The sequence below is a fragment of the Simochromis diagramma genome, unplaced genomic scaffold (assembly GCF_900408965.1).
Source record: "Simochromis diagramma unplaced genomic scaffold, fSimDia1.1 OVJJ01000370.1, whole genome shotgun sequence".
Classification (NCBI taxonomy): domain Eukaryota; kingdom Metazoa; phylum Chordata; class Actinopteri; order Cichliformes; family Cichlidae; genus Simochromis; species Simochromis diagramma.
In genome coordinates this window covers 557,176-628,741 of record NW_024387012.1, presented here as the reverse complement: position 1 = coordinate 628,741, position 71,566 = coordinate 557,176, and the positions used below count along the sequence as shown (strand labels likewise).

The window sequence follows — 71,566 nt, the reverse complement described above, 5'->3', positions numbered from 1 at the left end:
AGACCGGACAGCACTGACAACAACACTGACCTGAAAAACAGAAATATGACATACATAAAAGCCTGAATAAAGAAATTAAACAGTACAGGTTAAAACTGTCAGACATGAGAAGACTCAGTGAATCCAAGAGGAGAAACTAATCATCTCATAAACATGATTAGGACAAGGAAATTATTATTCCTTGATATGAATTCATCCATTCATTCTCTGCCACCTATCCTTTCGAGGGTCGCGGGAGGGCTGGAGCCTATTCCAGCTGTCTTAGGATGAGAGACAGGTTGCCAGTCTGTCGCAACACATTGACAACACATTGACATTCACACCTGTGGGAAATTTAGTTTCCAATTAACCTACCCACGCAAACACGGTAAGAACATGCACTCCACACAGAAAGACCCCGGCCTGATGGTGGAATTGAACTCAAGGCCTTCCTGCTGTGAGGCAACAGTGCTAACCACCGTGTTGCCCTAGACACAATCATTCATTTTTGTTATTTCAGCAGCTCATGAACAAGCTGATAAACATTTTATGCTAGTTCCTCTTTTCAATAAGAGTTGCGTAACATAAATCTAGTATTTTTTTCTGAGTACAAAGAGAAAAACTATCTCAAATATTCTCTACACATCACCTCTGTACCACAAACATGAAATTATATTACAAGTTTTAAAATTACATGAGACATTTTTTCTCTATTTGATGTCTTCATGAAGACAGCTCTCAAGTAAATATTGATATACACTAAAAGGGAGCTCACTTTGTAGTCTGTCGGATTTGAATATCAAAGTACAAGAGTGTGACTTTCCCCTGAATGAATGATCCACTGATGAAGGGATTTGTATGTTCCAGTTATGAAAGGCGTCATTATGAGTAAACAGGAAAAAGGGGCAGAAAACACTATGCTGCTAGCTGTTCACCAAGCCAGAACATATAAACATTCATCCATTATCTAAAACTGGGTGTGAGGCACAGTTAATCCGATACCAATATCATAAATTTGGACATCTGCCGATACTGATATGAATCTGCTATAGTCGATCCATTTAATAATCAATAAAACTGTTTTTCAATGTCTTGCTGCTTTTTAAAAAACAAAACACTGAGGCTATTCTATTATTCTTGTATGCAAAAAATGCACTGCACCCAAAAATATTTCACAGTTCAGCGATACTGATCTTTTTATTTTAAATTTTAGCAGAACTCTAAATCTAAGTATACTGCTCCAACTGCTAAGGTTACGCCATGTCGCACGTTTTATGAGGTGCTTTTGGGATATTTAATGGATCGGATTACTTTATTGTTTTTCTCTCCAATATCCGATCCAGTAATTTAATTCAGGATCAGACCGATACCGATACTTTATATCTGATCAGTCTATCCCTATCATTCATTAATAAACTGGACAATAAATAAATAAGTTAATAAATACATAAATAATTTATTACATGTTTTAAATTAAACCAATGGACAAAAAGTCATTACTGAAATATTTATTTAATTAATTTCAATTTAAATGAATGAATGAAACATTCAATTAATTATTTACTAGCATATTTAATGAATTCATTTTGTCACCCCTGGCCCTCCATAATTTATGCTTAGTGAAATGATGCAGGACTGTTGGATGACCAGGATAAAGTCTCTGCTTTCAACATTTTAGTCATTTGAATACATTTGTGTATCGAGGCACGCTAGACTGAGTATCTAACTCTACTTCTGCTTTTGCTCATAAACAAATTCTGTGCTGTGGAAACAAATATCATGCTCAGTGAAATTCTAACTATGTTTGTGTAAGGCACACAGACTGTCAGGCAGTGTCATGGAGACTGAGATCTCTCCGGCCAGAAGTGAAGTGAAAGGCTCAACCTCCAGTGTTACATGTGATTTATAGAGCCTAAATCACTCTGTTCTTTGTGTGCTTTTGCTGGTGACTTTATTCTTTCTTGAAAAAATGAATGAAAATATAAATTTGATCAATATGTTAGCAGAGACAGAGATATTGTAGAATGTGTGGAATAATTGAGAGACTCTCCCAGTAAACATTGGCTTGGCATTATTTTCCATATCAATTATTGCATCCTTTTGTGTTTTGTGTAAGATATATGTCACAGCCATTTGGCAGTGGAGATTCCACTCAAGTCCAGCTGCCAACTGACTTGAGTGGACCTGACTAGTGGCAGTAGCTGTTTGGTGATGATTTGAGCCATTCTCTATGAAGGGGAGATAAAGGAGGCGGGCTGAAATTGGAGGCTGTCAGGGGGTTAGCCTGCTTCAAAGGAAAAATAAACCTAGTGTGTATGAGGGGGTTTGTGAGTGAATGAGATCACACAGGACACACTGATCTCTGACTCTCTGACATTTAAGCTATAGGATTCAGTAAGAATGTGATCGTGTAGTAAGTAGAGTATGATTGACAAACAATTTTGATGAAAAAGTATTCTGTGTAGCTGGTTTAAAAGGCATTTTGCTAAAATTAATTTTCTTTGAGTCAAGAGAGTTTTCTCTAAGTGTGACTTCCCAGTTTACTTCAGAACCAGCAACACACTCAGAGAAAAACTGGTTCATCCTAAAGACAAAACTCCTAAACACAAACTCAGCAATTTAGTGTATGCTGTACAGTGTAGCGAGGAATGCCCAGACCTCTACATTGGAGAGACCAAACAGCCACTTCATAAACACATGGCACAGCATAAAAGAGCCACCTCCACGGGTCCAACTGCATCTAAAGGTCAAAGGTCACTCTTTTGAAGATGCCAATGTTCACATTTTGGACAGAGAGGACAGATGGTTTGAAAGAGAAGTGAAAGAAGCCATCTATGTCCACTGTGAGCGACCATCTTTGAACAGAGGCGGGAGTTTACGACACCTGTCTGCCATCTATAATCCAGTTTTGAGATCCCTTCCCAGACGCCTTAACGCTCACTCACATCCTGGGCCACCTGACCTCAGGAAATCACATGATAGGGTGGGGCTGGTTTCACAATGAGCTCACCCAAAACCTTGGCTGAGTGTGACCCACACCCATTTATAATCTTAAAGCTGTTCTGCTTCACTGCATGTAGGAAGTGTCAGTCTTCTTACTCCTTCTTTCTTCTGGTCTACCCAAAGGTCTTCTCTAAATAAGTAAAATTCACTTCGTCACCAATAGTTTTCAGATATGCTGTGCAGTCTAAGAAAACATTTCCCACGTTATTACATCACACTCAGCACTCACAGTTGATACAAGTCTACAGATCTATTTTGGTTTTCTGATCATTTCATTTGCAGCCTGGTCATCATCAGAGCAGACTTTTTTCAGCCTAGCAGCAGGGGCGACCGTGGCTCAGGGGGTTGGGAAGCTCATCTGTAACCGGAAGGTTGCCCGTTCAGGGTTTTAATAGTTTTGCAATTTTCATTAGTTTTTATTTTTATTTAGGTTTGACTTCAGATTTTCAATTTTATATCAGTTTTAATTAGTTTTTACCATTTGTTTGCTAGTTTAGTTTTTATTTTTTGAAAATCCTTAGTTTCAGTTTAGTTTTGATTAGTTTCAGTTATAGTTTTAGTCGTTTTTGCAATAATTAAGTGCAACAAAATCCCAGTTTCATCATACCAGTCATGCTCTTCTGCTTATCCTTGGGTATGTTGCTATTCCAGCTACCATACCCTGCACCCTGCACAGGTCGCCTGTCTGTCGCAGGGCTAACACGCAGAGACAGACAACTCACATTCCCACCTATGGGTTCTTTAAAAAAAAAAAAAAATTAGGGCAGATGAGCAACCACTGATACCAGGCAACTATAAACGATATATCTTGGCCCTAATGAGACTATTAACTCTTGCAACACCGGGTGTTCATAATTTTGGTTCATGTGAATTGTTAAACTTTTTGAAGGCAATTGACTCACACAGTTGTGTAGATATCCCAGTCTCAATAAAAATATTCACCAACACTTCCTCTCGCTTGTGATGTTCCTGCGAATTGACCAACCAGCAGCCATCAGGTCGCTGCTGGAAGCACTGCATTAATGTTTTTTGTGGAGTTGTCTCAGGATGCATCACGCTGCCTTGCCTGGGGTTAGCTTCTGTTTCTGGGGATGAGGGTTGAGTGTGCTCCCTTACCTTCTCAAGGTAAGCTAGGTTAGCCTTCTTGTGCGAGCTTTTCAAGTGCACTTTAAGGTTTGTGGGATTTTTTTCCCTTTAGGAATGTCCCGCTTAATTTTTCTCTTTCCACTACAAGACACTTGCTTTATCTAAAACACAGTCATATTCAAAGAAATCCCAACTTGGACTCTGGCAATTTCTCCCGACTTTTCCTGACATGATTCTGTGCAAGGACGGAGCAGCAACACAGACAACTCCACTAACGTACCACCTGCTGGCATAATGAGACACAGCAAGAAAAATACCTGGAAACCACACTTCATTTTCACCATAGATTATTGTATGACACACACACATCAACGAAAACTAAACACATTTAAATTCAGTTAATTTTAGATAGTTTTGTGAACACTCATTACAGTTTTAGTTAGTTTTCCTTTTTTTTGCAAAGTCTTGTTTTCATTTTTATTTCCGTTAACAAAAATGTTTTTTCACTTCTAGTTTTCGTTATTTCGTTAGTTTTTGTTAACGATAATAACCTTGTCCTGGTTTGATCCCTCGGCTCTCTGTCCTGGTCATTGTATACTTGTGACGGGGTGCTCCATCCATGGCCTACCCTAACCCTAACCCATGAAAAATGAGTGGTCAGCAAAATATTTATTTTAATTTGAAAGGGAATTATCAAAATGTTTTTTGTTATTATTTGAAATGTGCAAAAAAAAGAAGAAGGTTTGAATAAAAAATTACTTGTTTTTCAATACAGTTGTGTGGGTTTGAAATTGATCATGATCTGCTGCTTACTGGCTGCAAAAAAAATATCTGGCCCAGATAAATTCCTCGGTTTGAAAATCTGTCCCAACTAACCTTTTAGTTGAATAGCCATGCCATAAGGGGTAAATAGTCATCAAAGACACTATTTATTGGCAACTACAGGCTAACATATAATGCAAATGCAGATGTAGATCAATCAGCAGTATACTGGATTCTGTGACTTTATCAAAAACTGTGTCAGACAGGATGTGGAACCAAATGGAGGACTCGGGAAACTGATATAAACTTAAGCATCTTTAATGATGAACGTCTACAAGATACAAAACCACCACAGATCAGGCACAGACAATTCAAAACAATAACTCTTCCAAAACAACCACAAAGGAGGAGAAACATAGTTATGCGAGAGCACGAAACAAAGGACAAGCAGAGACTGAGACAATAATACACAGACAAACATGAGACTGAAGAACAGAATGGAGCACAAGAGGAGATCAACAAACCTAAAACCACGAGGACGTCATAAACCCACAAAACACAGAAAGAATCTGAAGATCTTTGGAACAGAAGCTCAGAATTAAAGACATCAAATAATCTCAAAGACATTTGTATCATTTATAAAGAAAATAAAAAGGAAATAACAGGAAGTTAAATATCAACAACCCAGAAAACACAACCATAATCCAAAGTTCAGCAAAAACACAAACGTAGAGAAAATCTAAAGACAGTCAAAGACTCGGGGACAATAACAGACCTTTCTACCCAATGATGTGTCTTCACGTCCACATCACTTCCTGTTTTGTTAAATTATATTTTCCTTTTAATTTAGCAGTATTTACATTTCTCAGTATTTCAACAATCACTCTGCTTTTACAGTATTTTTTTTATCATTGTAGTGTTTTTGTCTGCATTTCATTCACCTGCGACAAACTATTCTGTGTCTTTAAATGTCCACTAGGTTGCATTGATCCACAGTAAACATGGAACATAACATTATACATTAAACTCTATCATTACCTTGATGGCAGATTTTAAATTCAGAGACATGCAAATCTTTGAAAAGCACAAATAAATATAATAGTATATATATATATATATGTGAAATTTTAAATTTAAATAAAAAAATGTCAGTATCAGTATTGTTGTGTTTACATCAGTAAAAACACTATATACATACACAATATATTTCTTTTACCAGGTTATGGAATTGAAGTACATTCTTTATTTTATGTGGACATATTAATATAAATCAATAAAGATGTTTTATTGATCATCAGGGTTTCAGAGTGACTTGTAACCATAGTGACTGAGCCTGACATTTGACAAGAGTTCAAGAGTCTTTACATTTGTGGCTATTTCTCCATCTGCTTGTCTAATAACTTTGTTATATATAAGTGTCTCTAACTTAGAAAAAACATTTTAAAAGAACTGATTCAAAAGCTGAGATTGCACCACATGCTCACCAGAGAACCTTTTCTATTTTCTGTCATTCATCTCAAGACCAGTGTGAAACATCAGCATCAGCATAATGTAGATTAGTTAAAGCAGGATAATTACAGGTGATTTTATTAAGTGATTCCTACTATGTGACTATTTGATTTGATATTTTTTAGGTTTATAGGTAATCAGTAAGTGAGTTTAAGTTTAAAACTTACTGTTTGGAACAAATAAAATTATACGTCTCATTATTCCTGCGACTGAACCACTCATGCTGTCCTCCTCTGTCCACGCCTACAGACATGTCACACCCTTCAGTCTTCCCCTCTGTGGCCCACTTGTCATAGCAGACTACGTAGTCACTGACCCACAACCATAATCCCAGAGTGCATCTGTAGCTCAGTCCGATCCAAACATAGGGACTTTTAGCATTCTTGGCTGTTTCCTGGACCCATCCCTGCACCTCAGGGTTGGTGATAGAAACCAGCCCCTTGTAGTTGTTTTCACAGTAATTCAAGGCTTCTTCCCAGGTCTTGTTTTCTTTGATCAGGATCAATTTATCTGCTATAAAAACAAAATGTACAACAGACAATAATGACTACACAAACACATCATAATGAATCTTCTCAGTAATGACAGCGGTATTTCATTTTGGAAAACAGAGAAAACGTTTGTACAAACTCACCATCATAACAGAAGAAGGGTTTTTCTTTGTCACATTCATCAGAGCTCCATTTTCCTGATCTGTTTAACAGAGTCATAGCACATGTCTTGTTGCTTTGTTCATCATTGAATAACTCCATATCCCAGTATCTGAAAGAGAAATCACTCCCATCTGACCACCTCCAGCTGTCTCTGAACAGACCGACCCATGCGCCAAAGATATAGTCGTTAAACGGGGCCTTCATTTCTTCTCCATCTACCTGATCGAGTCCACTGGCCAAGTCAGTGTGATGTGATCTGCAGTAGCTCTGAGCCTGTGCCCAGTTCATAGATGTTGTTATCCAATGGAATGTTTTATTGTCTTTCTTCATTCCTGTGAAACAAACAGAAAAACACACAAAGACATCCCTCAATTATTTGCCTCCTGAAACTCTACGTCGTTTTTCTGAGATCACAATTATTTGATTTCTTTATGTTTTCAAATCACAATATTATAATATCATTTAAAATTATCTCCTCACCATCATAGCAGATGAACCACGTTGTAAAAGCACATGACATATCTGCCAGCTTTTTATCTCCATTATCGTATCTTTTCCTCCCACAGTTCCCAGGCTGCTCAGGACCAGTTCTTCCATTCAGATTCCAGCTGCTGTCATTATGAATGTATTCCACTCCTGGCAGAGACCAATGCCACGTCCTGTTTCCACCTGTGTTGTTGTTCAGTCCAATCCAGGCTTCTCCTTGATTCTGTGCAGAGTTACGGAGTCTGCTCATGTCTGTCATGTCAAACACTTTGGCCAGGTCTGTATATTTCTCTCTGCAGTATCTCTGTGCTTCAGACCAGCTCTTGTTTTCTTTAATAAAGTGGTACTCATACAGGCGGCATGTAAAGAGGCAACACTGACCTGAAATACAGACAAATGATATACATAAAAGTCTGAATGAAGAAATCAAACATTACAGGTTGAAACTGTCAAATAAATCAGTCAAACATATCGTTGAATTCCTTTCCAGGAGCTTCTTCAGTAAAATGATTATTATCCAGCTAACATGTCAAGAAGACAGACTGACTTATAAACAGCAAAAGAAAAAAAAGTGCTGATACAAGAAACTAATCATCCCATCATCATATCAAATTTAGATGATGGATAAAAGCTTTGCTTGATAAAGATGGATCTATATTCAGTGAATGTATTGTTAGAAATATTGCAAATCTTTAATGAATTATCATTAATCTGTAGATACTTTAGATTAAAAACAGTATATTTGGTGAAACAATCCACTTACCCATCAGAATAAGCAGATACAGACTCCACTGCATGTTTGAGCTGACAGATGAAAGAGATGTTTTATTACTCAAGGAAACCAAGACTTGAACAAAACTTCTTCAATGCACACTTTATGCCAGGAAAGAAAAAAATTGATTAATATATGATGATAGGAAATATCACAGGTAAACTTACATGTTATAATTTATTCTCTACAGTAAAGAGAGCTCTTTTTGTCCTGGTCAGGATTTGAATATTAAAATACGAGCGTGTGACTATTTTCGCTGAAAGAATGATTGAAATGAATTGAAAGGGTCATTTACAAATACGATTCAAAGATGTTTATGAGCAATCAGGAAAACATGGCAAAAAAGCACTGCACTGCTAGCTGTCCAAGAAGCAAGAACATATAAGTAAGTAAGTTAATAAAGTTTATTTATTAAGTGCTTTTCACAGACAGGCAGTCACAAAGAGCTGCACACAAATATTAAAATAACCTGGTAAAATAAATAGAATCAATAGACATTATACACAATGTAAAAGATCAAATGTAAATAATGTAAAGAATATAAAATACGTAGATCAACAAAAGGCATATAAACATGTCGTCCTTATTTGTGTTGCTTAATAACTTCATCCATTATCTTAAACTGGGTGTGAAGCACAGGGAGAACTTGATCTACTCAATAATGAGAATATATCACAGCTCCAGCTGCAGCTAGTAAGATATCTACTCATTTTTAATCCAAACTCCACATAAAAGTAACTTTTTACTAAACAAACAAGTCTGTTTAGGTACAATAATACTTTATATACACTTGCTCTGGATGTTATCAGCCCCATAGAGATGACCCCCATGACATAATATGATGTTTATAACAATAACTTAAACTCTAGGTTTGACCACTTTCACTTACTCAGCTACAGCCGATCAACTAATTGAAGATTATTGAATCAAAAACATAAACAGTGCTCATAATATATAATGTTACCATCCATCCTCTTAACCACTTGTCCAACTCAGCCTGGAGCTTATTCCAGCTGTTTGTGTGAGAGGCTGCTTATGTTTATTTCCATTTTATTATATATTTTATTATATAAAAAGTGTCTGTTTTCAAAACTTGAGTAATTTTAATACATTTGTGTATTGATGCAAATTAGATGAGATTCTAAGTCTACTTCTGCTTTTAGTTGTAAACACATCCTGTGCCGTGAGTGGGAAACAAATATCATGCTCAATGAAAAGGTGACTCTCATTGTGCATATAGACTTTGATACTGTCAGGTTATCACACTTCATATTTTATTTTTTACCAAATTTGTCTGTAAAACTGTGAATATTAGTTGAACTTCTGTTTTCTGTAAACACACACTAGGTGCAATCTGCTTTTGTTGAACTGCTATATAAAAGCACACACCAAGAGATGTGATGCTACATTACAGTATTTGCTGTTGTTGTTGTTGTACAGTCCAATCCAGGCTTCTCCTTGATTCTGTGTGTAGTTACAAAGTCTGATCATGTCTGTCCTGTCAAACACTCAGGTCTGTGTAATGTTCAGCACACATAAACAAGCAGCACTGACCTACAACTGAAGACATTGCTTTCAATAATTTTGCTAATTAAGGCAATCTGATTGTCAGCAATCTGATAAATCATGAACTCAATTCATCAAATGGGGCCATAAATGAGCCACAAGATTCATAAATAGTCTCAGTAGTCCAAATGTTTTCATGAAACCAGCTGAAATAGAGCTGATACGTTAAAAAAAAAAAAGGAATAAAGTGTAACCCTGGTTAACATAGCCTGTTAGTAAAAACAGTCATAAGAAATATATTACAGGTGATAAATAGTCAATAAATAGATCATAAAGGTTAAAAAATTCATTAACAAACATCAGCAATGATATAATTCATGGTATAGGATTTCATTTGTTTAAAAACATGTTAAAAGGTTAAAAACTTGCTAATTCATGGTGTTTTTATGTTAATTCAGGTTAAATGGCTAAAATATGTGTTCAGAGTCTTATTGTGAAAGGGCACGCTGCAGCGTGACTCCTGTGACCAGCCACACCCAATCAGGTTGTTCACAGTGGTTCCCAAACCACTGTGTTATGTAGTGTGTGTGTCAACTGTCTATTCTCTGTCTTTACAAAATAACAAGCCGGCAATTTAAACTTATTATCAGGTCTGTGGTCTTTATTACACGCCACACTCATTACTACTCTAGTAGTCGAACCTAACTGGTCCTAGTTTACTGTAACGACTCCAGAAGTGTTACAAAAGTAGAACTGGGGGCATGGAGCATGAACCACCACTCAGAATAAATAGAAATAAACTCCACAGCATCTTTTATAACAGATATATTTGAGCTGACATAGAGACAGTTTGGTAACAACTCTTTTCTATGCTGCATGAACAGTGTATGTCAGGCTGAAATATGTAAACCACAATCAAAACGATCAACACAGAAACATATTTATTTTAATCTATTTTTTTCCAAATTAGGCCCTGTTTTTATTTGATAAGGCATTTATAATATGAGGTAATATAAACTAACTGAAATACTTTAAAGTCTCTCCACACATTACAGTACATAAGTAGCCCAGCATAACATAGAAATAAAGAAAGGAGGAGGACAGAGGGAAAGAATAGAAAAGAGCTGCAGCTAAATGCTCGTAAATTAGTGCCAAATGCCATTTTAATGTTCCTCTAATATTTCAGTTTTTCATGCTTACACATGATGGTTAAATATAAAGATAATCCTTTGAAAAGTTCTTTTTTTTGTTTTTTTCTTTTTTGTTAAAGCAGTGCAGACTCACTTTGTGATTTGGTCTGATCCTGTGTTTTTGTGCTAATCATGAGTGAAACTTTATCCACAATCAGTCCCAAATTTTAGCTTTTTTAGTCGTCCATATTAGATGAGTGTAGTGGAAAAATATAAATATAAATGCTCAGTTGTACTAAAGAAATTACTCATGTAAAATATTTTAGTTTTTATATGTGGTCAAAGAATATAAATTCATTAATTTTAATGTTTGAATCATATTAAGACCAAAAAATAGAAACACTGTCAGAAATGCTGAGTAATGACATCATCTACACTCAATCTGTCCATATGTACAGTGATTAAATTACTTAAGAAAGTTTAAACTTACATCTGGTTAGTTCTCTCCTTGATGTCTCTCCTCAGTGTGTTCGTAAAGACTGCTGTCAAAAGCAGGTTGTATGCGACACTAACACAGAGATTCTGTTTGCCAAAGGTCAGGATTTGAATATTGAAATATTCCAGCAGAATGATCCAGTGTGTATATCAGATATGAAACGGGGATTTTATGTAATCATGTGGAAAACAGAAATGTAACACTCACTGTTAAATATCGAACGAGCAAGAGCAGGAAGAGGAAAGAAAATGTATAACTACACATAAATCTTTCCCATTTATAGTTAAATGCTCCCGGTTAAATTCAATGTTCAGTGACACTGTTAGAGTTTTCTGTTAAATGATGAGACACGAGGACACAAAGGAGGTAAGAACAGTAAATACTAAACTCAAAACTGAAAACGAAACAGATAAAACTAAGTGTGTCTTACAGCACAGAAATGGCAGATTCAAAAATACAATATAGGACTGGTTCCCTATGAAATGCAGAGACGTCAAGGACATAAAATAAAATGATTGGCATTAAAAGAAGATCAAAACCCATGAAAATGTACACGTACATTCCATTCCATAAATTCAATTTTATTTATACATTTTATATTTTACTATGTACAAAGTATTTTTTTATAAAGAAATTTAAATTATGGAGACAACAGGATGCAGCTTGTCAGCATCAATACTCAGATATGATGCAATCTGCCTGTCGCCTCGACTCTAGCCCGCACACCCAAGTAGGAAGTGCAAGTGAGAAATAAGTGGGAACAAGTGGGAGAAGATGTGTGGATGGATAGATAATTTTTCTATTCTTTATAAAATTGTTTCAATAAGTTTTATTTATTTTTTTCAAAAGTCAGTTTTTATTTTTATCTTAGTTTTTTTTTTTTTTTTTCAATTCCAGGTTTTGATTATAGTTTTAGTTCAGTACAATAACCTTGGCCTTATCAGCCTCACAGTTAAACATGTTTCAGCACAGTCCCAAAATGTCCTGTTCGATTTTCAGTCAGCTCCAACAATCTGACTGCTCTCTCCTGACCTCTCTCACAGCAGCAAATGTGTGTGAAGCATAGAGAATAAACTGTCTGTCGGCTTCTACATCAGCATTCATTAGACTTCCATCGTTTCCTTCTAAACCTTTAAAGACGCTGTGGTGGTCTGTAGTAGATATCTGTAAAATAACATTAGTGTTGTGTGTTATGTGTATTTGCTGTAGATAAATTGTAAGAGTCAAATCTGTAGTCGCATTAGAAATGTAATACACGTTTACTCTGCTGCTAACCTGTATAGCCACTAGATGGCACTGTTTGACTGTCATAGTCAATGTGAACACTGGAAACAGAAGTAACTTGAGAAGGAACATTTTCCCAATTCAAATTATTGTTGCTTGATCATGAATGATTGTGCTCTCTTTATTGTTTTATTGTCGTGACATCATCAGTGTGTAGCATCCACTTGTTGTGTTTGATGGAAACTAATTATTCAATGGATAGGCGTAACGGTAAGGCTTTTAGTAGTCATGGCCACATTAAGCTTTCTGAAACATGTATAGAAAAACAGTTCATTACTTGTCAAAACAGTCCTCTTTGGTGACCTCTGATGGCCCATAATATAAAGAGCAGCTTGAATGTACAACTTAGACTGATATCAGGCTGATATGGTGCTTTGAACGTTTATTTTTTATTTATTTTTGGAGGGGGAAGGGGGTTGTGTTATATCTATTTTCATAATAAATCCTTTAGATGAATAAACCACCCTTGTTGAAACATGTGCCATTGTGTGTTCTCTGCTATATTAACAATGTTGAGCATGATCTTATAATAGTTTGGGAGATTGCTTGTGCCATGAAGCCCCTTCCTTCACGTGATCACGTAATTAACCAGTGGACAGGTACGTTTATATATAATAAAATAACTTCTATAATTATACACATATATGTATTGTTTATTTCTTATGTAGATTTCAGACCAGGGGGCCAAACTGCTGATGAAATGGTTTTATTCGGGAATAGGCAGAGCCTATTAGATGTCTCTAATTATCTCACACACAATTAGCTCGCTCCCTCTCGCACAAAATCACCAAAACACAGCACAAATCCCACCAATGATTCAATTTGTTATAAACCAATGGATCAGGTACTAAAGCAGTGGAGTGCTGAATAAAGCTTCGGACGTCGCTGATCACGTGACTCTGCTCAGACGACCCAACCCCCTGCAAAGTGTTTCTGAAGCAGTGAGCTGATTGTTTTTTTTTTTTTCACACATGAGCCGACAGATCATCACTACCTTTTACTTTATGAGTTATTTTTGGATTTTAAAATTCAGTCCAATGAAATAGAACGACTTTGTAAGACATATATATATATATAAGTGTATGTGTGTTTGTGTGACTGACAGCACAGGACACACTCATCTCTGACTGTCTGAACTTTAAGGTGTATGATAGAGTAAAAATGCGATTGTAAACTAGTATTAAATGAAGACATAAAATGAAAAAACCTTTGCCTTAATTAAAAGTGGGCAAATGGTTGTCACAGGGGCAGAAGGCCGGTACCAAAACTGAACCCAAATGCAGAAACCCAGAGCAGAGGTGGCGAGAAAGTTTTAACAATGTGTTTATTGTACTAGCACAAGTCAATATTTGTCTGTAACTGAACACAACAAAGCTCAGAATGTAACAGGGGCTTGGCGTAGCATGTTAACGTGGTCGTGGGGGCTGAGTGGGGAAAATTGGGCTTGGAAGAGTAACTGGAGCATGGCTGGTTACGTTCAGTGATCACACTGAGGAGAGAGTTGAGCAGTGTTTGAATAGTGACAAAAAATGAGCCCTAGAGAAGCTGATCACAGATGTATTTGAAGCTTACTCGCAGGCGGAGTGAAAGATGCTTGGAGGGAGAGGCGGCGTGAGTCCAGGTGAGTTAGACAGTGTGAGTTGGCTGACTTGATTTCCGTAGGAAGTGTGATGGAAGAAGGGCAGGCAGGTGAGGCATGGAGAGTTTTTCAGAGGAAAGGTAGATTACTCAAGGTCCAAGACATGAGCTTAATTTGGAGGTAAAAGTGGGACTTGGCAAACAGAACATTGAACATTAAAGCTGGCTACAAAAATAAAGTAGTTGACAAACTGGCCGAGGAGGAACGTCAGCATAGGCCTTAAATCTCTCCAGCCTGATTACCTCAAATCACCTCCAGGCAAGTGGAGCTATTGAAGATCTGGCGGCCCTGCCCAGGGGCGGATACCAAGGCGACTGAGGAAGCTGGTGAAATTTTTCAGCTACTCACCAGGATCGAGACAATGGTTGGAGATGGAGAGGATCAAAGGGCCTGGCTAGATAACATGGATTTTATGTAAACACAGAGATTGAATATCTAAAGATGAGTGGGCACCTGACAGAGGAGATATGAGCAATTCACGTCTGGGATGTGAGGAGCCTTCTTACTCGTTCTTTGTCCTGCTCTACCCAAAGGTCTTCTGTAAATAAGTAAAATTCACTTTGTCATCAATAGTTTTCAGATGAACTGTGCAGTCTCACATTATTACACCTCATTCAGCACTCACAGTTAATACAAAACCACAGATTTATTTTGCTTTCCTGATCATTCCTTTGCACCCTGGTTATCATCAGAGCAGACTTTTTCAGTCTAGCAGGTATTTAACATTTTACTTATTTTATACGCTGACTCACACAATTATTCAACAAATTACAGAAAACATTTATATTTATATACATTTATAAATGCACTATTTCATGCTGAAAGGCCTTAATAGTCATCAGTCACTCCCTGCAGCCACCTGCAGGCAAGTAATTAACGCAGCTATACATCAATCAGCAGTATACTGGATGCTGTGACTTTGTCAAAACCGTGTGTGGCAGACAGGATGTGGACCCAAATGCAGGACTCGGGAGACTGATATAAACTTAAGGATCTTTAATGATAAGTTTTCATAAGATAGAAAATCACCACAGATCAGTCACAAAGAATCCAAAACAGTAACTCTTCCAAAACAACCACAAAAGGACAAGCAGAGACTGAGACAATAATACACAGCAGATAATGAGGGGAGAGGAAACAGGTCAGGACAGCTGAAACTAATGACAGAGGATGAGACAGGGGAAGTAGAACTAAACACAAAACACGAGTCACAACAGGATATCAAAATAAAACAGGAAATAACAAACGCTGAGACCAAGACTCAAAGATATGAAGTTGACAGAGACAGAAGACAAACATGAGACTGAAGGAACAGAATGGAGCACAAGAGGAGATCAACAAACCTAAAACCACGAGGACGTCATAAACCCACAAAACACAGAAAGAATCTGAAGATCTTTGAACAGAAGCTCAGAATTAAAGACATCAAATAATCTCAAAGACATTTGTATCATTTATAAAGAAAATAAAAAGGAAATAACAGGAAGTTAAATATCAACAACCCAGAAAACACAACCATAATCCAAAGTTCAGCAAAAACACAAACGTAGAGAAAATCTAAAGACAGTCAAAGACTCGGGAACCATGACAGACCTTTCTACCCAATGATGTGTCTTCATGTCCACATCACTTCCTGTTTTGTTAATTTATATTTTCCTTTTAATTTAGCAGTATTTACATTTCTCAGTATTTCAATAATCACTCTACTTATCATCTACTTTATCATTTTAGTATTTTTATGTACATTTAATCCATCTGAAACAAACTGTTCTGTGTCTTTAAATGTCCGCTAGGTTTCATTGATCCACAGGGAAAACTTAAATTTACAAAAACTACACAACTTGGAGACATTGTGTTCATAAAACGACTGAGTAAATATCTTTGCACATAAAAAAAACAACAATATATTTCTTTTACCAGGTTATAAAGCTGAGTACATTCTTGATTTTAACTGGACATAGATTAAATGCAGGGATTACTTTGGCAACCCAGTAGCTGTAAGATTCAGGTTAACCCAGCAGTAAGTGAGTTTAAGTTTAAATCTTACTGTTTGGAACAAATAAAATTATACATCTCATTATTCCTGCGACTGAACCACTCATGCTGTCCTCCTCTGTCCACGCCTACAGACATGTCACACCCTTCAGTCTTCCCCTCTGTGGCCCACTTGTCATAGCAGACTACGTAGTCACTGACCCACAACCATAATCCCAGAGTGCATCTGTAGCTCAGTCCGATCCAAATGTAGGGACTGTCAGCATCCTTGGCTTTTTCCTGGACCCATCCCTGCACCTCAGGGTTGGTGATTGAAACCAGCCCCTTGTAGTTGTTTTCACAGTAATTCAAGGCTTCTTCCCAGGTCTTGTTTTCTTTGATCAGGATCAATTTATCTGTAATAGTTAAAAAGAGAAGTTAAAGTTCAGTTTCAGTTATTTTCCTTTTATTTTCAATTTATTCCAAAATTAAAATTAGAAAAGTTAACTGCAGAAGAAAATTATAGCTGACCAGGTTTACACTTGTACAGATCTTCCTGAGAATTTTCTAGAAAAGTTTTCTTTTCTAGAAAAACAATGAAACAACAACAAACAACAAGAAAGATTTCTAGAAAAACAATGTTAGTATTTTTGGACAAAGTGTGTGTTCTCCATTCTTTAAGCACCGTTACCGTTTCAAAAGTACCGGTTTGGTACTGGTATCGGATAAAACCTAAACGATACCCATCCCTAGTAATGACATTGGGATTTCATTTTGGAAAACAGAGAAAAACATTTGTACAAACTCACCATCATAACAGAAGAAGGGTTTTTCTTTGTCACATTCATCAGAGCTCCATTTTCCTGATCTGTTTAACAGAGTCATAGCACATGTCTTGTTGCTTTGTTTATCATTGAATAACTGCATATCCCAGTATCTGAAAGAGAAATCACTCCCATCTGACCACCTCCAGGTGTCTTTGAACAGACCGATCCATGAATTACTCGGGTCTCTCTGTTTCTTCATTATCGTGAGTTCTTCTCCATCTACCTGATCGAGTCCACTGGCCAAGTCAGTGTAATAGGATCTGCAGTAGCTCTGAGCCTGTGTCCAGTTCTTTAATTCTTCAATCAAATGAAATGTTTTATTGTTTTTCTTCATTTCTGTGCAACAAACACAAAAGCACAAGAAGACATCCCTCAATAATTTGTCTCCTGAAACTGTAATTTTCTAAAATCACCATTATGTCATACATTATATTTTGATATGATGATATTATAATAATAATATTATTCACATCTCCTCACCATCATAGCAGATGAACCATGTAGGATGGTTGCATGAAACTTCTGCCAGCTTGTCTCTTTTCCTCACACAGTTTCCATAAGCCTCACTATCAGCTCTTCCACTCTGATTCCAGCTGCTGTCATTATGAATGTATTCCACTCCTGGCAGAGACCAATGCCACATCCTGTTTCCACCTGTGTTGTTGTTCAGTCCAATCCAGCCTTCTCCTTGATTCTGTGCAGAGTTACGGAGTCTGCTCATGTCTGTCATGTCAAACACTTTGGCCAGGTCTGTATATTTCTCTCTGCAGTATCTCTGTGCTTCATACCAGCTCTTGTTTTCTGCAATAAAGTGGTACTCATACAGGCGGCATGTAAAGAGGCAACACTGACCTGAAATAATACAAAAATTAGATGATAGAAAAATCTTGGTCAGATAAACAATGATCTATATTCAGTGAATATTCTGGTAAAATATTGCAAATGTTTAATAAATCAACATTAATGTGTGTTCATTTTAAATTAAAAACTGTACATTTGGTGAAACAATCCACTTACCCATCAGAATAAGCAGATACAGACTCCACTGCATCTTTGATCTGACAGATGAAAGTGATGCTTTATTGCTCAAGGAAACAAAGATTTGAACAGAACTTCTTTGATGCAAACTTTATGTCAGGAAAGAAAAGATGGATCAAGACAAGATGGTAGGAAATATGAAATAAATGTGAACCATTATAGTCAAAGGAGCTTGCAAAGAAAAGCGTCTGGACTTCTTTAAGTTGCTTGAAGACGTTTCACCTCTCATCCGAGAAGCTTCTTCAGTTCTGAGGTCAAATGGTGGAGAGTCCCAGATATAAACCTAGTGGGAGTATTCCCCCACAGAGGGACAAAAGGACCCCCTGATGATCCTCTAATCGCCTGAGCCAAGGTGTGAAACTGGGCGTGGGTCCCAATCAGCCAGAGTTTCGGGTGTGTTCATTGTGAAACCTGGCCCCACCTTATCATGCGAATTCCTGAGGTCAGATGGCCCAGGATGTGAGTGGGCGTTAAGGCGTCTGGGAAGGGATCTCAAAACTGGATTATAGATGGCAGAGAGTTGGTGTCGTAAACCCCCGCCTCTTATAAACCAGAATAGATAATAATACAGCAGCTCATGAACAGGCTGATTAAACTATTTATGTTACTCATCTTGAAATCTTGTCACGGTGTGTAGATGAGATAGACCCAAAAGCAGACATGGTGGAGACAGAACTAACTTTCCAAAAAATAAAGCGAGCCTTTACTGTGGCTGATGGCATGAGAAAAACTCTAGAGACACACTGGAACTGGGAAAACTAAGGGGACTAAGAACACTGTGTAAACTAAAGGACTATGGCACTCTGTGAAAGAACTATGAAAGTGCTATGAAACACAGTGAAACAATGAGGGAAAACTATGAAATCTGTGGTGAGGATAACAGACGATCTGACAAAGAACAGTAAGAGACAAAGGACTTAAATAAAAATGAGGTGATCAGGGGAGGTAGAGAAACACAAGAGGATACAGCTGACTAGGATGAACATAATGCTGTACAGGAACTGTAAACCAAAACATAAAGACATGAAAACTGGAATTTCAAAATAAACAGGAAAACATGACAAGACACAGGCGTGACACGAACTTGACAACATTAACCAGGCAGTCAAAAAACATGACCAATAACACTCAATAAACAACAACTTTAACACAGGAGAAGACGACACAAAGAAATTAAGAAACAAAGTACTAACAGCAACCTAGAAATTGAGCTAAACTGAAACTAGAACACAAATGAATAAAAAATGACCCAATACCATTTTTTTTTCTTTTTTGAATACACAAATGTACATTACATCAAGGTTTTAAACTTACATGTGATAAATTCTTCCCTATTCGGTGTGTTCATGAGGACAGCTCTCAAGTAAATATTAAAATACACTCAAAGAGAGCTCTCTTTGTCCAGGTCAGGATTTGAATATTACATTTTAAAAAGTGCATCTGTTTCCTCTGACAGACTGACTCACAGATGGGGGGATTTAAAAGGTGTCATTTACATGATGAGGAAACAGGAAAAAAGGTGCAGAAACTGCTGCACTGCTAACAGTCCAAGATGCAAAAACATATAAACATGTCTTCCTTATTTATGTTGTTAATAACTTCATCCATTATCTTAATCTGGGAGTGAGGCACAGGGAGAGCATGAACATTACATAAAAAGAGTAGATAACATCCATCCTCTTAAAAACTTATCCAACTCAGACTTGCAGGCCAGCCTGGAGGATATTCCAGCTGTGTGTGTGTGTGAGAGGCTGATTACACTTATTTTGTTATTATTCATATATTGTTTAAAAAATGTAATGTTAAGGTGGGATATTGGACTATCAAATCAAAATGATAAATTAAAGTAGTCTTGTTTACACTGCACTTTTATATACATAAAAAACCTGAGGAATTTTAAATAATGTGTACATTGATGCAAATTAGACAGAGTTTGTAACTTTAATTTGCTTTTATAATACATTTTGTGCTGGAAATGGGAGATGAAGATCATGCTCTGCATGTGTAAGGCAAACAGACTTGAGTATTTTACCAGGTTACTCTAAATGACTTCATGAATGTTAGCTCTGCTTCTGTTTTCCTTAAACAAACACCAGGTGTAATCTGCTTCTGTTAAACTGTTTTACATAAGCATAAACTAAGAGCGGTGAGGTGATGTAACATTACAGTTAAACGTTTGAAATGTTTTGTTTAGTTTTTTTTAGTTTTGGGTTTTTTGGGGTTTTTTTTACATTGAACTGCACTTTCAGTATTAGATATTTTGTTCAGCACTGTAACACATGGAGGGGCGGGTTGCTACATTCCAAGATATAAAACATTCTAAGTATTCCATTCGTCTTATCAAATCTGAATACCTCATATAAAAAAGTCTTGCAAGTTCTGCAAAGAGCAGACAAGAAAAAACAGAGAAAACTGAGCTGAAGTGACCCACGCAGCCGAGAAAATACACCAGCGACACAGGTATAACACAGATGTGATGACAAACATCACAGGACGAGCATGTCAGGCACAAACACAGGTGCCTGACATGGTCTCAACTGTCAAGATCTTCAGCTCACAACTCTTCACCAACATTCCCAGAGTGCGATGACTTATTACCCCAAGTGGAGGAGTTTAAGTATTTTGTTGATGAGTGAGGGCAGAGAGTGATCTATGAACAGATTGGTGCTGTGGCTGCAGTGATGTGGACACTGTACCAAAACATCGAGGTGAAAAGAGAGCTGGATTAGGTGGCTGGGGAGAGGCAAGTCTGCTCTTCTCTGCTTAGGCTGCTGGCCCCAGATAAACCAAAGATTATGACTCCAAACTTTCCTAACTACTTAAAAATAATAATTTGACGCCTGGCAGAGACCAGTGGCTTGTCATGTTTCTATCTGTTTGTCGTGAAGTCCAGTCCAGGCTTCAACTTTATGCTGTGTGGAGTGTCATGTCTTCCATGTCAAACGTTTTGGCAAGGTCTGCAAATGTTCGTTTTCTCTGTTTTCATTTCATTTTTATTATTGTAGGGTCTTAACCTTACAATATAAAGGGCTGTGAGGAAATTGTTGTTGTGATATATAAAAAAAAAGATTTGTATTGAATTGACTTCTTGTCTTTAATAAAGTGGTACAGGTGAGACATGAAGAAGAAACACTGACCTAATGTTGCTGATAGGAGAAAGAATCTGATAAATCATACAATCAAACTGATCAGAACTGAGCGGCTTGAGCCACAGGGTTCATAAATAGTGTCAGTAGTCTAAATGGTTTCATGAAACCAGCTGAAATAAAGCTGATGAATAGAGAAAATCCCTTTGCCAGTTAGAATTAAAAGAAAGAAACTCTACAGCATCTTTTATGTCAGATATATTTGAGCTGACATAGAGACAGCAATATTCTTAATCTTAAAGCAGTAATATAAAAATAACTGAAATACTTTAAACTGACTCCACACTTTACAGTACACAAGTCACCCGGCGTAATGTAGAGGAATAAAAAAGGAGGACAGAGGGAAAGAATAAAGATGTGCAGCTAAATGCTTGTAAATTAGTGCCCAATGCCAGGTCATTCAAAAACACAAGTTCATGTCCACTTAATACACTTGTATGCGTCTTATATTGTGTGATATATTTCAGTGACTTTTAAGTTTTTCAAGAAGAAATTTTGTTTGGTTAAAGCAGTGCAGACTCATTTTTGTGATTTGGTCTGATCCTGTGTTTTTGTGCTAATCATGAGTGAAACTTTATCCACAATCAGTCCCAAATTTTAGCTCTTGTCTTCTGGACAGCTTCCATACTAGATGAGTGTCGTGGACAAATTTAAGTGCTCTGCTGCACTAAAAAATTACTCATGTAAAATATTTTAGTTTTTATATTTGGTCGCAAAATTTAAAAACCAGAAAAATAGAAACACTGTCAGAAATACTCAGTAACGACATCATCTACACTCGACCTGTGCATATGCACATAGATTAAATGACTTAAAAAACTTTAAACTTACATCTGGTTAGTTCTCTCCTTGATGTCTTTCCTCAGTGTGTTCGTAAAGACTGCTGTCAAAAGAAGGTTGTATGTGACACTAACACAGAGATCTTGTTTGCCAAAGGTCAACATTTGAATATTAACATATTCCACCAGAATGATCCAGTCTATATTTCGAGGATGAAATGGGGATTTTATGTAATGCTGTGGAAACAGAAATATAACACTGCACTGTTGAACATTGAATGAGCAAGAGCAGGAACAGGAAAAAAAATGTAAAACTATAAATAAATCTTTCCCATTTATGGTTGCAAAATGTTCCAGGTTAAATTCATCATACAGTATTCAGTGACTGTTAGTTTTCTGTTAATTGCTGAGACACGGGGACACAATGAAGGTAAGAAGAGTAAATATTAAACATGACTGAACTGAAAACTGAAAACAAAACAGATAAAACTAACTCTCCCTTAGAGCACAGAAATCATAGATTCAACAATGAAATATAGCAATGATCCACAATGAAATGCAGAGACATCAAGGACAGTTCACATAAATTCCCCAATTTCATCAAATACATCAGGTTTAGAAAGTTCTCTGCTTTATGGTTTCCACGGGGTTCAGTGCTAGGACCAACTCTGTTTACATTATACATGCTTCCCTTAGGCAGTATCATTAGAAATATCCTGTCTCAGAGTGACGCTGAAAAACTAGTTCATGCATTTATTACTTCCAGGCTGGACGACTGTAATTCATTATTATCAGGATGTCCTAAAAACTCCCCGAAAAGCCTTCAGCTAATCCAAAATGCTGCAGCAAGAGTCCTGACAGGGACTAGAAAGAGAGAGCAGATTTCTCCTGTTTTGGCTTCCCTTCATTGGCTTCCTGTTACATCCAGAATTGAATTCAAAATCCTGCTCCTCACATACAAGGTCTTAAATAATCAGGCCCCATCTTATCTTAATGACCTTGTAGTACCATATCACCCTGTTAGAGCACTTCACGTTCTGCTTTTAAGATTAGGCTTAAAACTTTCCTTTTAGGTAAAGCATATAGTTAGGGCTGGACCAGGTGACCCTGAATCCTCCCTTAGTTATGCTGCAATAGACGTAGGCTGCCGGGGATTCCCATGATGCATTGAGTTTTTTCTTTCCAGTCACCTTTCTCACTCACTATGTGTTAATGGATGATCTGATATCGTCGTGTTGGTGTTGTTCCCAGATCATCATGAAAATGTTGTTCCAGGTTCAACATTGCAAGTGACCAATCACATTGTTTGGTCAGGGGGGACGACCGGCACTCTGACTTGTGAGTAGTGTGCTGTTCAGAAGAGCAGTGCCACTGTGTGACTGCACGTAACAGTGCCTGGCACACAGGAGCACTGACTATGTGTCAGTACCACAGGCAATGAATCTGGAAGCTTAAATTAAGAAGAAAGAACAAAAATTAGAACTGGAATATCATGTTCATGGAAGAGCCGGACAGGAGTATAGAACAGGCTTACTCTCTCCCTATTAAAACAAACTTAACCATCCTTGATAACTGTAATACCTTAGATTGTGTATATTTGCAGTATTAACTTAAATTTTTTTGTGATCACCCAAACACACGTTGATTAAACTATCAGACCAGTCAAATTAGGTGTGATAAAGCACGGAGACATGGAGAACATTCAAGTTGATTTGCCTTTAGGAATGAACTTAAGAAAACATATAATGTAGATAATTAAGATCAAATGAAGCACATAGAATAGTAACGTAATGTAACACCCGTCCCACGTTCTAATGAGAGGGGCCCTGGGTTCCTGTTGTTACTTTTCTACTGATACTTCCTTTTTAATGCTTATGGTATAAAATATGCAATAAAACTACACTATATGGAAATAAATCACACACAAGCAGGTCAATTATAAAGTTAACTCCACTTTAGTGAATGATTAATTAACAACACAAAAGAAAATAAGTAAAATAGATAAAGTTTGTTAAACAATGGTAAGGTATCTACTTCAACAGAAACAAAATAATCAAATAATATTGTGGGCCCACACGCACTCTCACCAACACACACACACCTCAAGTGCTACAGTCTGTCTGCTAGCAAACCCCTCGTTGCAGGCCTGAGTCGTGGCTCGGGTGCGTTGGGACCTAAAACAATATGGTCGCTTCACTTGTTGCCAAGCAGTAAAATAAAAAGCACGTGCAAATAACAGTACTCCCACCTCCAGGCAGTTCAAGGGGATAGCGGGGAAACTGGATCAAAGCTACCAGTCGGCCGCGGCAGCAGCACTCACAGTCGCCTTCTCCATGTGCTCCCACGTGAACACATAACTCCAGCACACCAGCAGAAGGGACATCTCTGACATGCCAGCAGGACGTCTGTCTCCTCCTACTGAATCACACAACCCCGCTAAATGCCAATTCACATGCGATAACATTCAATCTTAGCATTAGCTTAATAAATAAAAACAGAGCAGAACAAGAGCTTAGTGAATATGCTAGGCTACGCTAGCGGCTATGTTAGCAGCTGTGCAGTGGTACTCATACAGGCGGCATGTAAAGAAGCAACACTGACCTAAAATAATACAAAAATTAGATGATAGAAAAATCTTGGTCAGATAAACAATGATCTGTATTCAGTGAATATTCTGGAAAAAATACTGCAAAAGTTTAATGAATCAGCATTGATCTGTGTTCATTTTAAATTGTAAACAGTATATTTGGTAAAACAATCCACTTACCCATCAGAATAAGCAGATACAGACTCCATCTTTGATCTGACAGATGAAAGTGATATTTTATTGCGCAAGGAAACAAAGATTTGAACAGAACTTCTTCGATTCACTTTATGCCAAGAAAGAAAGACAAGATGGTAGGGAATATGAAATATATGTGAACCATTATAAACCAGAATCGACGTTAATGTTTTTTTTAATAATTCAGCAGCTCATGAACAAGCTAATTGAACCATTAATGTTACTTATCTTGAAATCTCTTGGTATTTTGACTATTATTAGTAATAATTATGTATAATATATGTTTTTTTTTCTTTTTTGAATACACAAATGTACATTACACATCACCTATCTACCACAAATATGTAATAATATTAAATGTTTTAAACTTACATGTGATAAATTATTCCCTATTCGGTGTGTTCATGAAGACAGCTCTCAAGTAAATATTAAAATACACTCAAAGAGAGCTCTCTTTGTCCAGGTCAGGATTTGAATATTAAATTTTAAAAAGTGCATCTGTTTCCTCTGACAGACTGACTCACAGATGGGGGAGGAATTTTATACGAGAGTCATAAAAGGTGTCATTTACATGATGAGGAAACAGGAAAAAAGGTGCAGAAAACACTGCACTGCTAACAGTCCAAGATGCAAAAACATATAAACACGTCTTCCTTATTTATGTTGCTTAATAACTTCATCCATTATCTTAATCTGGGAGTGAGGCACAGGGAGAGCATGAACATTACATAAAATGAGTAGATAACATCCATCCTCTTAAAAACTTATCCAACTCAGACTTGCAGGCCAGCCTGGAGGATATTCCAGCTGTGTGTGTGTGTGAGGCTGCTTGCATTTATTTTATTATTATTCATATATTGTTTAACAAAACATGTAATGTTAAGGGGGGATATTGGACTCCATCCATTCACTTCCGCTTATCCTTTTCAGGGTTGCGGGGGGCGCTGGAACCTATCCCAGCTGTCATAGGGCGAGAGGCGGGGTACACCCTGGACAGGTCGCCAGTCTGTTGCAGGGCCAACACACAGGGACAGACAACCATTCACACTCATATTCACACCTAGTGACAATTTGGATTTTCCAATTAACCTATCCCCACAAGCTGCATGTCTTTGGACGGTGGGAGGAAGCCGGAGTACCCAGAGGGAACCCACGCAAACACGGGGAGAACATGCAAACTCCACACAGAAAGACCCCGGCCTGATGTTGGAATTGAACTCAGGACCTTCTTGCTGTGCGGCAACAGTGCTATCCACCGTGCCACCGTGCTGGCCGGATATTGGGCTATCAAATCAAAATGATAAATTAAAAGTATTTCTTTGCACTTTTATATACATAAAAACTTGAGTAATTTTAAATAGTTTGTACATTGATGCAAATTAGATTGAGTTTCTAACTCTAATTCTGCTTTCAGTTGTAATAAATTCTGTGCTGGAAATGGGAGATGAAGATCATGCTCTGAATGTGCAAGGCTTTAATGTGTGACTGTCAGCTCTCTACTTTCAGCACTCTCATTTCAAACTTGAGTATTTTACCAGATTACTCTAAATGACTTCATGAATGTTAGCTCTGCTTCTGTTTTCCTTAAACAAACACCAGGTGTAATCTGCTTCTGTTAAACTGTTTTAAATAAGCATAAACTAAGAGCGGTGAGGTGATGTAACATTACAGTTAAACGTTTGAAATTTTTTGTTATATTTTGTTTATTTTTTTTATTTTTTTTATTTTTTACATTGAGCTGCACTTTAAGTATTAGGTATTTTGTCTGCACTGTAACACTTGGAAGGAAATATAGGACTGGTTCACTATGAAATGGACATCAAGGACAGATAAACAGTCTAAAATAAATCAATAAACATGAAAAGAAGACCAAACCCATGAAAATGTCCATGAAAATGCATTTTTATAAAGTAATCTAAATTATGGAGACAACAGGATGCAGCTTGCCAGCATCAGTATTCAGATATGCTGCACTCTGCCTCTCTCCCCACATCATGTGGGATCAGCTGCAGCTTCAGTACTAAGTCCTCAATCTCACCTATGGTGGTTTTAAGCTTTGCCATCTAATTGTACAAAGAAACTTTCAAGATCCTAACCTTCCTTGAAGTCAGGTATTTTTGGTTCATCTACATGAAGGTTTTCTGCTCTCTGTACCAGAGCAGTTTGTACAACATGCAGCTGAGGCTGTGCATGGAGTGATTGAGATGGAGAAGGAGGCTCAGCGATTCTATGAGGTAGCTGCAAAGCTGATAGCTGAGTCTCAGTCTCTTGTTTTGGAAAAACTGCTGTTGTAGAAACGTCCCTCTGGACAGAAGGCTGATGAAGTTCAGAATATACATCATGTTGCAGCTTTGTTGTACTATTGCTAGACATGGCACGATACCACTTTTTTATGTCCGATACCGATAACATATATTTGGATAACTGCTGATACCGATATAAATCCGATATAGCGTATTTCATAATCAATAAAATGTTTTTTTAAATATCTTGCTGCATTTTGTATAAGTTCATACTCAAGTTTAAAAAACAAAACAAAAGCTATTCTGTTATACCTGTATGGAAAAAATACACTGCACCCAAAATATTTCATAGTTCAGCAAAACTGACCAATCTAATAAACTTAAACCTACTCCATCCTCCCTATTCTGGTATTTTAAAGAGTACTTAGTGGAAATATTAAACAACCTAACTAATAGGGTTATCAACTCCCAGCAAAAAGAAAAAAGGGAACCACCCTCCACCTCATGATGCTTAATTGACAGAATCGACTTCAATTTAAAGCACGTGTAAAAAAAAAATGCAGAGAAGTCAATAATCTTTCTACAATAATTAAACAGATTCAACATCTTTCTTCAACAGAATTGCAAAGGAAAAAGTACTGTAGCTTTCTAGGTTATAAATTTGACTTAACAGTTACTATATACAGTAATGGACTTCTATACATTTTACATCAGATGAAAACTTTGGTTGTAAGATTCAGATAATTATTTATTAAAAGCTAGACATGACAATTAGAAAGAAAAGTATGTCTTTGTGCCCCCTTTTCCCTGTTCATGCCCTATCGGCCCCCCTGGCTAAACTTTGCTAGATCCGCCCCTGCACAGTTACCAGCCGTCAGCTGCATAGAAAAAGATCCTGGTGTAGAAAGTAATATTAAATAAATTCTAACAACAGCTTATCAAGGTTAAACGTGCTGCTGTTGTTCAATCTGGTTTCCTCTTTCTGGCGCAAAGTGGGCGATAAACAAACAAGAGAGACGGACTCGCGACAGAAAAGCCGATCAGCTGATCATTGATCAGTTTCATGATTGAAGTAGCAGCAGGAGAGGGAGGGGGAGAGAGAGTGGCAGTCGCTCCATATATCGGTTGTTAAGCTTATCGTGGGAACGCTTTACAAACATTCAGAGATGAACTTACACACTTGCTTTACTTCTCTCTGGGATAGCTTCCTCCGAGATGAAATGCGGGTTTGGAAGCCAGGCTCCAAATGCTCAACCAGACCGCTGACAGGTCTGGCATGCCACAGCCGCTCTATCACCGGACGCATATTGCTAAGGTCATGAGCTGGGTTACGCTATGACGCAAGTTTTGTGAGGCGCTTTTGTGATATTTAATGGATTAGATTACAATTTTTATTTCTCTCCGATATCCGATCCAGTAATTTAGGTCAGTATCAGACCGATACCAATACTAAAATCGGATCGGTCCATCTCTAATTATCGCTCAGCTGTTTAATGTTTTTATTAACAGTATTGTTTCTGTTCTTTTGGATCATCACATAAATTCTCAAATTTCATCAAAGAGATCAGGTTCAGAAAGTTCTTTACTCACAACCCCAACTGTTATTTGCTTAGGTCGTACCGCTGGTTCAAAATCATCCTCGTCAGCCATCTGGCTCAGCTTGGTTTCCACCTTCTCCTTCTTCCATGTCAGCAAGGGAGCTTATCCTTGTCTCACAGAATTTTCTACATCCTACTCCTTTCTTTTAGCATGTTTTCATCTTTAATTCACAGACATAATTAATCCCACTTCTGGCACCATTGTTACACAGAGAGATGTGGTGTGGAAAACAGCAGACATCACTCTGAACAGACGACAACATTAGTTTATTGGACAATCTTTCACACATCAACTTCCAAACCTGCAACCCACTAATCTCTCCCACATCCCACAGTCCACCTTTACACACTCTCAAACAAAGCCTTCTCAATTCAAACTGGCCTATGACACAAAGAACATGAGTTTTCACAAATAATCATAACATTATGAATCACATGTCATATATGCACATACGCAATTTAAAGGTAATTTCACACTTCTCGAATTACTTTAAATTTCTGCAAATTGTTGAACAACCAAACTCCTACTCTTTCCAGCTCACATCCTATAAAAGATCTGGTTTGACCTGGTTACTTACACCAAACATTTCACTTCTATCTTCATGCACAGGTTTCTTTAGCACTCATTTTACATTTTAAAAACCCCACCATAGGTGAGTTGGGGAAGGACTTAAATATTCATGTTTCCTAACATGGTCTGTAGTAGAAACCTGTAAAATCACATTAGCATCGTGTATTATATGTATTTGCTGTGGATAAAGTGTAACAGGCACATCTGTACACGCATTAGAAATGTAATACATGTTTACTCTGGTGCGAACCTGTAAAGCCACTAGATGGTACTGTTTGGCTGTCATAGTCTATGTGAATACTCTCGAATTTGTTTTGGTTTCTGAACTACACTACAGTGAAATAACAATTAAATACATTGATTTAAATGATGACTTTCTTTTTAATAGCTCATATTTGTCTTTAGAGAGGTCTGTGGTTGACGCTGCTATTTGTTGCTTTTTCAACTCCTTTGTTGTTGCTGTAGATGTGGTGGCTTTAAATCTTGGAGCTTCACTGCTGAAATATTCAACTCTCACCCCAGGTGAAAGCTTGCCATGAATGAACCACAAGTGGAAGGTTTCTATTGGTGGAAAACGTCATAAAACACTAGAAAATATGTTGTCATGAACTCTGTTTCAGTTCACTCTGTGTGTCTGTTGGAGAGTTTTGTGTTGGCGAATTTTAAATGTTATTTGAAAACACAGTGCAATTGGTTTCCTAATGATTTAAAATAAATATTAATATGTTAATCTGTGTAGAAATAGGTGCTCAGAGAACTACTGTAAGTAGTGTAGACTGTTACACCTGCAACTCAGTTTATTTGTCCTCACAGACGCAAATGATCAGTTTACAACATGTCGCTTCAAATACATAATTATGAAAAAAAAGAGTAGTTTTAAGTCTTTTTTGCCATGAATTGTCCTGAATTCTCAGTGAGATTGATTTATATCATATGGTAAATATTAAAGATTAAAAATATTAAAATACTTTATTTATATTTACTCGATTGCTATTTATATACTCAAAAGATAACAGCAAATATGATAAACAAAACATCTAACAATAAAGGTGTAAAAACTGAATAATGCAGCAATTGTGAAGTAAGTAAGTCTAATATCACTGAATCAGACAGTCAAGAAGAAACTAAGGAAACCAAATTTAATGAAGAACATGAAAAGTCTAAAAAATACGAAACTAAACAATCAAAGAAGTTTACCTCAGAGTGAAATCTTTAAGTTATGATTAAATCTTATTCAGCAGAACAAATAAAATTGTATTTCTCATTGTCTCTCTGACTGACCCACTCATACTGTCCTCCTCTCATCATGCCCACAGCCCTGCCACACTCCTCAGTCTTTCCCTCACTGCTCCACTTCTCATAACAGACCACCTTGTCATTGACCCAGAACCACAGATCCAGAGTGCAGGAGTAGCGCAGGCCGAGCCAGACAAAAGGACTCGATGCATTCTTGGCTTTGTCTTGGACCCATTCCTGCTCTTGAAGGTTGGTGATGGAGACCAGTCCCCTGTGAGACTCTCTGCAGTAATCCAAGGCCTCCTTCCAGGTCTTGTTTTCTTTGATCAGGATCAATTTATCTGCCATAAAAACAAAATAACAGGTTCAATTGAATCTATTGAACTGTACAATTGAGAAATTCTATTAACTGTTTGTTTTGTTCTAAAAAAAAAAAAAAACTATGGAAAGTTTGTGTGTTTCTCTACCCTCAGTAGAACGAAGTGTAATAATAGTAACAATCCTCACTCAGTTCAACAAGATCCTCAAATATTCAACTTCTTTACAGACAAGAGAGACTTTAAAAAAAAAGTGGTTCAGCAGTTGCTGTAAGTTATCCCACAGATAATTAAAGTGATTTGGCTGCATTCATAAACTCATAAATTCATTCATGTCTTAGAAATTCATTTGTAAAAGAAAATCATACATCATCCATAAATAGGTTGTTTAAACATATACAATATGTTCAGTTGGATCTTGTCAGTGATTCCAGTGATCCTCCTTTTAGAGAAACCAGTCAGACACATGTTGATAAAAACTCACCATCATAACAGAAGAAGGGTTTTTCTTTGTCACATTCATCAGAGCTCCAGTTTCCTGATCTGTTTAACAGAGTCATAGCACATGTCTTGTTGCTTTGTTCATCATTGAATAACTCCATATCCCAGTATCTGAAAGAGGAATTACTCCCATCTGACCACCTCCAGCTGTCTCTGAACAGACCGACCCATGCTCTAAAAGGAGTTGCCTTCGACTTCATAAGGGCCTCAATTTCTTCTCCATCTACCTGATCGAGTCCACTGGCCAAGTCAGTGTGATGTGATCTGCAGTAGCTCTGAGCCTGTGTCCAGTTCTTCTTCTCCTCAATCAAATATGTTTTATTGTCTTTCTTCATTCCTGTGAAACCAACATAAAAAACACACAAAGACATCCCCCAATAATTTATCTTTAGAAACCCTCCACCTTTTTAATCACATGTGATAACATCACATTTCATACTTTTTATTTATTTTCACATCTCCTCACCATCATAGCAGAAGAACCACATAGTACTGTCACATGAAACATCTACCAGCTTGTCTCTTTTCCTCCCACAGTTCCCAGGCAGTTCTTTACCAATTCTTCCATTCAGATTCCAGCTGCTGTCATTATGAATGTATTTCACTCCTGGCAGAGACCAATGCCACGTCCTGTTTCCACCTGTGTTGTTGTTCAGTCCAATCCAGGCTTCTCCTTGATTCTGTGTGGAGTTACGGAGTCTGTTCATGTCTGTCATGTCAAACACTTTGGCCAGGTCTGTATATTTCTCTCTGCAGTATCTCTGTGCTTCAGACCAGCTCTTGTTTTCTTTAATAAAGTGGTACTCATACAGGCGGCATCTAAAGAAGCAACACTGACCTGAAATACAGAAATATGATATACATAATATATGTTCTGTTAGAAGAAAGCATTCAATGAGCAAACTCAAACTCGACAGCACTGGTAAAATTATCTACTTACCCATCAGAATATGCAGAAATAATATCCAGTGCATCTTAGCCCTGTCAGATGAAAATGAAAATAAAGATTCCAACAGTTTTTGTGTGCTGGACTAATGCATGTATGTCACAATTCTCCTCTGTTCGTGGAGATATTTACACTGTTAGCCTTTGCAGTAATTTCCAGAGCTTAGTACTGCAAAATCAACAGTAAAAAACTCTAAAGGATGTTTGCAGTTTAGTACTGTAATTTGCATGTAATTGTGGGAAAATACCATGAGATTACATCATTTTTATGGTAACTCACCGTACTCATGGAAACAGCTGTAAAATACAGCAAATGTAACAATTGGTGATTCAATTCAATTCAATTCAATTTTATTTATATAGCGCCAAATCACAACAAAAGTCGCCTCAAGGCGCTTCATAGATACAGAGAAAAACCCAACAATCATATGACCCCCTATGAGCAAGCACTTTGGCGACAGTGGGAAGGAAAAACTCCCTTTTAACAGGAAGAAACCTCCGGCAGAACCAGGCTCAGGGAGGGGCGGCCATCTGCTGCGACCGGTTGGGGTGAGAGAAGGAAGACAGGATAAAGACATGCTGTGGAAGAGAGACAGAGGTTAATAACAGATATGATTCAATGCAGAGAGGTCTATTAATACATAGTGAGTGAGAAAGGTGACTGGAAAGGAAAAACTCAATGCATCATGGGAATCCCCCGGCAGCCTACGTCTATTGCAGCATAACTAAGGGAGGATTCAGGGTCACCTGGTCCAGCCCTAACTATATGCTTTAGCAAAAAGGAAAGTTTTAAGCCTAATCTTAAAAGTAGAGATAGTGTCTGTCTCCCGAATCCAAACTGGAAGCTGGTTCCACAGAAGAGGGGCCTGAAAACTGAAGGCTCTGCCTCCCATTCTACTTTTAAATACTCTAGGAACAACAAGTAGGCCTGCAGAGCGATAGCGAAGCGCTCTAATAGGGTGATATGGTACTACAAGGTCATTAAGATAAGATGGGGCCTGATTATTTAAGACCTTGTATGTGAGGAGCAGGATTTTGAATTCAATTCTGGATTTAACAGGAAGCCAATGAAGGGAAGCCAAAACAGGAGAAATATGATGTTACTGAGATTATACTATTACACCATCCGGATTTCTGTTGTTTTCTACTGTAGATCTAAGAGTAATTACTTAAATCCTCATTCAGAGTGTATTACTATAAAATGTGATTCACTGTGAAAGTAGTATAACATATAAACTACAATATACAGCATCATTTTTAACTTAAGGAGTAAGTTGCAGCCACACTAAAATTTAATTCCTTGAACTGAATGGAACCTCATATATTAATAAATGTATTTGTTTATTCAAACAATGTGAAACATTAGTAATACTATTAATTAATAGTATACTTGTAAGGTTAGTATTGTGATAGAGTCGAGTATATTTTAATTATACTCTTGTAGACATTATGACATTATGCTAGTACAATTATGGCGAACAAAAAGTACATTTAAAAGTTAATTTCAAGAATACTGTTATGTACTAAAACGGGGCCAATATAGTCCCAAGAAGCATCATTAGTATACGTACTAGGTAAGGTATACTTGGGAAATATAATTGAAGTATACTTATTTTTTGTATGACCAACAACAAAAACTAATGGCTACATTTAGAGTAATGTTTAAAAATGACTTCATTTAGCAGGGTGTTCCTTTTTTCTCTTCTTATTCTTTCTTATACTGGACCTTTGTTTTGTATAAGGTGGTACTTTTTAAGACACCTCTGCCTAACTACAGTGAACTAACCTAATAATATGCTCTGGTCGTCATTTTACACAAGTTAAGGTGTCACATCCATGAAACCTACACCACTAACCAGCATCAGTCCTACAACTTCACTCTCAAAATTAATACATTCTGGGACAAGCAGAAACTGTATTTTTAGCGGTGCATTTTGTTGCAGGCCAGACTGCTATTAAATGCACTCTCCTAAAGAAATAATTCCTTTGTAGCACCACTCCGTCTTGGTTCAGAAGAGATGTCCTGGATATACGTGATAATGTAACACATTACCACAGTTTAGCGCGTTGGGTTGTGTTTTTAAAGCAATCGTTACGTTTTTAAAGCTTTTTAATGCGACAGGTGCGATAGCCGACACCACACCTTCACCTGACGTACAACGTGACGTATGACGCACACGTCGGGTATTCACTTTCAAAACAACAATGGGGATAGAAAATATTGCTCGAGTGGTTAATGCTCCGTTCGCTGGTTGCCAACCACCATTAAATAACAAGAAGAAGAAAATATTGATCTGCTTATCTTAGTTTTGCACGTTTAAGACGCAATTCAGACTCAAACAAAGCGGCAAAGCAGGAGAACAACAAGACCATCAACTATTCTGTGCCACAGATCCAGTTCGCTGCAGCACAGAATGATGATGAGACCGTTAACATGTGCAACTTAGAAGTAGTCAGAGGTAACTGGATGTTCAATCGGGTTAAATGCAAGGCTGATTGGATTATATCTGAAGATCATATGCTATTCGTGATAACTCTGCTAGACTCCAAATTGCTCGTCCATGCGGGAGTATCTCAAAATTAAATGAAACCACTTAACACTTTTTCCCTAAAACGGACTGACATGGGACACATTAAAGTTGGATTGACACCAGCTAATCAGTCTGAAGGTAAGTGTTTTTTTCCACTTATTCGAGAGAAGTCCGAAATGCGTTCTTATTACTGTTTGTTTTGACTTTTAAGCAAATGCTAAGACAAAATGTCAATATCTATGAATGTGGAGACTCAAAAGACTAGTTTGGTAACAGCTGCCGATGGATTTATGAGACTTGATAGAAACTTGGACGTTTGCAACAGGTGAATCGGTGAACTACCGAGGTTGCGCCCAAATGCTTAAAGCTGTTAGCTGGTCAGTGTTTTCAGGTGTGCTTGTACCTGTACGGTGCGGAGTGCTGACTAAGTCATGTTAAACCCATTAAAGCGTCGAGCTCAAATATCTTTTCATTTTTCTGCACTGTTCTCTTGTCGGCACACATTTTCTGTTTACTGAAGCCTTTTGTGAATAATTTTGATCATGTAAAAACTGGGAATTGGTCCCTATTGACAATACTCTTATTTTTTTGCATTGCATATGTCATTTAGGAAAGGTAATTGGTCACTGAACTTTTTGCAACTATGTGTATTTCTAAATTTTGTGGCTTCAGTGCACGTAAATTTATATTGTTCAGTTTGCATGTTAAAAGCACCCCAAGGCTGATGATGCTTGGTAAGAAGTCATTCATGAAATAGAGCTGATTAGACCATATTAAAATTTCTGTTTGGCACAGGAGCTTTTCGTGGACACAGGTATCCAGTCTCTGTTTTGTTAGCTCAAATTTCTGTAATTTCCTTTATAAACCAAAGTTGTTGGACATGTGTCTCAGTGAATCCAGCAAAGTAACAATATCAAATTTCACATTACATATTACTGATCAACATAGTAGTCTAGCTACACCAACAGCAGAAATACTGAAGTCAATACTGTAAAGTTTAACAGCAGCACAAACTATAAACTCCAAAATAACCAGTTGATTCATCTCCGGTAATTTAACTGGGCTGACTCTTTGTTAGGTGTGTTTAATGTGCAGAATAATTCCCAATTATGTACAATTATAATATGTTAAAATGGACTTATGTACATAAGGCCATTAATAATTAACTGTATGTAGCTATTTGCTTTATGACTATCTAGACAGTGTGAAGAAGTGAAGTATTGAAATTATTTTATGTTGCATAATGACAACATGTTGTCCTTATACATTTAAGGACAAAGTTCAATGACCGCCACCTGCTGGATGGTGAGTGCAGAGGGGCGTGTAATCTTCTTTGGTTGATTCTATGTATTGAACCTGGAATACCAGGAGTCAGCGTGTGCAAGGTTTTTTGTAAGGATAAACCCTGAAGAGGGAACAAAATGTACCTCCAAGGTTGGGACAAGCAGAAGGACTGGGACCACTGTGAAGCGAAAGGTTGTTCACATTAACCCTCATGTCACAACTTTCCTCCAGCGGCTTACTGAATTTGAGTGGAGAACTTCAAATTAGGTAACTGTTTTTGCCATTTTAGTGAATTTCTTGCTTTCTGGACATTTACACAAGACGAACAACAATGAAGACAAGCTCTCTCGCCATCTTGCAAGACGTTGTCTCTGTCCAATAGGTTTTTTGAGTGCAACAGTTTTGATTTTTTTTCCCTTCTATTTCCCGTTTGTTAAAAATTATTTCAGCTACTTACACTTTAATTGTCACATGTATTGGCTCACCCTACAAATCAATGAACTCAGTCCACAAAGCAATGTCAGGGTTCAGTGCAGGTCAGTCAAGTTCCTTCACACCACACACGCTCATCCATGTCGTGGACCCTGTTTTGTGCATTGATTTGGTGGTGTGAGCCAATATTTTGGACAAAGTGTATATAAAGGCAGAAGTGTGGGGCTTGATATTATATTCATTACAATTCAGTTTATTTGTATGGTGCCAACAAAATGAATGCCAAGGCACTTCACACTGTAGGTTTAAGACCCTACAAAATATAACTAAGAAAACCCAACACTTGAGCATATGTTGTCTGCCATGATATGGATATGACATCATATCGTTATTGTTTGTACAACCATCTGAGAAAATAATGGATTACATGGTTTAGTAAAAACAAGTGCTTCCTCAATGAAAATATCAAGGGCGTAGATTTGGCATGGACGGAAGGGACATGTCCCCACCAATATTCAGCGATTATTGAATTGTCCCCACCAATAATTTGATCTATTCCAGTAAAGAAAATCAAACCCGATAGAAAGAAAGAAAAAGAAAAAAAAACAACTATCTGTCAACGTCTCATTCACCCAGCGGTGCAGAAAGAGTTAAATTACATCCTCTACTGGAGTCCTACCTCATGTGACAAATATGGCCAATGTGATTGGCTGTGCCTTTCAGGGAGCTCTGTTTAGTTTTAGCAGCGGCAAACCTGCGCTGCGAGGAGGAGAGGAGGATGGCAGCAAAAAGGAAGAACCTGGATATAAGTATTTTTCAAAGAAACCTGCAAGTCACTTAAAGCCAAATTAACTCATAAAATGTGTCCGTCATAATAATGTTACAGGCTATGCTAGGCTTTGGCCCACATCAGTCTAAAATTGTATGTAACCATGAATAACGTGTTTTGGAAACTAACTGCACAACAGGCAGCACTATTAGTTCTCTCAGTCTCCCAGAGTAGCATCTCTTGAGTATTTGTTTAATAGTAATTTAACATTATATAATTCACATATAAAACTATGAATTGTGATTTTAAATGGTTTAAAAGCACGTAGAATAGCACATGTAGGCAAGTATATTTCTCCTCTTTTTATTAAGAAGCAAAAACAAAAAGGAAAAAAAAAAAGAAACAGGGCAGAGTTCGGTGGTTGAATCATCCGTCCCCACCAATGCCAAAACCAAATCTACGCCCTTGGAAAATATGTTTTCAGTTCTTGTCAGTTTTTGATTTTGGAAATGTGTATTTCAGCAGGGAAAAATCAGAATTGAAATAAAGTGGTGTAAAGCACATGAATTATATTTTGTGTGTGTGTGTGTCTATCTATCCATCCATCCAATTTTTTTGGAACCCTCCAGTCTCTTACAGTATGTTACTGTTAACTGAAATTACGGTAAATTACGACCTGTTAAAACAGTAAATGACCGCCTGTTGGGACACGGTGTCCTCTAGCAGAGATGAATATTTTTGGTACTGATGATGCGTGATGACGGTTAATATATTGCAGTTTATTACCTTGCAGCGGGCTTACAGTGACATACCGTGGATAAACGGTAGTATACCAATTTCTTAATCACAGTATGATGTTACTTTGTTGACGTAATTTACGACATAACGACATAACGGTATCTCACTGGCGTCACTGTTGCCAGTGAGATACCGTAAAAAAGGCTACGGTGCGTTACCATAATTTGTCCAACAGTATTATACCACACCAGCAAAAAACGGTATCATCCTGCAGAACGGTAAGCTACCGTAACACGGCGTCACGGTATGACGCTGGCAACAGTGACGCCAGTATGTTACCGTAAAGTGGCGATGAAAAGTCTAACAGTGTAGAACATGTTAGGAACATGCAAATCAAGTCAACCACACCATCTAAACATGGTCTTTGTATCAGTGTGTCTCGACACACAGGTGATGTATACTGTGACACATCATTTAAAATAAATCTCCAGTTTCAGATTTTAAAATATTTTAAGTGTGTTCAGTAAATGTTTCCAGGTTTGTTCTTCCTACAAAATGCACAGACTGTCACTACAGCACAAACTAGATGAGTGAGACGTTCAGCTGACAGTAATGACTCCATCTGTGGAAGGAGAGGTTCCTAACATTGTGGAGTAAACTCTCGCACCATATTTAGGGCACATTTAAGAACTTACATGGTTTTCCAGTTGACTGTTTGTTCTGCTCACTCTTGTCTCGCCCTTCTTTTCTTGCTCCTGTATTATGCTGTAATGTAAGCCTTGATTACTTCATTAAAATCAGAATTTAATATTAAACTAAATTAAATGTAATATTAAACTTGTGAAATTATAGAAATGAGCTGCAGATCCATAATTACATGCATTGGTGCCAAGAATAAAGATATAATAGTGTTAACAGGGTTACCAATGCTTTTGCAGTCACACCTGCTTTCATTGTCTGTCTCTGGTTCTCATGCTGCCTAAAGACTCAAAAATCCTTCTTTTATGGGGAAATAAAATATTTGCATTACTTCTATGTTACATAATTTATTCTTCTACATGATCCCAGGGGTGTTCTAAAAAATAAAAGGATGCCCTATTCAAATATCCTGTAGTATTCAAATCATGAAAACCATCTACACAACAGTATGCCAACAAAACTGTGTCCATTAATTTGTCCAGTTCAAAACTTAATCTAATATTTTATTTTGAAGTTTATTCATTTATCAGACCAGGGTTCATTTTCCCAGTCCTCAGCTGTCCCAACATTAGCTTTGCTGATGTGAGTAGAAGCTGATCTACTTCATGAGACAACATGCTGTGCACAGTCCAGCACAAATCTAAAAGACAACCTCAGCTTTTTATCTGCTGCAAACAAGGAATGTCAGTCTGCAGCAATGCTGCTCATCTTTATGTTCTTCAAGGAAATCAGAGAAAACCTTAGAAAATCAGAGAGTGAAAAACTCTGACGATAAACTCTGTGTGTTTCTGTAACACTGAGAAAAATGTGTTTAAAAAAAATAATAAACTAACACTCGGTTATTAGTCTCTGTTACTGTCATGGTGCATGCGCAATCATCCAGGTAAGTAAGTTGGAGTCTCTGTTACTGTTAGATATCATTTCCCCAAGAAAAGTACATTTCTGCATTGTGGACATCTTTTAAACACTGTAAAGTCAGCTCATGAAGTTTTCATCTGAAGTTTTCGGGTGCTGGCATGTCACTCACGATGTTACGGTTAGCCAAAAATCTTTTTTACCCACCTTTGATTTCCTGTAATGATGAAAATTATAATAAATGTGCCAAAAATACAGCTTTAAACTGCACCTCTGCATTCCATCATGAGCATGTAATGGCGTTAAAGATTTTATACTTACATGTGGTTAATTCTTCTCTTCTTCTTTCACTTTGATATGTCTTCTGGATGCACTCATGAGGACTGTCACAAATATTGCTTCTTATACTAACACAGAGACGTCTTTTTGCTCAGGTCAGAATTTGAATATTAAAATACAGACGTTTCAAATATCTCTTACTCCCATGGTGATGCACAGATGGAGAGATTTTCTGTAAAGGTTATGTTACACTCATTTACATGATGCAGTGGAAATAGGAAAAAAGAAGAGGACTACCCAGAGAAAAAACCATGAAGTGTCATTCTGAAATATGCAGGTTGAGTTGAGTGTTGTGTTTCTCACAATCTGTAGTTGACCTTTTTTTTTACTTGTATGAAAATGTGATAATCATTTAGATAGTTTGCAGGTAAATTATATAATGCAATGGGGGGAAAAAACAAAAATGCACCACCGAGTTACCGAGAGCAGAACGTGTCATTTTCATGCACTTGTAATAACTGTTAACTTTTTTATGTCAACACTTTGGCCATGCTGATTCCTGCAGTATCTCATTTTATTCTCTTGAGTATAGTATATAATTAAATAGGTATTCATATTCAAATTTGTTGGCAGAAGGAAAAGACTGACTTTTAAAGTCACAAGATTTCACTTTAAGATGCTACCATATATATGTACTATTTGAAAGACTGCAGCCTGCTGGTGGAACTGAACCCAGGTTCTTCTCGCTGTGCGGCAACAGCGCTAACCACCATGCCACCACTGCATATCAACAAACAGCAAATAAAAAGTGTATCAAAAGTGAATGGTATGTGGTAGGAAATATGCAAACCATAGTCCAAATGAAGACAGCATTATTGAAAGTCGTCCATTTAATCTTGATTATGGTGTGTATGCTGTGAGCATGAGAACTTCTTCAAAGAACTTCTGTATCATCAACTCAATATTTTTTCCCTTGTTTAAAAATAAATAAACGAATGAAAAAAAAGCCTCATTTCTAAAAATAAAATCTCTTATTTCCACAATGACACAACATTAGGTCATTTACCTAATGCAATGGTTTAAAATAGGACACAAGAAAAAGAAACACTTTCATTAGATCTGTATATCTTTCTCTGGTATCTGGGCTTCATGCCAGGTTTGTTGTCTTGTATTAAAGGTCTTATTTAAGGTTTGTAGTAGATAAAAGTATAGATTTTTGTTTTTAAAAGTATGCAAATAAAGTGTAACTTTCCAGAATAATGACAGTCATCTATTTTTTCTTTAGATTACATTAATTACACAAGAAGAAATAAGGTTTGCTATTCTTCTTCTTCTTCTATTTTATTCTTGCAGTGAATTATTCTCGAGGTCAAAGTCAGTATGACAAATGCTTTGGTAGGAGGAGGGCAAACAGAAGCAGACTGCGTCATGTGTTTGTTTATTGAAAGCAGAAGTGAAGTTGCTAGTCACTCTGCCTAGTTTACATCAATACATCATCCATTAACTGAGAAATGAAAAGTATGTGGATGCTGAAAGCGACTTTGGTCCACCAGTCAAACATTAAAGATAAAGTATGCAATTTTCTGAGGTAACTTAATACACAGTTCATTGCAGATATTTGGGTATGATCTATTTAAGTCCCCACTGCTCCCTTCTACCAGATTTGGCTCATCACTTCAATGCAGTTTTTTATTTGTGCTTTTTTTTTAAATCTAAGGCCAAATAACAACAACAATGACCTCAAGACACTTCATATTGTGAGGTAAGACCCTACAGAAACACACAGAGAACTCCAAGAAAAAACAGTTAACAGTTGTATGGCTCTACAAAGGGTTGTGGGAGTTTATACTTAGAAAGTTGTTTACCTCTGAGGTTTTCATCTTGGCTTATCTATAAGGCTGGTCCATCCACAGCTTGCTGCAGAGGGTTATATCCTATCCCACTTCCAATAGATCTCTGCTGGGGAGAAGTCCAAGGATACTGGCTTTCCCCGAAATGCACAGGGTAAGAAACTAAGAAGGTGTCTAGAGAATTCGGTGATATTGTTTACTTTGTTTATGGTTGTTATTAATACTCTTTTATGTTACAACCCTCCTTTTTACCTATCTAACTTAAGTCTTGTATTCTAACACTCACAGGATTTTCAGCAGTTAATTATTTGTATTAATAAACCAAGGGGGAGAAAATACTGGTTACCTAGTGTGTTGTTAACATCCTCCCATTGCTCATAATTATCTATAGTGCAGCACTTGTTAAAGCTTGTAATGTGAATTATTTTGATTCGGCACCATCTGCTGCTAAATTTCTGAATGACTTGTGATAGAGCTAGCAGTTTTTCTAGAGCACAGTGATAAAAGGATAATACACTGCTATTATCATATTATTACTGTAATAATGTAGGAATTAAGCACTAACAATCATGTTAAACCTGCTAAACCTGAGAGACTTGCATAGTGTTATTATTTGTATCTATCTATCTAGATTCTAGATCAGGAGTGCGGGCCACATACAGCCCACTTTGATCTTAAGCGACGAGTAAAACTCAATTTTCCATCAGTGTAAAGAAGTCACATATTTAACTGTTTTTCTACATGTTAAAGAAAAAGTTGCTGTGACAAAGAAAGAAATCTGTCTGCAGGACTCTTTGGACTCAAATTGTGATAAATAAATTACAAAACAACTTCTAGTAACTCTTTTTACAGACTGTCCAGTTTAAAAAACCCCAAAAAGATTTCTAGTAGGAAGTGAAAAACATAAACTTTTCTGTTTTGCACAAAGTTACAGAGGTTTTTATTAGAGACATAGCTAAGTGTTTTGCAATTTGGCGTAATTACTCAAAAATTCTTTGGTACTGTAAAGCAGAAATTAATAGGCAAGCAAATAAGGCAGAAAATAGATATTTTTGTTGGGAAACTAGTCTGGAAGCATAATGAGAGATAGAGCTGTGAAGGAAGTTGGATTTTATCGTGGTAGAAGCGAGACAGGCAGTATGTGGGCAGTCATAACAATGTTTGTCAACCGTGAAGTGTAGTTGCCTTCTTTTGCTGCTGGTTCAGTGAATTTTGGTTGAAGAGTGACAAAATCTGGAGTTTCAGAATCTGTGAGATGGTCACTGAAATGGTTTTATTAGCTTTTAGCAGAGATTCTGAAGTTTCTGTGGATACCACACATGTCAATATTTAAATAACAGATCTGGCAGTACATCACTCTCATCCCTGGTACATTGAGGTTTAAACAAAAAAAAAAAAGTTTACAGTCAGCGTGCACATTTCAGCAGCATACAGTAAACTCATTTTAATTAAATCATGCACAACTATTGTTGGCCACGTAAAATGACTTGAGTTTGACACATTTATTTATTTTTTTTGTGTCCCGTTTGGATCTTTAGCCATCAGACTTGTTGTCTTAAGGCCAAGAAAGATGCCAAGCGGATTTATTTTACCAAGTGGATCATCATGGCCTTGCCATATTGGCCCATTTGATTGTCCTTTATTATAATTATGTATTTATTTTATTTTCGGTTGCTACAAACGGGACAGACATGACTGGGGGATAGGACAGGGAGAAAGAATGAAAGAAAGGGAGGGAGAGAAAGAAAACCAAAGGGGAGAAGAGACGGTGAGAAAGGGGGGAAGAAAGAAAGAAAAACAAACAAAACACCTGGATCACCTGTATGGAGAAAAAAACCCAGAAGAGAAAGCAAACAACAAAGAGCAACATAATAAAAAAACAGCACCATCACAATAAACTAGCTAGCAGTAGATAACAGTAGATACTAAATAATAAACGATATTGTGCAAGATAGACAGCGCACAATGTGCTTTGAGGCAGCAGCCAAGAAAGGTGTGCATACCTGTGTGGATCAGCATGCTTGTATTCCAAAGGTTTCTCCACGTAACGATCTGCTAGGGAGTGTGGGGAGCCATAGCCCCGTCCACCAGGGTATGAAGCAGGTATGGAGAAGATCCAGGCCCCAGATATCCAGAGGCCCCAGAGTACAAGGACCCGAGGAGGACCACCAAAGGGGGGGGAACCGTGCCATCCTCCTGGGAAGAGCCGAGTAGAGCCCCAAAGGAGAGGTCACCCTGCAGCTACGGAGCAGAGGCCAGAGGGGGTTGCAGTGGCGTGCCCGCGGGCTCTGTCTCACAGACAGTCGCACTCCCCAAACATACTCTATTGACACGTGTTTTAAATATAGATGCATAGAAGGATTTTGATTTTTTTCTGAGAAAAAAACCCTCCCATAAAGCTACCAATTTACTTTCATTTCACAAGCTCATTTAGTAACTGTTTTACGTTTGTATTGATGATATAAACAAAAATAAAATATAATGACCTACAAGTTCAATAAATATGCTATAGCATTTTTGGGGAGCAATCACAAATCAATGTTTTTACACCTGTAATTGTCAGCGTCAATTTAAAACTTCATGTAAATATCTGCTGACTTTATAATTAGGCACTGTTACGAAACCAGTTTCACCCCGGTTCTTTTTTATTCCTCGAGGCATCCAGAGACGGCACCGGACTCAGTAGTCATTTCACAAAACCTTTATTCATCTTCATTTAAGCATGCATCTTCTAGAAGGGGAGATGTGCAAGGCCTCTGCAGATCTTCCCTCCTTTGTTTGTTACAGTCAGCTTTATAGAAGCGACCCCATCATAAAACCCCCATGGTGTGCTGCAAACTCTGTGTCTGTGTGTGTATGCACGAGCACGTGAGTGAGTGTGCATGTAGGTGTGGGTGCGTCGTAACAGTCAAAGCACTGTGTGTGTGTGTCTCTGTATACGTGACTTCCTGGGGGTCATAAAAGTAATCTCCTCACCCAAGCTACACCAAATTCCTCTACACAACATACAAAACAGAGTTAATATAGTACAAACACTGAGAGCCCCACTCTGCATCCACTGGGCCATTGGCCTCTTATTGTCTTACATTTACAGATAAGCATGTGGAGAGTCTCTTGCAAACCTGCTTCTAAGTTATAACAATTATGAGTTTTTATTGAAGGTACAAGCATCAGCATCAGCAACCCCCAACTGTAGCTTCCTGTCTCCTTTTATGACACCAGACCCCCAGTGTCCATAAATTCCTTTCTCTCTAAACAATTACACACACTCTCAGGCCTACAACTAAGCCAAACTAAAACACACAGACAAATCCTTCCTTATTCCTCTGATCTAAACAAATTTAACACATCATATTATAATAATTATTTTCTTGTACTCACAGCACTAATTCTGGGAGAAACCCATGCAGCACAGTTATTGTACAAAATACAAATTCCAGGTGAAAGGGGACCAGCTGAGTTATATTCAAATCTGGGGACCCTTTAATGCAATGATGCCAAACAGTGCACCATTGTGCCAACTTTATTGCCTTAGTTTAAAAAAAAATCTATTTACAAATTGTTTGTTCATTGAATTTAATTTTAGTGCTGTGAGTACAAGAAAATAATTATTATAGTATTATAGTAGTAGTATTTATGTATTATATACCTATAAATATAGATATATTAACATATTGATGTTGTTGTAAAATGTGAAAAAACAAAAACTGAAATTTTGATCCATAGATTAACCAGTAATTTAAGCTGTTAATAATGTTCTGCCATTTAGTTAATTAGTTAACAATGTCAGGTTTGTGCACATCATAAATAGCCTTAGCACATTGTTTAAAGAAGGTGACCTCAGCAAGAGGTCATGTTAGGATGTTGCCCCCACATATTGCACATTTAATGGCCGGTGTTGCTGTTTGTCTTCAGTTTTTCAAGTGAGATGGAAACTGATGTTGACTCACTGCATCATTTGAAATGTTTAGCTATAGCATTAGCATAATACAGTGAGGCATCTCGTATTTAATGTGCCAGGAAAAAAAAGACTTGGTACATCCCGGTATTTGAAATGCAGCATGCCAAAATACCAGGAATTTCTTCTGTATCAGTTGCATTTTGCAGCCAGCACCCACACTTTTCTACACAGGATTGTGATAAATGTACTGTTTAATTATAGTTAACCTATTAAAGAGTTCTTCACATCATGATGAGGGAGCTCTTGGGAACCAAAGCAAACTATAAGATTTAGCATAAATATTACGTATTGGTCCATTGTAAGAAGGAAAACACATGGATCTTTTAGTATACAAGACACCTTTGAACATGCACCTACACAAAGGGCGGGGATATTGTTTTAATTTATGGTTAAAAGTAAAAGAAAAAAATGGTTAATTAGCAATAAAACTTTAAGCATTAACTTCTTTTTTTCTGGTTCAAAGTGTTACATTTAAATCTGCTTTAGATATTCCCAGTACCTTCTACAGAGCATAGGTGTTCAATTAGACTGTTGCATTGCTCAAATTTTTGCCGTAAGAACCAATAATCTCATGATTCGGATGAAGCAGACATATATATCATAGATAAGCATATGTCTAAGAAAAAAAAAGAATTTTAAAATATTTATTTTATTTTTTAATTAATCAAAATTTGTTTTAAACTACATCACAGCTATCAGGGAGATCAATCCCCCCTGATCAAAGAGGCTGAAAACTCCTACAGTTATCGCTGTATTTAACAGTATTAATGGTCTGATCCAAGTTATCACTCTGTAACTTATTGTTATTAAAAATCTGTTATTCATTATGTGAAGTCAAAGAGACACAATGTTGTCAGTGAAGGGTGCCTTTAAAAATCTTTAACACTATTAAAGCTGATAATGTGACATTTAAATTATTATATAGTGTTTCATACTAATAGCTTTGCTGCAATGCACTTTACTCTACATACTGGTCTTTTACAGTATGTCTACTTACAAGTTTTTTGCGTAATTTTTATCTACTTATAGTTAATCTGTTGGTGATGCATTTCCATGTTATTGTAACCCGTCTGCAGATTAATCCAGACTTTAGTAATGTTGCTTAGTGCCAAAAATAATAACAAATGCCCCCTGTGTTTATTCCACATAATGTTGCACATGCTGCATGTAGCTGTAAGGTGAGGTAGACTGAGTATTGATAGAAGTAATGTAAAAGGTTACTGCAGCCTATTTTTATAGTTACTGATATTCAGTATTACAATGGGTGTAAAATTAGAGGGTGACTTGCTTTTTGGGAAAATGTCAAGTAGCGATTTGAGGAACAGCAGATTTTATAACAGAATATTAATCTTTTACAGTATTATATTATTATTATTATTATTAACTATTTCCTGGATAACAATGCTGTTATGGACTCTTTCCAGTCTGGTTTTCGTAAATTGCATTCCACTGAAACGGCCTTACTTAGAGTATCTAGTGATATCTTGATGGCATCAGACTCTGGAGAATACACAGTGCTGGTCCTGTTGGATCTCAGCTCTGCTTTTGACACTGTAGATCACAGTATCATGATAAACAGACTCGAGAACTTGTTTGGGATTACTGGTGTTGTTTTAAAATGGTTTATATCATATCTGTCTGAGAGATCTTTTACTGTTTGCATGAATCATGTCACATCAGAATCAACAGTTTTGTCGTGTGGGGTACCTCAGGGATCTGTCCTGGGTCCAATTCTCTTTTTACTTTATGTATTTCCCCTAGGCCAAATTATTAAGCGATATAAATATTCCTCCTATCATCTCTATGATGACGACATCAAACTATACTGTTCCTTCAAAATGTCTGAGTTTTATAAATTGTCTAATTTAAGTAATTGCCTGACAGAAATCAACAAATGGTTATATGACAATTTTCTCCAACTAAACTCTGATAAAACAGAAACTCTAATTATTGCTCCAGACCACATGGTCCCAGAAATTAGGCAGCATATCAACTTCTTAGACCCTTATGTAAAATCAAGCCTTAGAAAACTCGGTGTCATATTTGACAGCTCGATGTCGCTCGAGCAGCATTCTAAGCAGCTGGTCCGAAACTGTTTTTATCATTTACGGAATATTGCTAAACTCAGACTAATGGTATCAAAGCTTGAACTTGAGATGATTATTCATGCTTTTATTTCTTCTCGTTTAGACTATTGTAATGGCCTTTTTACCTGTTTTAACAAATCAGCCTTAGATCGTCTTCAGACTGTGCAGAATGCTGCAGCACGTCTCTTAACAGGCACCAAGAGAAGATCGCATATCACTCCAGTTTTGGCCTCCCTTCACTGGTTACCTGTAAATTTTAGGTTTCATTTTAAAATTTTAGTTCTAACCTTTAGGGCCCTGCATGGTCAGGCTCCTCAATATTTATCTGACCTGCTGAAACCACATACATCTTCTCGGGCTTTAAGGTCATTAGATCAGAGACTGCTGGTGGTACCGCGCACTCGTTTTAAAACTCGTGGTGATCGGGCCTTTCAGACTGTGGCACCACGGTTGTGGAATTCTCTCCCACTGTCTCTTCGCTGCACGGACTCCATTGATTCTTTTAAGAAACAGCTGAAGACATTTTTATTTAGAAAAGCATTTGATTAATTTATGTTTTTATAGTTTTATTGTTTTATTTACTGTTATATTGTTTTTATATTTCCATTTCCTGTGTTGTAAAGCACTTTGTGATTTTTATCTGTGAAAAGCGCTATATAAATAAATTTTACTTACTTTTTAACTTACTTATATTCCTGCTGTTGCTTGTCACCATTTAAATAGTACAACTCAGAGGTTTTAAATTTTTACCTTTGGAAAATGTCAACAGAATAACTCATCTTAGAAGAGTTTATACATAATTTAATATTCTACAAAACACATCACAGATTAAGCAAACAAATATAAATGTAAAAGATATTGACAAATATAGTGAATACAATGTAAAGTCTAAATGTATTACTAATTTAAATTTACTTACAATTATCACTTTCAAATCAATAATTTGTGTCTCAGTTTTCAAACATGGTTACATTATCGTGTGTTAACAACAAAGTTGGTGGTTATGTAGTACAAGTTTAACCATAAAGAGCAAAAAGTTTCCCTACCCATCAGTGGTGGACTGTAAAGGAGTCCACTAAGTCTAATATTCTTCTCTGTTCAATTTACTTTAGCACTGGATGCTACTTTCTCTTGTTACTCACTAAAATTGTCAGCAGTTGTTTTATACTTCATACTACATTTTTCACAAATGACTTAGTAACTAGCTTTGCTAAAACAAGACAGTTTTGTTTCAAATATATGTTCAGTTAAACATTATCAAGATCTTGGATTCATTTCTTTGTTACCAGAAGACCTTTAATTCACACTGATGTTCCAAGCCTTTGGGACTCTCCTGATAGGATGGACATAATTTTTCTAAAAGATGTCACCTTCTTTAGCAGTTTGATAAAAGGGGTGGCTTCCAAAATGTTCTTGCTTGGGTTGAGATACGGTGATATTCACTTGTATTAGGGGAGAGTACTTACAATGACCTTCTCAGAATCATTCATCTTAATTTTAAGATTTGTCTCTTTATTATTCACCAGATTTGTTAAACCCTAATTTGGCAAATATTGCACTCTCTTATTTTTTGGGGTTTTTTTTAAAATTATTTTTCACTTCTAAGGCTTGAATTTTTTAGTTTGTGACTCCTAAAAATAAAAATAGTCCTCCATGACTGACTCACAATAAAATACAATTTACTGGCAGTAGAAAGTAAGGACATTTTGCTGGTTTCCTCGTATGAGCACTGCAGGGCAATGAAGGCCACAGGTGAGAGTATCCAGCCAGGCCATGTAAAGAGCACTGGGGCAGTCACTGTGTGGCACAGGAAGACTCCTACGTGGGGAAGAAAAAAAATCATTAAATAACAATTACATAAGCAGGGACAGTAAAACAAGAACAAAGTCTGCTACATGATGGGTAGCAGGATAGTAATAGATTTATATTTTCAGTGCAGTATTAGTTAAATCCTAGCGCATGATGATTTTAGTAAACTGTGTACATATAAATATGGGGACTATGAGGGAAATGGGAGATCCTAACTAACTTTGATTTCTATTAAGTATGAATTGCAATATAAACCGTGTACTCACACAAGCACAAGGGCAGTATGTTGTGAATTCCTGCGGATGATTTCATTCAGCCGTACTTTTCTCTCAGACTGTGAATAAAGGAAATACAAGTAGGAAACTGACTTAGTGTCACATAATGTGGGGATATTACACAATCATAAGGCATAGATACATTTAAAATGTTTTGCTCTGGACCTTTTGGAAGTCAATGATACACACACACACACACACACACACACACCTTTTGTTTGAAGGCCTCAAACTCTTTATCAGATATTTTCCATGGTTCTCTCTGTCTTAGCTCCTGATCTGTGACGCCTGTCTGCTGTTCATCATGCAGCCTGAAGGGGGCGACACTGTCCACAAACCTAGTCATGCTGCAAAGCAAAACACAACTGCTATGAAGAAAAAAACACATTCACATAGGTGTGCCTTGTGGTGGTAATTGCAACTTTTTTCCGACATACTTCTTGGCTTGAGGGCGCTTCTCACTGTCTGTCATGACAATAACGTCACTGAAATGTAGACGAAAGCGCTTCAGCAGAGCAATCATTCTGAAACACACAACAGTCCACAAGTTCTCAAGTTCCAGAAATCATAAAGCACCCTTTCCTAGTATGTCCATAAACACCAAAGGGTCTGAAAGAATTACATCCAAACAAAGACATATCAAACTGCACGAAAACCTACATTTAATTTTTTTTTTTTAAAAAACAATAAATAAATAAATAATTCCAAATTTGTTGTCTGTTGTAAAATCTTCAAACTGAACATTTTCAGTTCTTAGAGGAAAAGAGTAATTCTGAATCATCTTAATAACCACAAATTTTGCCAATGCAAAAGCCAACACTTTCCCCCCGGGCGAAAGAGAGTAAACTTACTCATTACGGCCTTCGTCCATGTTTTGTTCATCTCCGACGATGAAAACCCTGATCTTACAGTTACGCCAATGCTTTCTCCTGGTGATCAGGTAAGGTACCAGTAAAGTCAGTCCTGAAAATAGAAGAAGAGCATGACAGCAGCTAAGAAAACCGGGCCAACTCAAATTTATTTATTTTTTTGTTTATTTATTAGAAGAATAAACTGAAGAGGCTCCTCTGACTTTTTTCCCCGTTGTTTGTTTGTTTATCTATTGCTACACTGCTGGACAGGACAGGACAGGGGAAAAAAAGAAAGAAAAGCACTTCTGTGGGCTCACCTCCATCATCTGCTATCCAGTAGACATCGATAGACTTTTTCCCCTGGGTGTTCTGAAACACTGTTTTGATTTGATCACTGTTGCTGTTGTCGGACACGTCATCAGCTGCAAACACAAGAGAAAGCGTGTGTTATGTGTGGGCAGTGATTACTGCCTTAATAATTAGAAAGTTATAATGCAATCTAAGGTGTGCCAGTGCAATAATGATTTCTTGTTCACTGTCCTCATCCTCTCATATATTATCCTAAGCACCATTGCAGTGCATATCAATTTAGGAAGGGAACAATCCATTAGAGGTACTTTAGTCAAATTAAATCAATTTAAAACTTTAATCTTGAACTTTAAGAAATGTAATCATAAATAGACCAATCACTTTATTAGGTTTTGAAATTACAGAGTGGAAATCTTATTTAAATCTGATATCCTTTTCAGTTCTAAGAAAAATCCCTTCCCGTACTTTAGTTGCAATCACAGTAGTTATGATTTACAGATTCTGACTTGAAATTTAACGTGACTTGGCACAGTAATCTAATATGTACCTATGCACACAAGTAGCTCTTACCCGATTCCCTGTCTGGAGACTGATGGTCATAATTTTCCGCAGATTCATCAAGCTCAAAGCCCTGATTTACTAAAAAAAAGAAAAGAAAAATATGTTGTCAACCACTGCCACAAATGTATCATGTTGCTGTTAAGCACTTAGAAAATGTTCTACTTATTTATACTCATCAGACCTTCACAATCAAACTGGTCAGAGATGTCCAGCCCGTCCATCATCCTCAAGATACACAAACAGAAGTTGGCGTCAAATGTATCACTGAAGAAAAGCAAGAGAAGATGAGTAAGTTGAGAAGACTTTTTTCTTTTGCAACTATTCTTTAGGCTATTTTATAAATACTATATTTTATACTACCTTACAAAGCCAGTAAAAATACACACATAATATAAAATAAATAGAATAGCAATACTAATTAAAAATCCACAAGAAAATACATGATTTTTTCATATCTATTAAAGGACCATCTTACTATATGGTGTTAATGTAATCTTCAATGCTTTCAGGTGAACTCTCCCTCCAGTTTGACTTGAAGCCAAGGACCAGAGTGTTGGGCTTCAGCTTGCCAAGACCAGAGGCCTTTGAACAAAAAGCATAAAAGCCAGGTACAGGTAAGTATACAAACTAGTTCTAATGGCAGAAACATGCTAATAGTAATATTAATAATTTGTTGGTAACTTTCAGGGCATTTAAAGTCACATTACACCACAACAATATTAACTAGATACCTGCATTAAGTATCGAGCTCCAGTTCTGAGGCTCTCAGCTGTAAATGGAGTATAAAACGAACGCACTTTCCTCTTGTTCATCCATTTAACTAGCTGATCTGTAGCATCTTGTGGTCGTGTCTGCCTCTCAGGCTCCTGGAAAAGGAACTCAGGAACTCACATATCCAATTACAACAAAGGATAACTCTAAAAAGTGTTTGGTGTGGCTATTTTACCACAATAATGCTAATAATTTATTTTGTTTTCCTGTAGAAAAAGCTGAGTGCATGTCTCACCATGATAATATCGCCACAGATCATAAGACTTATATGTTTTGTGAATGAGCCAACAAAATCCACCAGTGCAGGTCGCTGGTTTGGAGGTCCAGTGAGGACTAGACACTGTGGTCTGAAAAAAAGACATTAGGGATCAAAGAGGAAGCTCCCGGATGAAATCCAGTAAACATAAATTCAAAACTAAAATCTATTAATACTATTAGAAAAGAGCATTAACGAGTACGCTTATAGACTTTAGCACTCGTGCATGTTGCATGAAAAGCTTTGACTTGTTAAACTGAAATTTTAGATCACTCACCTAAAATTCTTGACGTGATCCTCCACACCAGTAAGTGAGACAGAGTATGACAAAGCCATGTTGTATGTGCCTGCTTGGACTGACGAACCCCAATTTACCTCTGTTGATTTCAAAAGACACTTACATGAGAAATGCAAAAAACAAAAAAAGAAGTGTAAAGTACACTTTGATGCATTCTGTTCTATTTATGAATCTGAGGCATGTTATTCTAACCAAAGTACTGCTCAGTTCCAACTTACGCTCAAAAACTTATGGTTTTTGACTCACTTGGTTTATTGTAGTTGATGTATCCAAACAAAAAGAAGATTATACAGAAGGTGATTAGAGCAGCCCACCAGGTAAACAGGAACATCAGAACCACAGATATCACTGCTCCAAACAGAGCCGTCCATTTACTGTAGTAGTGAAATGAGGGCCTCCAACCTACAGGAGGAGTCGGTGAGAAAAGGATTATGAAGTGGCACAGGGCAGACTTTGTAATGCTACATGGCCAGAACTCTGATCCCAATGTCCACCCATTATGGCCTACATTTACATTATGTATGATTTCTTGTGTTTGTTTTTTAGGCATTACCAGCAACCTGCTGTTAAATGTTATAGCGCTTTGAATTGTACGTAGTTGATTTTGTCAAAATAGAAACACATTGACTCTCTTGCCAAAACTTTAACTAGAGAACTGTCATGCACTTAATCTCACAGCGGGTTAGATCTATGTGGACCTCTGTGTACGGAGATTTCTCCAATATAACTTGGTATGATAGATACAATTTTGGTAGAAGTGATTTGAGTGTTACATAAAACCTTGTCTTACCATCACTGGTTGTAGGAGCAATATGAGTTTCCACTGAAGTCAGATGGATGACCTCTTTTCCACACTAAGCTGCATATAAACAATTTGTTTTTTCTTCCGACCTCATAATGGGGGTCTGTTTAATTTTGGGGCCAAGCAGGAATAAATTGGTGAGTGGTGGTTGTGTATGTGGGCATTTGTGTGCATGCTAAACTGTGGAAAATCTGGCTGTCACATGCTTTTATAGAGTAGCAAACTCTCTTATTAGTGTGACTGAACAAAATGTACTAAACCTTAGAAATTACCAAAACTAATGTTTTAATGTGAACGTGTTTAATATTGAGTATAGCTTAATTATTGAATATGTTACTCACCTGGGGAGTTGGTGATTGAAGCATGAAAGCAGCTAAAGTTTATAAGGCTGTAGGAACACAGGAAGAAGTTGGAGATCAGAGCTGCAATGGTGTTCAGCTTCGCTGTAATGACACAGATGAGAGAGTATTTAAAACCACACTACAAATTTAGAGCTGACAAGACATTTTATATGGGAATCACAACATTAGTAAGAGGTGAAAATGTGTTAGCCATGTTGATCACACCCACCAATGAGAATGAAGGCCACAGCTATGATGTAGCATAGCACATAAGCCCGGAGCGGCTCATCATTTTTCCCATAACCCTTTGCAAAGAACCCAATGTATGGGTATAAGTTGTCTTTGCACAGACACTGATAGAGAGAACATAAAACATAAACAAAAAAGTGAGACTTTACTATGTTTATACAAACTTTCATTAATCAAACATTTGAGCTATGAGATGATAGCTGACTTTTTAACTGTCCTCCATGTTTTTGCTCCTTTAAAATGTGAATACACTTGAGCGATGATTTTAAAGCTACATGAGATCGTGCTGTTTGCTTGTTCCGCTTTAGTTTACCTTATTAATCGTTTTCTTTATACTGCAGGTGACTTTAAAAATCATTAATTATAACTAAATCATTAGCAGATTCAAAATGTGCCCATTATTGTGTCAAAAAGAGAGCTGTTTTGTTTGTAAAGTCCAGGTAAACTGGTCTCTAATACAGCAATATTAGGTACATTGAAATTATAATAATGGATTCATATTTTGTTCAGTGCAAATGAATGCATAATGAATGCAATAGGAAAAACGTTAATGGATTTCTCACCTGAAAGACTTTAGGGGCAGAGACAAGAAATCCAAGAGCAGAGGACAAGCTGGCTGCAAATACCCCAGCAGTGATGAGGTAGTAGAAACCAGAAACCTGGCCCAAGACCTGGTTTGAGTCATCATTAAGTATAAGACAAACCAGAATAAAGTTTTAAATACAATGAATATAGCAGGAATATTGACAAAGAGTTAAAGATTTAACCCAAAATGTGCTTTTGTTTGGTTTAGTATCTTTCTTCCCAATAACAAAAAGGAGAAAAAAATGTGGCTAACTGAATGAACTAGTACCTTTAAATTGTTGGCCAGACCATATTTGCAATTCTTCTGCTGTATACAATCTGTGAAGTTCCAGCCCATTTTACATCCAAGCCCCACACAACCATCAGTGAGATTTCCGGTCAGGATATCAGTCATATTTCCAGAAGCGTCTCTCACTACACATGATGCTAGAGGAACAGTACAGATTTTAATATAATTTTCATGGATAACCATGAAAATTTATTTACTCCCAAAAACGCTGTATTGATCTCAGTTTGTGCTACTACTGGAAACCTGTTTCAGATAACAAGTCCCCAGCTTTATAACTTATAGAGTGCCAGGTTAAACACTTCAGCCTCTGTCTTGTATTAATTAAATTATTTATACCTATTTAGATCAAATATGTATGTACTGGGTAACTTACCGACTGTGACAGAGATCATTAAATAGCTGATAGTAGTCCAAAAAATAGCCATGAGGGTGCCTTTGGGGATAGCAGTAGCAGGGTCCTGAGATAGGAAATACAATTAATATATAACATTATGAAACGATGCATTCATATATTTCCTTTAAGGAGCATTTCTCTTTTATTTCCCTCATACTTTAAGGTCTCCAGAGATGTTGGCACCAGACAGGATGCCAATAGCAGAGGGAAAGAAAATGGCAAACATCTGGAAAAAGTTGGCTTCATTTTCTCTCCAGTTTGGTGTCAGGTTTTCTAAGAAGATCTCAGCTGCAAAACATGCCAGGTACAATATTAGGTAGTTATGAAAGAAGGAAAGAAAGATGGAAGAAACAAACAAATCAATTATTCGATGTGGTTTTTAAGACTATAGATTGTTGAGAGAAACCTAAACTTACTGCGGTATCCAAAGATACCCTGTGCCTGCTTTTCTATATTGGGAGGAATAAATGTGCCCACAAAGTAGTTGGATAATGAAACCAGAAGAACTAAGAAGAACAAAATCTGGGTCTGAGAGAAAAAGACAAATAAAGAAATCAAAAAGGAAGAGAAGTTGTTAAGAGACAAAACTTTGTCCAAGTACAGCTGTCATGCTGAATATCAAAATGTGCTCACCTTAGACTCCCACTCCATTCCAGCCAATGAAATCAGCAGAAGAACCGTAACAGTGATCACGCCCACAATACGGACATCGTTGATTGAATCAACCATGACAACACCAAACTCCTACATCAATTAACCAAATTTAGGTTCTGTTGCATAGCATTTTAGTATGAAATATTATTTACATTATATATAATATGTCATCTTCTATTACAAAAACAAATCTACCATCCATTTAATACCACAAAGCACTTTCAATACATTTCACCTGCATTAGATCATGGGCCACCTCTGCAAAACCAACAGTATTGAGTGCACAAGCCAAAGCATTGGCAAAGGAAAAAACCACCCCAATTGGTCCTCCAATTTCTGGACCGAGAGTGCGGGAGATCATGAAATATGCCCCACCTGCAAATTATTTCAGACAAACAAGATTGTTAGAACATATCCTAAATACAAGGCTAGATCCTACATACACATTTGAAAAATTACAATTCTGAGCTCAGCTGCAGATTTCCAGTCTTAAAAGGCCCAACCATTTTTAAAGGTGTCCCAAGTATTCTCATATTTTCAGATTCAAACTGTATATAAGGTTTATTTGTCTGACTTCCTACTTTGAACAGTGACTAACCTGAGATCACCCTCCCATTAGTGGCAATGGCAGAGATGGAGAGGGCAGTTACTGAGGTCACCGTCACGGATATCAGGATAATAAGCCAGGTCAACACTAACGTAAGAAGAATAAAGTTAGGACTCATTAAAATCACACAATCATAAATTTTCAGTTATGAACAAATCAGGTTTACAGGTTTAAAATTCAGCAATTTAAAAATTACTTTACTTACATTTATTCATCCGAGTGAATAAATGTAGTAACTGTGTGCTAAAAAAAACAAGCAGACTCACACATAGTCAGCACTTTAAAAAACAGCTCACTTTTCAAACAAGGAAACTAGCATTTCTCCCAATCCCATATTTTCATTTCCTGGTGAAGTTACTATACTTGACTTCATTTGTCAATATTTAGATATATCATTTTTTTCCCTTCTTTTCAAACTTTCACGCTTTCCTATGATAAAGCTCTGCGAACAATGTGCTCATGTTGATATGATTAAGAAACTAACTAAATCAACATGACCCAGAGATAAAACTATATGAACAGGCGTGGGGAATTTTTACATGAAAATGAAAGCAAAAACAAAAGAACTGAACAAATGGAGGAGCAAACGAACTGATTACTCACAAATGCCTGCCTGAGAAGTGATCCAGGACAGGCGGAGGAACAGGATTACTCCCCAAATATTAAGCATACAACGAACCTGTGACCAAAATGAAAGTAATATGTTTTTAATTAACAGATTTTAAGAGTGATCAAGATCAATGATTTTGTGTATTTTTAAACTTTCTACAGGACCAGTGGATGCAAAGACCCAGAAGTTTTACTTACCATAACTCCAACAACCCAGCCAAATCTAGCAGGAGCTTTCTCCTCAGAACCTTGAGCCTCTTCACTTCCAGCATCTGTGGCCGAAATGTCACAAGCTCCTGGATCTGTGTTGGTGTTTCCTCCCTCCACTTCCTGAAAATAGTATAGAAAATAGTACATTGTGTATCGACCAGAAGTTGAGGGCAGAGGCCCTGGTATTCTGATTCCTATTAAGGCTGGCTCATGGGACATGGAACATCGCCTCTTAAATGGGTAAAGAGTCTGAGGTAGTGTGTGAGGTTGAGAGATACTGGCTAGACATATTCAGACTCACCTCAATGTACATCTTGGACTCTGGTGCCACTCTGGTGGAGTGGGGCTGAACTCTGTTCCAATCTGTAGTTGCCTCAGTAATATACGGCAGGCAGGGGTAGGTACACCCTGGTGCGCTGCTTGTAAGTTGGGGCTTTCCCCAGTGGACAGTGGGAGTTGTTTCTCCATAGCTCCTGGCTGTCATTTGTACTTATGTGGTGAAGGACAGTCTCAGCATTCACTGGTGAGATGCTGAAGGGTGTTCTACTCCATTGTTCTACTGGGAGGCTTGTACGCTTACATTGTTAATCAAAGGGGGACCTGAAGTGCCATGCTTGGGAAGAACAGATTGCCTGATCTGACTCCAAGTGATGTTCTGTTGCTGTTATTGTTATGTCACCCATAAGGGTGTTCATGCATGCACATGTCATTAGGACACCCTACGTTGCAGGGTTGATGATTGATTTTTTAACTGTATTATCACATCGCTTGTGATTATACGCTGAACAGTTCAGAAAGCCCAGTTTTTACTGAGCAGAATGTTGGATGGTGCCCCACCTCGGGCATCTATTGTTCCACTGGAATAATGAACACGATGTTAAAGCATAAGGATGTAGAAAACTGCACATGACACCAGGGCACCCTTGGACGCAGGGTTGCCGACCCAGCAGGTCATCTGCTAATTGGAAAGGTTGATGTTCAATCCCTGGCTGCAGGACTGGTAAACACTATAGCAATTCTTTACTAACTTGCCTCAGAGGCAGGGCTTAGAACAACGTTAAAAAACTCAAGTAAAATGATATCTCCTATTTTTGCATAACAACTTTACCGTAAAATGATATCCCTTGCCTACTGTGTTTTTCAGACCTGTGAGAATCATTTCACTGTTTGTAGAGGCCAAACATTTCATTTCCTAGGGGGGTTAATTCCCCCAGGTAGTGTTACTGTCAATATGCAATTCTCAAAAGACAGCAGCAGTGAGAAAATGCTCCCAGAAGTGGAAAACTCACATCGAATGCTTTGCGGAGAACCTCCAGGGAAGGTCTGCTCCTTGCCTGCTGGTGTGGCAGCGTGCTGGCATAGTGCTCCAGCTGTGGCAGCAGGTCTATGGTGCTATAGAAGGAAGATCTCCGCAGCTCTATTCTTGAGTCCCGCTGCTCTGATGTACTGTTAGAGGGAAAAACATGAGAACTGAGAAACTATAGCAAAGATTAGTAAATGCGGAAAACATATCTATGATGGTAGGCTTTAGTTCCTTTAATGGACATTAGATTCTAATAATTCCTTCCTTCCTGAAAATCTTTTTTTTTATTATTATTATTATAATTTTGCAAGTTCCATTTTTTTCAAACAGCTGAGTGGAATGATGAGGAAATTATGCTGAGGTGGAAAATAAAAATAGACACAAGTTGATAACACAAACCTTGAACCCTCCTCTGAGATAATGATCGCTGGAGGAATTTGGTGGCTAGCACCTTCTCTTCTGTTGTTGGTCTCAAAATGGTGTGAAGAGTACCTGGGAGGTCCTTCTTCACCAACTGAGAACTGGACATGGTGGCGAGTACCTTGACCCACTATGGGACTTTTGGATATGAACTGCCCCATTAAAAGACCAATTAAATCCTTTGGAACAATATGGAGAGCAGTTAGAAGTGCTGATTCATATTTGTTAACAAGATTTGTGTGTGATTTTCTGTTTTCTATTTTTCAACAGACACTCAAAATATGAGTTTATAATTGATAATATTCTTTTGTACCAAATATTATCAACATTTATATTTGAATCATTTGATTTTACCTTTAGCTTTGTGTTCAATAAAGAAAATTGAAAAACTAAATTAACCTTTTCAGCTTAGCACTTTGTACCAATTGTCATATTCTAGGCATATATGGCATGCAGGGTAGAATAAGGTATTAATTCTCTGTCGTTTTGGTACAAAAAGCAACACATGCTATAGTCATTTTATTTATCACTGAACCAACATCTTAATGAAAATACTGAAAACTGAGAAATTAAAGTTATCTTATTGTGAATATAAAAAGCTTGTAAGAAAAATTCAGCAGGATTAGATGTAATTTTGTGCAGTGGGTGAGTACAGATAATGATTCACCCTTACAAAAGAAGCTCATTTGAGTAATTACTCTCATAATAGTTGAGTTATCAATGCAACATCAGTGTGTGCTAATGTCTTATTTCTAAAGGACATGAACCTGGATAAGAAATAACCTTCACCAAAGCAGAATATTCTTAACTCATGTTAGTATTTTGTCATTATTATTGGAATTCATTTCCCATATAAATATATTCTCAAATGTGGTTGAAATACTATACTAGCTACAATATATTACAATGAAGTACTGGTAAAAGTATCATGTAAATTACAGATCATGTGTGCAGAAATCATTTCGACTGATGTGTCAAAGGAGAAAATAGTTGTTTTCAATGATGTTTAGTTTAGTATTAAAACTCACAAAAGTACACATTAGTATAAATATTACATGTTGTTAAACCTTTGACATAATAACTTTTACATCCAAAAAAATTTAGCTCCTTTTATAGAAAATGTTAAACCAAAAGCAGTACTTACAGTGCCTTTCTTTGCTTGTTGAATGAAGAGGGAAAATCAGCCTTTGTTCATTTCACAGTGAAATAATTGGAATTTATACTGTCAGTGAGGTAGGTGACATCCCCTCCCATTTACCTCATCCCCCTCCTTTCAGGCAAAAACTCACACACATACACTAATTTTCTTGCCTACACACACACACACACACACACACACACACACACACACACACACACACACACACACACACACACACACAATAAATGTTTATCTGAGTTGTGTTATCTGAAACACAAATAAGTTATTATATTGGGCTTTGGATAAAAATTAACAGATTGTTGTTATTATAATAATATTTGTTTTTCCAATACTTCTCAATACCTTAACCTCTACTGTTATCCATTTTTAATATCAGGTTCTAGTACCTGTGCTCTTAGAAAACACTTGGTTATACAGCATAAGAAACCTGAGTTTCAGGCAGAAGCAGAGTGTGGAGTAACAGGAGAGTAATTGGGTTCTGCTGAAGCAACTAAAGATGAAAATATTTTTAAAATGGAAATATGTGTCATAGAATACTTTTTGAATGATCTTCTGGCTTTTATCTAATCAGAAGTAGAGAAAAAAGAAAGAATTTAAAAAAAAAAAAAGCAAAAACATTAGGTAACAAAGTACCCTACCGATGATATTTTCTACAGGAAATACATTTTTTTATTTCCAATAAAAATCTTTATCTCCAAAAACAAAGAGCTAAAAACCTGATTTTAATTTTGTTTGCAAAAAAAAGTTATAAATAACTGTGTTATTTAAAATAATAACTGTAGAACTAACATAATAAAGTTAATACGTTTCAAGATGAGTAACACAGCTGATCTGTGACTACATGCTTTTCATCAGTGCCAATAATGCACAGGAAGGAACTTTCACAATGACTGCACTAAAAACGTTTTCAGGAACTCTTCTTTTCACTCATTCTGTTGTGTAACAACTTTTCAACATGGATGTTAAAAACTGAATTAAACACATAATGAAACAAATATTATTGTTTTTTGGGTTAATAGATTTTCCTGATGTTACTTTGAACACAATTTAAAAAACGTACGCTGGACATAGTGAGAGAGTGTTTTATTTATACTCATTAATGCTTTGTCAGACTTTAGACACAGCAATAATGGCTGTGTTATTGTTGTTATTTGAGGTATTTGGGCAATACTATCTTCTCAGTCTTCTTTTTCACCTTCAGTCCCTTCATGTAATACTTCAAAATACTTCACTTCATGTTGAACTTTTTTAAGCAGGCAGTTCCTGAGCGTACTGGAAACTTCTTGTAGTGTAGTCTTTATAGTGTCAGTGCCATGCTATAATTAAACCTGCTCTAGTGCCTTGTGCGCCCCACATGCTCACAATGCCACTGGTCAAAGTCACTTGTTCCACCCACACTGCTAAAGGAAAAGCAAGGTAGGTGCCTATGCAGAGTCTTAATCTAAAATAAGATATTAACCAATTGTAATCAAGCAAGACTCGTCTTAGTACAAAATTACAATAAGTCGTATGCTGCTGGTATTTCTAATATCTCGTGGGAAATTGTTCTTACGAGGACGTTTACTGTCAAAATGAACTGTAAGTTGTTACATGTTGAACTCTGTGAACAGGTGCAACAGACAGATGTTTGTGTCTTGACACATTCGTGTATTACAGCATTGCTAATAAGTGGCCTCCTGAACTTAAACGTTTGTCATGATGACAATATTGACACACTTATTTTAGGCTAGGTTGTGTTTTCTTTGCGTAAAAGACACTTCAGAGGTCATGAGGACAATTGATGCATGTCTAATGTTAAAGTGAATAAGTACAGTGGCATTTCCAGGAATAGAGTAGTCACACTTTTCTAGTGTCTTTATTACTGACTTATCCTGACTCTCGCTGTTCTGCCTTTTCTCTCTTTGTACAGTACACGTTGAATGTAAACATCTGGCGGTCTGCTCTGACACAAGCAAGTCTATAAGGTGACAGTGCACACAGGAAGACATTATGAGAAGAAGTGGAGCAAGCGGAAGAGAAAGTGCAACACATGTGGACAATAGTGGCATAAAAGAAAGCTCAAAAACTATTCTTCAAACACCAAAGCATATACCAGACTCTAAAGCTCAAGAAACTCCTCACGGCCTTTCTTCATGTCTCTCAGAGAATTCTGATCTTATCTCTTGCAACTTCTCTTCACACTCAGACAGACTCTTCACTCACTTACACAACCTTTGCAAGGAAGAATTACTCCTGGACTGCACCTTTATCGTTCAAGGAAAATCCTTCCAAGCTCACCGGCTTGTTCTAGCAGCTATCAGTCAAACCCCAAATGCATTTTTAGGTTCAAAAGAAATGCCAGGGCTTGGAGTGGGAGAAATTGCACAATGTTTGACACCAGTTGGGTTAAGGGCTATCATGGAGTTTGCATATTGTGGACATGTGGCCATGGACTTGAGTAAAGAGCGGGTAATTGAGGAGGTTTTAAATGCTTCTCAATGTCTCCAGATGGAGAGGCTGAAAGAAAGTTGCATATCAAAGATCAAAACTTCTGCTGCAAAAGAGAGAGAGAAGAGCTTGGCTATCATCAGAGACATGTGGGAGAGAGGAGAAGGATGTGATGTCACAATACAAGCAGAGACTGGAGAGAAATATACAGGTGAGGCCCAAACACTCATATATGGGATCATATATGACTTTACATGACTTTACAGTGGTAACAAATGAAAAGTAATCTATGAGGAATGTCCACTAGCTGACCAGTGTAGCCTTTGAGATTATGATGTAGGGTAATATGACCCGAACAAGGTTTAATCTCTTAACACCCAACAATGACACATCTAGAATTAGAATTAGAGCTGGGACTGCTTTTAGTCACATGCTGAAAAGGAAAATCCCCAGAAACTAGAGTATGTTACTTTTCAACTTAAGTTCCATACGTTCATACTGGCATTAAAGTTTTTCTTTTAAACAGTTTTCAATTATAGTGCTTTGAAAAGATTTAGATTGTTTTAAATAAATAGTTACAAGAAAATTCCCAAAGCATTTATTTCATTTTTATTGTGATCATTAAAAGAGAAACAAATACTGTTCTTAGATCTGGTCACATTTCATACAACTGTGGTCAAACGTTTCCATGAACTCATTATGGGTTTGCATGTCATGATAATTTGGGAGTTTTTAATGATTTCTTTGAACTGATCTTTTCCCAGAGTGGAATCATTGTATATCATATGTCTGTCATGAATTAAATTAAACTATTTTGGATTTTCTGGCATATTTTTTTTGGATATTTGACTACTCTTCTCAACAGAAGTGGTAGACTTCAATCAAATTAGTTGGTTTGATACCTGGCTTTAATTATTTTCAGTAGGGTTGAGCTCAGGGCTTTAGGTTACAACACTCCATTTAAAGCATTACTTAAAAGTACTGTTTTATAGCATATAACATGGGGTGTTGTATGTGTAAAAAAAGTATATTGTGTATGAAGATGAATGTATGTTTTGTATGTAAAATCTATTAACTGTAGTAGGCAGTCAGTGTAGTTGTACTGAAAGCAGTGGCATTATCTGTACACTCTGAAATGTATATCTGAACAGTATACAACACAGTATATTGTACTGTTGTATTATATCCGAAATAAATCTAAAATAAATTCAAACTTGTGCACCAAGTTCTTTTTTCCTTGAGTCACTAAAGACGCATGCTGCACAATCGTTCCACCCTGGACAAAGAACAGTTCAAATAAATCATATAAAAGTCCCAAATTGCTATGACATTTATGTACATGATGAATGTGTGTAAAATTCTGACCACAACTGTAGCTGGCGTGCAACTATTTTACTCATGATAATCACATCCACAGAAAGGGTGACTGTACTACACGCTCCTCCACAAACTTGTAGATTTCCTAGAATCCTTTTCCCAGAATAGTTCATAGTGTGACAGTCAGCTGTTGTTTATGCAGGTAAGAGAAATGGAATGTCGATAATGTCAACACAAAGTAAATATATACACAAAATCATCTCATTTACTAATTTTTTTTAGTTAAAAATGTGTCATTTCTTGGTGACACATGCTGACCAGACATGTGCTGCTGTAAAAAGAAAAAATAAAGACAAAAAAAAGCATAACATAAACAGAAAATGATCACCCGCTGTTGTTTTGAAGGAGGAAGTAAACTGGAAATGCATTTCCAGTATGCTAACACTAGGTGGAGTTAGAAACGTTTTCTTACCTTGTGTCTTTTTCTACTTTATCCGCATCTTTCTCTGTGACTTTTTATCATCTCCTGACTTTTCTCAGCACATCGTGTGGTGTTAGCAGCAGCTGGGGACTATTTCCGGGCATTGCTGTGCGGAGGGTTACGGGAGTCTTGCCAGGAAGTCGTGTGCCTGCGAGGTGTGTCGTCTTGGGTGATTGAATCCATGCTCTATTTCATCTACACCGGTCAGCTCAGACTGAACTGGAGTCGGATTTGGGAGCTTACAGATGCCATGCTTCAGTTCCAGCTGGAGGGGGCGCTGTCGCTGTGCATTGAGTTCCTGCAGGACAGAATGGATGAAAGCACATGTCTAGATGTGCTGGTCCTGGCTGAGACCTACGGGCTGGTCCAGCTAGGACAGGCAGCTGACGAGTATATCGCAGCTCACTTCCAGTGCGTCTCTTATGGGGAAAAGTTCAAGGATATTCCCTTTCACCTCCTTGACAAGCTTCTTAAGAAGGACTCCTTGTCTGTAGAGAGTGAGGTAGTATTTTTATTTCTGGTGGTCAGTCATTCTTTTTGTGTTTAGCTTAAATTTCTCATCACGTGTTCCTCCTTTCGTCTATCATATCTAACTTTTTTTTTCTCAAATTTCTCAATCTTTTATCTGTTCCAAAGGTAATGCCAGGGATAACAGCTGTTATCCATGTGCAATGCAATGGGTTTGTAATTCATTTCATTTTTATTTATATAGCATAAAATCACAGTAACAATCATTTCAAAGCAATTTATACTGTAAGGTAAAGATCCTGTTATAGTAATAACAAAAGGGAGATAGCAACAATGAGACGGTCTCCTTTGAGCAAGTGCTTGGAGAAAAACTTATTTTTAAAAGGATGAAACCTGTGGCAGAACCAGAAATATGCAGCAGCTTATAGGCTTTTAGCTTCACAACTAATGTGTTACTTCTGTTTACAGTTCAACAGCCTTATATAAAAGAACAAAAAATTGAAATAAGACACATTTATATTCAGTGCTGTTTTGGGGGTCTACATACTTTATAACTGCAAAGTTTGACCATTAAAATATTAATTCTTTGTATTTACAAATGGAAGAGAAAATACAATTAGCCTAATGTATTGCTCACAAAATGTTGTGTAGGTGACATTGCTCACAATTGTACACCATCCAAAGTGCAGCATTCAGTAGTTGTAACTGAAAATATTCAGTTTGTATATGTGAAAAAAATATAAATTATTAACTCAAATTTAAAATGAATAGATTTTCTTCATGACTTTCTTAAGGACAGTTGGAGTAGTAATCACAGGCTATTTATGCAATTTATTGTTTATTTTGTAAAATAATATTTCTAAAGCATTTCTTTTCTTTATAATTAGATTGTGGTGTTCAAGGCAGTAGTGAGCTGGGTGGAGGACAACCCTAAAGAGAGACTCCAATGCCTGTCCAGCCTGCTCCGTCATGTTCGGATCACACTCTTCAGCTATGCTGAACTTCAGGAGGCCCTTAGTTGCAGCATCTTACTCAGGAGCCCTGGTGCAAGGAAAACACTTGTAGCCCTCCAAAGTCTCATTGAAGGGGATTACAGAGGGCCTAAATATCATCCTCGCACCAAAAACCAGGTTGATACTCTTTTACTTCACTGATGTTTGGAATTCAATTAAAGCTATGTCCGTTTAAGCAATATTACCACTTTTCTTTAGGTCCTGGTTTTGGTAGGTGGGGACACTGTTGATGATGAATTCATGAAGAGGGTTCCCAGCCAGACCCTGTGGTTTGCTCAACAGTTTCACCGTGGGCCCGGTTTAAGAAGGAGCATAGAATGGAAACCATTTGCAAAGTTTCCTGAACCTGCGCGATTCAGACACTGTGTCTGTCTCTTGAACAACAAACTGTATGTGTTGGGAGGACGCAAATACTATGGAGCACTGGACATCCTCAAGTCAGCAGTGAGGTTAGTGTTGTGTGGGTCACAGATGTCATACAGACATCAGAGGTGTTTGTGGTTGATTTTGGAAAAGAGTTCTTCTTGTACGTTGTACACGTGCTTGATATATAAACTGTCATATTAACAGCTTTGTTTGAGTTCAGAGCTCATCAACAGCACAGTCATTGGCAGAAGAGATTGTTTTTTTTAAAGGGACTCACACAAACACTGAACTGATACATTATGCAACTTCCTCCTTGAATGAATTGCAGAAATGTGTGTGCATGTTTGTGTAACTGCTGTGTAAATGTAGTTAAATGTAGCTTTTTAATCTGTAACTACAACTACATGTCTTTTACTCTCAGAACCTTCTGATCTAGTGGGATTTTCCTGCACATTCACATCTAGAGTTTACAGGAAAAGACCCCCCAAAAAAGGAAATATCCAGTGAGGTCCAGTTGTCTGGGCAGATCTGTATTGAATCAGAATCATTGTTAATTGCCCAAGTTTAAAGCGAGAGAGAGAGATAAAAAGTGGGGAAAAAACAACTTAGAAATTAGAAATTACACAAACTATAGTGCAAAACTGAGTAGTGCAATATGCATATGACTGCATGATATGAGTGGATTATTTCATCAGAGTGAGGGAAGTCTAGGGGCATAAATGTTCTTCAGGGATGTGAGCGCTCTGCAAAGATGTTTTCTGCCCATTATCTAACCCTGGACCTTCAAAGGATCTGAATAGAGGGAAAATCAGTGCCTATGATCCATTCTGCAGACCTAATTGTCCATTGCATGCTGGCCAGGTAGTAGGGGTGGTGTAATGGTACGATTGAGATTTCTTTCCACACTTTGGGCATTGTTTAAACATCACGGCCTACCTCAGTACTATCGCTATCATGTCACAGTGAACCAAAATTTCTATGGAATATATGCAGCACCATGAGAGTGGGTAAAATAAGTATTTTACACGTTACCATTGAGATGAAATTCTCACCAGATGTCAATAACAAGCCATCCGATCCATACATGCAAGAAACCACAGATTTTCATAAATTAGGTTGTGTAATAATGAGGAACTTTACTTTCTACTCCTTACATTTTCAAAACAGGCTGGTTACTTTAGGTTCAGTGGTATAACATAGCATTTATGCTGGGAACTCAAAGTGGGCTGGAAGGAGTGCAGGTGTGTTGTTGTGGCTTCAATACTTCAGAGCATTTAGCTGGCAATACAGAAAAGAAGGACACTGAAGCAATACAACAACAACAACAACAACAATATTAATTTCAAATCACATACTGGATCTATAGAAGATTTGCTTTAATAGATCTTGTATTTTTATATTGCAAAATGTCCTGCAAAACAAACTAAGCTATAGTTACTTTGTGTTATGCAAATGTTGCATGAAAATACTGGGTGGTGTTGTCCACAGTAAATGGGTTAGTTTCCAGCAATGTGGTGAATTTATTATGAATTCACTTTATTTTTATTGGTGCACAGGGGCTGGTCAGTATTAGGTTACATCAAGTGTAGTAGACTAATTTGTATTTACACTGATAATGCTTAGATTAAGTCACTGAATTACACCATTATACCAGCTTTATAGAGTCTTGTATAAAGGTAATACAGTATAGTGTCAGTATAGGAAATAGAAATAGGTCAAGATATCTTGTGAAACTGCTGTCTTGCCCCGCCTCAATTTCCTTTTAATTTGTGTGTTGTCCTCTTAAAACCTCTTGTGTATTGCGATTCTTTTCCCCATGCTGAGCTACTACACCGCAAACTGTGGTTACCCCACATGCTAGATCTCAATTTTACCCCTGATTGTACTGATTGTACTATGTTCCTGTGTAGGTGTGGAGGGAAAGTACATGTACAATGAACGCAACAGAAAAAATAGTTGGTTTTTTTTACTTTCTTTCTGCTGGTGTCATACATTACAGATTAAACATGAGTACATTAATTTGAGTTTAGATTTGGATAATAGTTACATTCTCTTGTACTAATATTATTTTATTGCAATTTTAATATGGTTCAGTTGCCTTTGCATAAAATCAGATGGTAGAATTTTCCTATAAGAAATGACTTTTGCTGTATTTTCCTACTTTGAGTACATTTCATAGCCTGTACTTTCCCCCTTTTATTACTAGAATAAAGAGGTTGATTCATTACTTCAAATTTTACTGGCGTATTTGTTAGTGTCATGAAACGGCTGTGGCAAGCAGGATGTAGGACCCAAAATGCAGGACGCTCAGACGAGGGAGTAGACTCAAAGAGGCTGCTTTATTGCAGTTACAGGACAGAACTCCAAAAACAAACCAAAATTAGAGACTAAAACTAAACGCTAAGAAACCTGGAGGCAAGAGACTAGGGACGAGGAGCACGGAGGGAAACACAGGGCTAAAATACACAGCTGGGAGTAATCAAACACAACAAGAACAGGGGAGGCCAAACTAGACCCACTGACATGAGACACAGACAAAGTAAAACAGGAAACATATCACATAGATGCGGACTTGACAAGGGGATACAGCTGACAGGGGAGACAGAGACAAAATCAAAGTTCAATAAGAATGCAAAACTCAAAACACTGGGTCACCGACCCAGGACTGTGGCAGTTAGTATCTATCTAATTTCTAAGTACAGAATATCTGTACTTTTTCCATCTCTGGCAATCAGAAAGCAATCCTGCCACTTAGTGCAAATTAGTATCAGCTGGCTCAGTCCTAACTGATGACAAGCACAATCCCATTTCCCTTAGGTTTGACCTGACACAGTGCAAATGGGAACAGCTCCCTGATATGTTGCATCAACGGGACTACTTCTCCGCACTGTGCCTAGATGGGAAGGTTTTTGCTCTTGGGGGAAATCGCAATGACCATCAATACCACGATGCTGTGGAATGTTACAGTCCTGAGGAGAACACCTGGAGGTGAATACATTAAGTTATGGCTTTTTTTATATTCATTGATATCTTATATCTTGAGCTCTTGTAGGAAGAATGTATTTGAAGCACTATAAAAAGGTTAGTTTAAGAGTTCTGTGTCTATCTTAATGGGACTAACCCCCCCCCCCCCCCCAAAAAAAAAAAAAAAAAAATCCTTTTCATTTGGCTGTTGTTGTCCTGCAGGCTGGCTCACCCTCTGGACACAGCTGTTTGTGGCCATGCTGCAGCTGTTCTGGATGGGCAGATCTATATTTCTGGTGGTTCTGACTCCCATCACCATTGCCTCTCATCTATGTGGCGCTACCATCCTTCCCGTGGCTGTTTTCCCAGATCACCCATGACCGTGGGAGCAGGACGTGCAGGCCATACAATGTTAGCTTTAGGAAGGCGGTTGGTAGTAGCTGGAGGGCTGCAGCCTCTCTGGATAGGCTTTGGAGATCAGCTCTTGTGTGAGCTGTATGACCCTACTCAGGACTCCTGGTCCTCGTTTCCCACTCTGCCTCGAGCTCATCTATCACCAGGAGGAACTGTACTTGATGGTAAATTGTATGTAGTAGGAGGGTCTTCAGCAAACACAGCAAGGGATACCAAGTGGGTGCATTGCTATAACCCCAAAGAGCAATGTTGGGAAAACCTGGGTGCTATGCCCTACCCATATACTGATCTGGCAGCTTGTTCACTGCCGTGCCCAGACGTGGTTAATCATCAATAAAATCTTTAAGTAGTAGTTGATTCTCTGTAGTGGTTCAGAGTGTTACATGCAAATCTGCTCTTGAAACTCAGGAGTCTGATAACAGACTATTGCACAGTAAAGCAATTTAAACTGATCCAACAATGATTACATTTACAAGCAGACAATAGGTTAGGTGTGGACCACATTAGTCAAGTCAAGCAGATTTTGATACTAATTCCTTCCATGAACCATAAAGGCTCTTGAAGCCCATCAGATATTTTTTTTGCCTTTTGTCATTTTTTTTAAATTCTGACACAGGTTTGCGCTAGCTTAACTGGTAGAAGTAATCAGAAGGTTGGTGGTTCGATCTCTGGCTGCTCCAGCATGCCAAATATCTTTGTGCAAGATACTAACTGTTAACTCTAAACATTGTTCTCTCCATGAATGGGTGTTTATGTTTGCTAGAAAGCACTTGCATAGAAAAACCATAGAAAAAAAGTTACTTGTATGAGGCAAGTTCAAATTCAAATTCAAATTTTATTTGTCACGTACACAGTCATACACAGTACGATATGTAGTGAAATGCTTGGACAACTGCTCGTGACCTAAAGAAAACAAAAAAGGAAAAGGCTATGAATAAGATAGGAAATAAATATGAAAAATTAAAAAGGGTAAATTTAACTAGGAAGGAATAAAATATAAATTAAGGTTAAAAATGAAATAACTGTACAACACAAATTAGAATGAAGGGTAAATTTAACTGGGAGAATAAGATAAAATATATAAATTAAAGTTGAAAATAAAATAACTGTACAACAAAATACACAATATAGAACTATATAAGAATGTATGAAGAAATATAAATAAATATATACACAATAACAGCAGCATATACACAATAACAGCAGCGTGATTTAAGTAATGAAGTGAAAACAATGTCCAGAATGTCCAGTGTGTGTGTAAGAACTGTATGTGTGGGTCAGTACTGTGTGGTGGTGTTATTGAGAGACCGTATCGCCTGCGGGAAGAAGCTCCTCCTCAGTCTCTCTGTGTTGGTCTTCAGGGAGCGGAATCGCTTTCCTGACCTCAACAGAGAGAACAGTCTGTTGTTGGGATGGCTGAGGTCCTTCACGATCTTCCTGGCCTTGGTCCAGCACCGCCTGCTGTAGATTGAGTGCAGGTCAGGGAGCTCGGAGCGGATGGTGCGCTCAGCTGACCGCACAACCCTCTGTAGAGCTCGTCTGTCCTGCATGGTGCTGTTCCCGAACCAGGTTAAGATGTTTCCCGCCAGGATGCTCTCTATGGTGCACGAGTAA

General features: G+C 37.3%; 5 protein-coding genes across 5 annotated transcripts; 1 reads left to right on the top strand and 4 right to left on the bottom strand.

Moving 5' to 3' along the window:
- Positions 1-5,309: 5,309 nt before the first annotated feature.
- On the bottom strand, positions 5,310-11,489 carry LOC120739338 (macrophage mannose receptor 1-like). Its single transcript, XM_040041091.1, has 5 exons — positions 11,377-11,489; positions 8,242-8,282; positions 7,473-7,859; positions 6,974-7,324; positions 5,310-6,852 (listed from the first exon to the last, which is right to left on the bottom strand). The coding sequence occupies exons 2-5, from the start codon at positions 8,273-8,275 to the stop codon at positions 6,503-6,505; spliced, it is 1,122 nt and encodes a 373-aa protein (XP_039897025.1). The 5' UTR covers positions 8,276-8,282; positions 11,377-11,489; the 3' UTR covers positions 5,310-6,502.
- A 3,797-nt stretch (positions 11,490-15,286) lies between these two features.
- Positions 15,287-22,270, bottom strand: LOC120739375 (putative C-type lectin domain family 20 member A). Its single transcript, XM_040041135.1, has 6 exons — positions 22,122-22,270; positions 18,124-18,164; positions 17,587-17,958; positions 17,474-17,493; positions 17,089-17,434; positions 15,287-16,695 (listed from the first exon to the last, which is right to left on the bottom strand). Exons 1-6 carry the CDS (start codon positions 22,232-22,234, stop codon positions 16,349-16,351), a joined length of 1,239 nt encoding a protein of 412 aa, XP_039897069.1. The 5' UTR covers positions 22,235-22,270; the 3' UTR covers positions 15,287-16,348.
- Positions 22,271-30,309: 8,039 nt separating this feature from the next.
- LOC120739344 (putative C-type lectin domain family 20 member A) lies at positions 30,310-40,125 on the bottom strand. Its single transcript, XM_040041100.1, has 6 exons — positions 39,892-40,125; positions 38,712-38,781; positions 32,258-32,298; positions 31,784-32,155; positions 31,301-31,654; positions 30,310-30,840 (listed from the first exon to the last, which is right to left on the bottom strand). Coding segments are annotated over exons 2-6 (1,116 nt in total). The 5' UTR covers positions 38,714-38,781; positions 39,892-40,125; the 3' UTR covers positions 30,310-30,493.
- Positions 40,126-49,333: 9,208 nt separating this feature from the next.
- LOC120739319 (solute carrier family 12 member 3-like) lies at positions 49,334-60,267 on the bottom strand. Its single transcript, XM_040041056.1, has 27 exons — positions 59,320-60,267; positions 58,907-59,063; positions 57,606-57,737; positions 57,402-57,477; positions 56,790-56,885; positions 56,427-56,566; positions 56,171-56,281; positions 55,954-56,065; positions 55,695-55,825; positions 55,517-55,601; positions 55,123-55,280; positions 54,833-54,940; positions 54,250-54,373; positions 54,021-54,122; positions 53,124-53,279; positions 52,857-52,956; positions 52,559-52,670; positions 52,284-52,418; positions 52,028-52,134; positions 51,734-51,816; positions 51,562-51,630; positions 51,000-51,104; positions 50,683-50,794; positions 50,269-50,355; positions 50,043-50,178; positions 49,823-49,890; positions 49,334-49,565 (listed from the first exon to the last, which is right to left on the bottom strand). The coding sequence occupies exons 1-27, from the start codon at positions 59,499-59,501 to the stop codon at positions 49,427-49,429; spliced, it is 3,123 nt and encodes a 1,040-aa protein (XP_039896990.1). The 5' UTR covers positions 59,502-60,267; the 3' UTR covers positions 49,334-49,426.
- A 1,558-nt stretch (positions 60,268-61,825) lies between these two features.
- Positions 61,826-70,763, top strand: LOC120739324 (kelch-like protein 33). The gene is made up of 7 exons (XM_040041067.1): positions 61,826-61,918; positions 62,412-63,140; positions 64,787-65,229; positions 66,083-66,325; positions 66,407-66,657; positions 69,392-69,562; positions 69,761-70,763. Exons 2-7 carry the CDS (start codon positions 62,492-62,494, stop codon positions 70,287-70,289), a joined length of 2,286 nt encoding a protein of 761 aa, XP_039897001.1. The 5' UTR covers positions 61,826-61,918; positions 62,412-62,491; the 3' UTR covers positions 70,290-70,763.
- The last annotated feature ends 803 nt before the right edge of the window (positions 70,764-71,566 follow it).

What these genes read in the sequence shown, in the direction of transcription:
- LOC120739338 (XM_040041091.1), bottom strand. Translation starts at nt 8,275, where the DNA reads ATGCAGTGGAGTCTGTATCTGCTTATTCTGATGG. An exon ending in GTATCTGCTTATTCTGATGG is followed by an intron (nt 7,860 to 8,241) that starts GTAAGTGGATTG and finishes TCTGTATTTCAG; the next exon opens with GTCAGTGTTGCCTCTTTACA. An exon ending in GTGGTTCATCTGCTATGATG is followed by an intron (nt 7,325 to 7,472) that starts GTGAGGAGATAA and finishes TTTGTTTCACAG; the next exon opens with GAATGAAGAAAGACAATAAA.
- LOC120739375 (XM_040041135.1), bottom strand. Translation starts at nt 22,234, where the DNA reads ATGTTGACCTTTGGCAAACAAGATCTCTGTGTTAGTGTCACATACAAC. An exon ending in GTATCTGCTTATTCTGATGG is followed by an intron (nt 17,959 to 18,123) that starts GTAAGTGGATTG and finishes GTATTATTTCAG; the next exon opens with GTCAGTGTTGCCTCTTTACA. An exon ending in ACCCTTCTTCTGTTATGATG is followed by an intron (nt 16,696 to 17,088) that starts GTGAGTTTGTAC and finishes TAACTATTACAG; the next exon opens with ATAAATTGATCCTGATCAAA.
- LOC120739344 (XM_040041100.1), bottom strand. An exon ending in ATTTCTGCATATTCTGATGG is followed by an intron (nt 32,156 to 32,257) that starts GTAAGTAGATAA and finishes TCTGTATTTCAG; the next exon opens with GTCAGTGTTGCTTCTTTAGA. An exon ending in ACCCTTCTTCTGTTATGATG is followed by an intron (nt 30,841 to 31,300) that starts GTGAGTTTTTAT and finishes TTTTTATGGCAG; the next exon opens with ATAAATTGATCCTGATCAAA.
- LOC120739319 (XM_040041056.1), bottom strand. Translation starts at nt 59,501, where the DNA reads ATGGGGCAGTTCATATCCAAAAGTCCCATAGTGGGTCAAGGTACTCGC. An exon ending in TTCAATCACCAACTCCCCAG is followed by an intron (nt 53,280 to 54,020) that starts GTGAGTAACATA and finishes CTCCTCCTGTAG; the next exon opens with GTTGGAGGCCCTCATTTCAC. An exon ending in ATGGACGAAGGCCGTAATGA is followed by an intron (nt 50,356 to 50,682) that starts GTAAGTTTACTC and finishes TGTGTGTTTCAG; the next exon opens with AATGATTGCTCTGCTGAAGC.
- LOC120739324 (XM_040041067.1), top strand. Translation starts at nt 62,492, where the DNA reads ATGAGAAGAAGTGGAGCAAGCGGAAGAGAAAGTGCAACACATGTGGAC. An exon ending in GACTGGAGAGAAATATACAG is followed by an intron (nt 63,141 to 64,786) that starts GTGAGGCCCAAA and finishes GACTTTTCTCAG; the next exon opens with CACATCGTGTGGTGTTAGCA. An exon ending in ATCCTCGCACCAAAAACCAG is followed by an intron (nt 66,326 to 66,406) that starts GTTGATACTCTT and finishes ACTTTTCTTTAG; the next exon opens with GTCCTGGTTTTGGTAGGTGG.